The following is a 72,089-nucleotide window of genomic DNA, read 5'->3' as shown; positions in this document are numbered from 1 at the left end:
TCAGACTGATAGAGATGGATAGACAGTGAGAGATAGAGAGATGGATAGACAGTCAGACTGATAGAGAGACAGATAGACAGACTGATAGAGATGGATAGACAGTGAGAGATAGAGAGATAGAAAGACAGTAAGACTGATAGAGAGACAGACAGTCAGACTGATAGAGATGGATAGACAGTGAGAGATAGAGAGATAGAAAGACAGTAAGACTGATAGAGAGACAGACAGACAGACAGACTGATAGAGATGCATAGACAGTGAGACTGATAGAGAGACAGACAGACAGACTGATAGAGATGGATAGACAGTGAGACAGAGATAGAAAGACAGTAAGACTGATAGAGAGACAGACAGTCAGACTGATAGAGATGGATAGACAGTGAGAGATAGAGAGATAGAAAGACAGTAAGACTGATAGAGAGACAGACAGTCAGACTGATAGAGATGGATAGACAGTGAGACTGATAGAGAGACAGACAGTCAGACTGATATAGATGGATAGACAGTGAGAAATAGAGAGATAGAAAGACAGTAAGACTGATAGAGAGACAGACAGACAGACTGATAGAGATGGATAGACAGTGAGAGATAGAGAGATAGAAAGACAGTAAGACTGATAGAGAGACAGACAGTCAGACTGATAGAGAGAGACAGTCAGACTGATAGAGATGGATAGACAGTGAGAGATAGAGAGATAGAAAGACAGTAAGACTGATAGAGAGACAGACAGACAGACAGACTGATAGAGATGCATAGACAGTGAGACTGATAGAGAGACAGACAGACAGACTGATAGAGATGGATAGACAGTGAGACAGAGATAGAAAGACAGTAAGACTGATAGAGAGACAGACAGTCAGACTGATAGAGATGGATAGACAGTGAGAGATAGAGAGATAGAAAGACAGTAAGACTGATAGAGAGAGACAGACAGACATACTGATAGAGATGGATAGACAGTGAGACTGATAGAGAGACAGTCAGACTGATAGAGATGGATAGACAGTGAGACTGATAGAGAGACAGACAGTCAGACTGATATAGATGGATAGACAGTGAGAGATAGAGAGATAGAAAGACAGTAAGACTGATAGAGAGACAGACAGACAGACTGATAGAGATGGATAGACAGTGAGAGATAGAGAGATAGAAAGACAGTAAGACTGATAGAGAGACAGACAGTCAGACTGATAGAGATGGATAGACAGTGAGACTGATAGAGAGACAGACAGTCAGACTAATATATATATGGATAGACAGTGAGAGATAGAGAGATAGAAAGACAGTAAGACTGATAGAGAGACAGACAGACAGACTGATAGAGATGGATAGACAGTGAGAGATAGAGAGATAGAAAGACAGTAAGACTGATAGAGAGACAGACAGTCAGACTGATAGAGAGAGACAGTCAGACTGATAGAGATGGATAGACAGTGAGAGATAGAGAGATAGAAAGACAGTAAGACTGATAGAGAGACAGACAGACTGATAGAGATGGATAGACAGTGAGACTGATAGAGAGACAGACAGACAGACAGACTGATAGAGATGGATAGACAGTGAGACTGATAGAGAGACAGACAGACAGACAGACTGATAGAGATGGATAGACAGTGAGAGATAGAAAGACAGTAAGACTGATAGAGAGACAGACAGTCAAGAGTGACAGTCAGACTGATAGAGAGACAGACAGTCAGACTGATAGAGATGGATAGACAGTGAGACTGATAGAGAGATAGAAAGACAGATATGGGGACCTCTGAAAACCCAAGATTTCTCAAAATGGGAAAAAGAGGAAATCGAAACTCTGCATACCCAAATTTGTAAAAGCATCCTAAAAGTAAACAGAGCGACACCAAACAACTCGTGCAGAGCTGAATTAGGACAATACCCCCTGCTGATCACTATCCAGAAAAGAGCTGTGAAGTTCTACCAGCACCTGAAGCGCAGTGACCCGAGCTCATACCAGGCTGAGGCCCTGCGGTGTCAGGAGCAGAACCGGCACCGGAGCGCACTCTCACAGCTCATGCTGAAACTACAGCCAGACCAGCACTGCACTATCTGGCCCAACCAAATTATTAAATTACAAAAACAAAATTACATTACCTATTGGAAAGATGCTACTAAATCACAAAAGAAGATGGAACTCTATTTACACCTGAAAAGAGACTATACACCAGCAGAATACCTGAGCTGTGTGAAAGAGCTTAAAATGAGAAAGACCCTGACCAAGTACAGGCTGAGTGACCACAGTCTGGCTGTAGAGTGAGGCCGGCACAGGCAGAGATGGCAGCCGAGAGAGCAGAGGCTGTGTTCACTGTGCTCTCAGGGAGAGGTGGAGACAGAAGAACACTTCCTGATACACTGTGATCACTATCACAGCATTAGATCAGACTATTTCACTAGATTCCAACAACTAGAACCAAATTTTATGGCACTACCAAATTCAGAAAAATTAAATCATATTTTGGGTGAGGACTCCAGCTCAATCACAACAGCAGCAAAATATGTGACAGCCTGCCACAAACTACGAGAGTCAGCCAGTGGACACAACTAAAGTCAGAATCATCCTTATCTCGTCTGAATGTTGGTACTAATGTACAAAGGTGTTTTTTTTTCTTTTCTTTTTTTTTTTTTTATATAAATATATTCATACATTTGTTTACTGATTGATTTATTGAATTTATTGATTATTTGTGTATGTAATGTCCATTTATGTAATGGCCAATGCTTTGGCAATACTGTACAAGTCATGCCAATAAAGCTCATTGAATTTGAATTTGAATTTGAAATTTGAAAGACAGTGAGACTGATAGAGAGACAGACAGACAGACTGATAGAGATGGATAGACAGTGAGACAGATAGAGAGATAGATAGACAGTGAGACTGATAGAGAGACAGACAGACAGACTGATAGAGATGGATAGACAGTGAGAGATAGAGAGATAGAAAGACAGCAAGACTGATAGAGAGACAGACAGTCAGAGAGACAGTCAGACTGATAGAGAGACAGACAGTCAGACTGATAGAGATGGATAGACAGTCAGACTGATAGAGAGACAGACAGACAGACTGATAGAGATGGATAGACAGTGAGACTGAGAGATAGAAAGACAGTAAGACTGATAGAGAGACAGACAGTCAGACTGATAGAGATGGATAGACAGTGAGAGATAGAGAGATAGAAAGACAGTAAGACTGATAGAGAGACAGACAGACAGACTGATAGAGATGGACAGACAGTGAGATTGATAGAGACAGACAGACAGACTGATAGAGATGGATAGACAGTGAGACTGATAGAGACAGACAGACAGACTGATAGAGATGGATAGACAGTGAGACTGATAGAGAGACAGACAGTCAGACTGATAGAGATGGATAGACAGTGAGACAGATAGAGACAGACAGTCAGACTGATAGAGATGGATAGACAGTGAGAGATAGAGAGATAGAAAGACAGTGAGACTGATAGAGAGACAGAAAGACAGACAGACTGATAGAGATGGATAGACAGTGAGAGAAAGAGAGATAGAAAGACAGTAAGACTGATAGAGAGACAGACAGTCAGACTGATAGAGATGGATAGACAGTGAGACAGATAGAGAGATAGATAGACAGTGAGACTGATAGAGAGACAGACAGACAGACTGATAGAGATGGATAGACAGTGAGAGATAGAGAGATAGAAAGACAGTAAGACTGATAGAGATGGATAGACAGTAAGACTGATAGAGAGACAAACTGATAGAGAAATGGAATCGATCTAAAGTTGGTTTGACGTTTGACATTAGACAGATATTCATCCGCTAAAAAATTCAATAGATCCTGATTGGGTGAGTATAATGTATAAAATTTGGTTTACCTGCAAGATATTAGGACGTAGAACTGAACACAGATGACAGTTTATTTGTTTTTAATCCTGCTCAATGTTTTCAACACAGAAACGCTCCGGAAGTGACTCGCATGTGCTTAGGCCCGGTAGGGACCGTCTACGAAGTACGTGTATTTGGAAGCGGAGGAAACTGTCAATGGTTCCCCATCAAAAATTATTATTATTATTTTTTTTATTTTTTTTTGTGAGAGCAACTATGAAACATACTAACACATAACGCTCACTGGCAGATTAAATAATAATGATATACAATTTTATTATTATTATTATTGTTGTTATTATTGACTAGGCTATATGTTATTACTACGATCTTATAATAACTATAGCCTAAATAAAATAATGAAACTAAAGCATTTGTATTTTGCCTTATTTTTTTTATTATTGAAAAAAATTGCATTTATTGGCAATTTACTGAAATCGGTTCATCTGCTTATCAGTGTTGGCTGTTTATTGATATCAGTGCATCCCTAAAAATACAGTAATAAAAACTAAATCACAAGAGACACTACCTTTACAAAAATTATAAAATATATTCAGTCTCTTTGAGCAAAAAAATCATCCTTATCTTGACATGTTTTCCAATCATGTTCATCTATCGGCCCATGCCTTTTCCATTTGTTCATGATTTACTGGTCACCTCATAAAGCTGTTAAACCATTAAAGGTGATTTACTCAGTAAATACTCAGAATAAATAAAAAAGTAAACAAAACAAAGAAAGTAGATATTGATTATATCGGGCAGTTAGGCATAAAACATTCTTACACTTACATGACATGTGAAGTATATAGTTTATACATTAAATGCAAAATGCATTAAATCCTAATTGTACATCCATTCTTCTGTTAAAAACCATGGATGATGTTGAAAGGAAATGGCTGAGTAAATCCTGAAGACATTGTTACTGTTTTCTGTCACCCCATGTTGATATTTTGATATTTTACTTTAAGTGTTCACTTTAAGTGTTCAGAAAGGGCTACTATGCTCTTTGGACTTTCACAAAAACCCTTGGAGGTGCTTTGGAGGACAACTAACTGGGTAATTACTTTCTACATAAATTTTACTGAGACAAGAGTTGAACACAAATTAGCATTTTTTTCCCAACAATATATGCCAATGGGAGACATTAAGGGCCCTTGGCAAAAATTACATCATGCCAGGTACATCAAGTGATGACTAGCATAGAAATACTTTGGAGTGTCATTCTTCAATAAAGACAACATTTAAACATTTCATAGAATTACATCTTTGCTCCTCATACATTGGGTAAAGGCAGTGTACCAGTTTTTTTTTTTTTTTAAAGACTGAAAGCAACACTTTACAGGAGTATGCAACTTACTGCTTTGCTTTGTTAAACAGCGCCCATCTTGGTGATCAGCGCTCATCAATGTGGTGAGTGCTGCCAGAGGTACTCTAGATCTAAAAAAATTACCACAGCCAAACATACCAGAGGCCATTGAAATTTCCGAAACTGCAACAACAATGTGGAAGCTCACCATCCACTCCAGCTTTAGTGTCCACTTCAGTGGCAAGGCAGGGAGGAAATCATATATTTTTCTGTCCATAGCTCATTGATGTCATCATGGACACATACCAGTTTCTTGAAGAGCTAAGCCGGTTTTCTGAAGTCAGCACAAAAGGAAGATTTCAACATGGTAGCACATCATGAATCAGTCTGTTTCTGTGTTACTGTGATCCATGCTCCAACAAAAGTCATCATAAATCAAGCAAAGAAATGGGGGGAAAATGAAGAGGCAAAGACAAATAGATAATATTTTGATCCGCCTCATACCCACCTCATATACCACTGCGACTGCAGACACACCAATGAACCTGTCAACAATTGGTCAATCTCAAAAGTGGATCTGAAACAAAAACAAACATTTCTGTACACAGCAGATCAGATATCACTTTATATAGGCTAATCATATGCTTTAAACTAATTGCTAAGTATTTTCAATCTGTCTAACAATAAATAGAATTTGCAGATCAAATACCATTAGTCCAAAAATGAATGTGATGTGGTGGTTGTTGTGCAGTCGGCAGAAAAAAACAAACAAAAAAAAAACAATTACACCCTCCATCACTCAGAGTTCAAAACTCTGCAACCTCAAGTGGCTCATGATATTCATAACCTATGAATTTGTCCATTTTAATTTCATGGTAATTTTAAAATATACCATAAAATTTGTGCGCATTTAAAAAGCTGGAAGTTATCTTTGTTTAATTTGCATGTTACACTTCTTATACCATTTGCTCTTTTGCTCAAGACACAAGAAAGTAATACTTCTCTACTGAAGCGGTATTTCGCTGGTGTGATAATGGCTGGAGATCGAGGTGCAGTACGCAGACAGACTCTGCAAAAGGTGTCAATGTACTGTTATACACTGAAAATATGCAAACATATTTTTAAATACTAAAGTGAAAATATCAAACCTTTATTTCAGGTGGACTTTGGAAACTACCATGCCATTACCAGTTTCCTAAGTGTAAATGGAAACCACTGGAAGTTTCTGGTGAAAGCTTTCAAAATAACAATAAGTCCTTCTTTAAGGATATCAAAGCTCAGCTGTAATTTAAAATGTTGAAAGTGAAAACACATGTAGATACACAAGACAATACATTCAATTAAAGTATAAGGTCACATTTCCATAACCAGAAATTTGTTTTAATTCATGGGTCCAAATAAAATAATTAAATATGTGTATGTAGGCTACAAATATTTATTTAGGGTGTATTTTCATCCACGTGGTAATTAAAGTGTGTGTTAGCCTCCAACCAATGGTTTTACAATCCTGGTGCTGGGGAACTCTGCTCTACACATTTTGAATGTCCTATAAGAGGAGGATATTTCTAGGAACAGCTTATCCTAAAAGCATCTCAGGACAGAACACACTGTAAAAAACACAACTTGAAAAGTTGAAATGACTGATTTTGTTGTGTTGGTTCACCAAAAATCCACATTGTAAAAATGTCGTACAACAACAAACATTTTTTTTTAACTAATTTACAATGGTGACATGCTTCATGCCGCAATGCATGCCAGGAGAGCAATGCATCCTGATTTTAATACTGTGGTGGCTCCCAGCATGCATTGCGGCATGAAGCATGTCACCATTGTAAATTAGTTAAAAAGTTAAAAAAAAAATTAAAAATATTAACATTTAAATAGCAAAATTCAATATGCTGATTCTTGATGTCTCTGTGTGTGTCAAAGTAAATTTTTCCCTTATAAGGTATTTTAAAATCAGAATTCAGAATCTCTAATCTGCTGCAAGAAAGTTTTGCTGGTAAAATATTAATAAAAAAAAAATATTCAATTTTGGTCAGAAATTGAGCGTCACCCCTCTTTCACACCGCAAGCGTCAGCGGTGCGCGAGTGGTGCGTTAGCGCAACTACATCGTCATTGCAGCAGCAGACTCTCGCGAGTATTCACACTGGAAGCGTATAAGTACAGCGTCAGAGCAGCGGCTGCAAAGCGTGTTCGGCAGATAATAGGCTTGTTTGAGATGCGCCTAGCCTCGCCTGAAATGTGTGCGAGAGTAGGCGGCTGCAGTGAGGGGAGGAGTGAAAAAAGCGCAGGCAAGACGGACAGTTCTCTCTTCTCGCAATGGATCTGACACCTGTGAGATCAAAGATGGATATCGCGGGATTCACGATATTCACGCTCGTGCACGGTGTTGCTAATAAACTGGATGTAATTTAAGTTCTGTTGCTTTTATATTAAAATAAATAAAATGAACAAGACACCCAAAGTACTTGTTATTTAATTCCATTCCAAATACATGTTTATCAATATTTTTTTCTTTAATACAGACATATGTGTTTTTATTTATTTTATTTTTTTATAAAAATTCAATTGCATAACCCAAAGAGATCGCACTGTCAGATAGTTTGGGAATATTCACACATAAAATATACACATAAAACATGATATTAGAGTTTTAAATTCAAACATTTTAAAAGAGAACAATACATCACAGTTGTTTAAACCAATGAGCATTAAGCTGTGTCGTCAGCAAGTCGTTTCCCATCATGCTTTTGATCAGCGCAGTCAGTGGAGAGCAACTGCGCTCGGCTGCAGAATCCGACACATCCGCCTTGCGATCGCGAGAGATTTTTGACATACGTCAGCATGACATCAGAGCAAGGCGGACCGCACTCGGACACATTTCTAACCGGCATGCATCTCGCGCTGATCACCGGTGATCGATTCTGCGCAGATTTTGCTCATCTCAAACAAGCCTAATATAACCATTTCAAACAATGGGTAAGTTCTTTCAACATTTTTGTTTTTATACATTGTAACTTGCAGAATATTTGTAATACCTGGAAGAGTTTGTTTTATTTAAAATCGTTGTTCATAGTCTACTTTACAGCCGTACGTATTTAAACATTTTGTTTTAATTCCTTTTAGAATCCTTTTGTTGTAGACAGAAGGAGAGTCATCGCACTTTACCTTTTGTTCAGAAAGTTGCGTAGAAGAATGTGGGTTCATCCGATCAACCTGCGCAGGAGACTGTTTGGTGCTTTTCACAATCTTGTCGCGGAACTGCGCCTGGATAACGACCGTCATCTGACATATTTTCGTATGAGTGCTGAGCAAATGGACGAGCTTCTTTCTGTTGTTGGACCCGTGCTCACAAGGCAGTCAACGAATTATCGAGCAGCCATCGAACCCAAACAGCGTCTTGCAATTACATTGAGGTAATAACAGACACACTGTGTGATTTGTCTGCCATCAAATTATATGTTTGTAGTTTAAGTACATTTCTCCATATTGTAATTTAATAATAAAATATAATACAATTTAAAACCTGTATTTTTAATGTAAATTAATAAAACAATGACGTAGTCGATTTATTTTCCAAAATGTGTTTAATTAAATTATAATTAAAAGGCAACAGAATAAACTCTAAACGGAACAGTATAAATATCACAACAGAAGTATGAAAACTTTTATATAACTGTCTTATATAACTATATAACTAAAACATACAATTTATTAAATTAAAGTCATAAATATTTACAACCCAGTTCAACTGCAAAACTGCTATTAAACAGAATTAAATTATTTTTATTAAAAATGGTGATATACTGGCGAAGATGGGTCTTCCGTACCTTGTTGTTGGACAGACCTTGTTGAAAAGGGTGTTGATTGGGCTAGGTGATGTGTCTGGATGTGCTGAGTGTGGCTTTGATGGTAAGTGGGGGTTGGCTGGTATTGATGAAATCCTGAACTGTTTGGTTGCTGACTGCTCGTGAATGGTTGGGTTGAAGTGTGGCTTTGTTGCATGGTTTGCTCTTCTGCTTCTAGATCTGAGAGGTAAGTCAGTATATTAATCTGTGCTTTTGTCTGGTTCCGGGGAAGTAGTCTTGAAAGTCTAGGTACTAAACTAAGAGCAAAGTAGTACATTTCATCTCCAGGTTTGGGAATATATGGTGACGGTGTTGTGGTTGGTTGTGTTAAAATGTCCAATAGCTGTTGCTCTGTTGCAGTTGGATCATTTGACCTCCTCCTCTTCTGTCTTGTTGGCTGAGCCTCACTAATTAGAGCTTGCACTCTGGAATGGGGTGGAGTATTTAACCTCTGACTGGCCAATGGTGGTGTGGAGATGTCCGATTGTGAAATAGTAGAAAGTGTTGGGGTTGCAGATCTCAGTTGAGGTGGCACTGGAGAACTTGGCCTTGATAGTTCTGTTAAATCTGGCTCCACATCATGTTCTGCAACAGTCATGTCCACAGGTCCATCTTCCAGCTGCAGAGTGTGTCTGGAGCTACAACAAATAATAATAAAAACATTTATTTACATAGTTAAGAAACACTTTGAAAGACTATTTACAACACTTTGTAAAATTTAACAATGCCTTTTTCATTTTGATTATTTGATATATCCCATTAACCTTCTGGACTGCATATGGGGAAGTAGAAAGGACATCACTTGGTCATATTTCCATTCTCTGCGGATTCCACCAGCAGAGCCACTAGGAATTTTTTTTTGCTTCCGGTTTCGTGCAAAGGCATCCCTTAGCACCTTCCACCTCCTTTTACACTCATTTACTGTGGGGAAAAGAAAATGCATTGTAATGACTACACTTTTGTCTGTTTTCTTCACAGATTCCTAGGAACTGGGGAAAGCTTTACCAGCCTTGCCCTCCAATATCGTCTTGGGACAAGCACTGTTGCTGGGAGTGTGCATTTGACTTGTAGGGCAATTGAAAGGAAAATGAAGGCAACACAGTTTCCAAAGCCAACAGAAGACATGTGGAGATTCATCGCCTCCAAATTTTGGTCTAAATGGAACTTTCCAAACTGCATTGGTGCCATTGATGGCAAACATGTCAACATAGTGGCACCTGCACATTCTGGGAGCTTGTTTTTCAATTACAAGAAGGCATTTTCTATTGTTCTGCTTGCATTGGTAGATGCAGACTACAAATTTACATTCGTCCAAGTAGGAGACTTTGGCCGAGCCAGTGATGGTGGGGTTTATCAAAACTCATCTCTCGGAAGAGGCATGGAAACAAAAACTTTGTCTGTGCCAGCAGAGAACCCTTTACCAGGATCTGGTGTTCAGGGTCCCATGCCCATGGTTGCAGATGCAGCATTCCCCTTGAAGACCTACATTATGCGACCATTTCCAGGGAACAACATTCCAAGATGGAGGCGCATTTTTAATTACAGGCTGTCTCGAGCCAGGATGGTAGTTGAGTGTGCTTTTGACATTCTTTCATCAAGATGGAGAGTACTCCATACAAGATTGAATGTCAAGCCAGAAAATGCAGATTATGTGGTAATGGCAACATGCATCTTGCATAATTACCTCATGAACCCATCTCAGAACCAAAGATGGCTAGATGAGGCAGAAGAGAGGGGCAACGTGCTACCACCGGTGAGAAACATGGGTGGAAACAGGGGAAGTAGAGAAGCCTACGATGTGCGTGAAAGGTTTTGCACATTTTTCTGTTCCCCGGAAGGCAAAGTGTCGTGGCAGGACCAAATGGTTTAGGGAATAGTAGCCTAGGGCCTACAATGGCAACATAATACAGTGCATAAGTTTGTAAATAATGCTATTTTGGGTAATATTACATAACATGTTTTCTGTCATTTTTTGATTGTGATTGTACTGTGAATAAATTTTTGCTTAAAATCACTTGCTCATGTTTCATTTATAATATATAAACAGACATGCAATTGGTTACATGCAAATAAAACATTAGGAAATATGTATAGCCTACTTATTCAATTATAAGACATATAATAACATACGATTTTTTGGTTGATGTAAACTAAAATAGTTATAAATCTGCCAACTTTACCACGGGCGTCGAGAGAAAGTGCATCCACCGTTTATGATGTTTTGCACAAAAAACGCTGACGATCAAATGACAGAGCATCATAAAATACCCTATACATTGTTAAATGGTATACAAATGCAGTAAATTATATGTTTTGATGAAACACACACAAAAAAAATAGTAGCCTAGTCTAGTCAGCTTTCCTCAAACGAAACAGATTACAGTTAAATATAAAATTGATGACTTACCATCTGCAGAAATAGCAGAAGCAATTTCATCCCAGGCTTTTTCCTTGGAAGTCAGGTCCTTGTAGTATTTGTTTTTTGGGTCATAAAGCATTTTGTGCTTCTCGACCTCCACGATCAGCCTCGTGTCATCCATTGATAGGTTGTGTTTACCGTCATTTGCCGGATGCACATGTTTACTAGAGCCTATATAGTGTCTGTGTATTACATAATAAACTCAAATAAAGTTTATATCGTATTTTGTGGCTAGTTTGACTTTATTTTATTTTTATAATAATACACCATAATTTCACCCAAAATGAATAATTAAAAAGTTTAAATGTTTAAATGGGTAAATACATATTTGTTATACTTAATTTTCTTTTCTGGCATAATTGTTAAAACACTAGACATTGGCATTGTTGTTAAAACTCTTGACATGCTTATTCTGTGCATTTTGAGCACGTTTTGTGTTAAATCACATTTATTTTGTCCATCAAAAGTGAGCTTTCACTTTAATTGAGCGTGAGCAGCACAGCAAAAAATAGACCAGACGCCGAAACCCCCGCTGCACTGCTGTTCACGCGACGCTCCTGCTTGACGCTCACGCGCTGCTCCCGCTCCCGGTGTGAATACACTCATTGATTAACATGGACGCCGAAAAAAATACGCGCTGCTCACGCGCCGCTGACGTTTGCGGTGTGAAACCGGGGTCAGCGTCAGTTCTGGCAGGCCAGGTAGTCAAGACGCTGCTAATGCTGTTTGCTAACAACACTGTCCCGTCAGCTGATCTGCTCCAGCTGAGCTGCATTAGCTCGTTAACTCCCCTCGCTGCTCAATGGCCAAAGCTCAAACAAGGCGCCCTATTTAAAGCACATTCAGTTGCTCATACATGCTTGTTGCTCGCTTCTGCTGATCTGTACGCTGGTAAAAAGCGGTTTAATTCCTTCATCTAGCTTGTTTCTCAGAAGGTGGCTTAGTCATCTCTTCATAGCGCTTACTAGTGATGGCAAAATCGAGGCCTCATGAACCAATGAAACAGTTGAACCAGAGCCCGTCTACGGAGAGCCTGCCCACTCCCTATTAAGCCCTATTGTACCGAATTTTGGTTGTAGTACCACCAGAGTTCCACTGGGGGCGCTCGCCATGAGTGCAGAATGAATGGGAGTCAATGGGGCTAGACGGCTAAATTTGTCTCTTTCACCCGATTGCCGTTGAGAAATCTCAGATCTGATTGTAGATATGGCAAGTTCAACATGGGTTTTAGGTCTAAAGTTGAGCGAACGAGTACTTATGTCGTTTTGATTTCTTACAGGTTGAGTTGTTGTTGCCCATAACACGCTAGCATTCTGCTAATGACGTCAACATTCTGACGTCATTGACATTTTGAAAGACTTTTTAAAGCAAATAAGTGACTCTAAAAAATCTAACACCCAGCAATGTGTAATTTCTTTGCATCTCCTTTCGAATACAACATTCAAATTACTAGACAAAAAATTATATCCTGAGAAAAGTGGATTTTGAGGGGTATACTGCCATTGACCTCCATTCATTTTGCACTCGTCCTGTGAGCGCCCTCATATGGAATCAGAGTGGAACTGCAACCAGTTCAAAAGCCGGAAGTGTAGTGAGAGTGAAACTTCTCGCCATATTAGACATTCTCTGGTTGAACCAAATGTGCCATATTGTTTCGAGGCTTCGAATCAATCCGACACCCGTCTCAACGGTGACACCTAGTGGTCACTTGCAGGTGTTGATTTGAAACAACCTTGACGAGCCATTAAAAAAATGTGTTGTTTTTTTATTATTATAATGTTCTAATATGTGAAGCTTGTAACCTATAGGCTCCTCACTGTGCATAATGTTATTTTGGTCATGAAAAATGAATATTAATAAAAGAAATCAAGCCACAATGTCTCACTTTTTTAGAGATTTTTATTCAAAAATATTAATTTATCTGCTGTGGAAGGACTTAGGCCTACTTCTTTTTTTACAGATAATTTCTCCAGCCTTTGAAAAAATCCTCTCACAAAAACCCACGAGGTCAAAATGCGTTTATTTCACTTTTATACAGATGTGCGATTGTGTGGTCTGTTCCCGACCGTTCCAATCAAACGCTGATTCGGCGGACCACACCTGGGGCACGTTCAAGTTCAAAACGGTGCGCAACGTTTTGCTACGGTTTCCGGGTTGAACGTCATGTTTCCTGGAAACGGCGTGCACCGGTGTGCAACGGGGTTTGAGATACGTTTTCTCTTGTTTGGTGGGTGTGTCAGAACTGCAGTCCAATCAGCAGCAACATGTATATAAAGCTTGCAGTATTAAAGTGAACTCACACAATGGGTTCAAGGAAAGTAATTTACAAATGTGTTGGATGCAGCTCGGTATACGCAACAACTGAGGATATTAGAAGACATGTTTGTCTTAAGTTTTATTGTAAAAATATAGGATATCAACATAATGATGTAGTTGTTTATATTTTTAGCTTCATTGCAAGTGTATGACATTTGGTATAGAAATAAACAAGGTAATTAAGTGCTTTTCCTAAAAATGAGAAAGAAAAATACAGGGTATTAAAACAGTATGAACTACAAATAAAGTCAGTATGTGAGACTAAATAGATGTGTTTTAGTCTGAATTAGGTAAGATGTGTGCTTCCATTTCAGTTTCAGCAATCCCTTCACTCGATTGGGATGTTCTCTTTTGTTCTGGGCGCAAGTGCAGTAACTGTAACATCGGGCATATTTTGTAGTATTAAACACATATTTATACCGACTTCATCAGGCTCTGAAAATTCTTCACAAAGAACACAAAGAATGGCCTTCTCAGCTGCCATAGTTGCAACTCTTGCGTCATCAGAACAGTGTGTTCAACGCATCACCGTTTCTGTTTAAAAAACGTTGTGCAACGTTTTGTCGGGGCTGAACGCAGCCCTGATGAAACACTTAGTGAAACACTTCGAGGCTTCGTTTGGTCATAGTCACGTGACATGGGTGTTTCGAATCATGCTTCGGATCAGTGTTTCGACACATCTGCGCTTCGGGATCTCGCAAAGCTTCGGAACGACTGTTTCGCTTCAGCCATCCTTAGCGCTTACACTGTAGACTGTCAAAACAGTTCAAAGACAGATAATTCTAGGTAACAGCATGTTTTAGCTATTGTGGTCTTGAATAGTCATTTCAGTAATTAATTAATAATTTTTACCATAATATAATTGCTAAATTAGGGTGGCTCAGACGACACCGTTCGAGACACTCAATTTCTGTTTTGGGGGGAATAGCTCATCTAGTCAAAATAACGTGAGAGCCCTTATGCTGCTGCTGCATCCCCTCATGCTGATAATGCTGTCCCTATATGCGGCTGCTATCTCCTCATACTGTGCTGTCCCCTGACTCTGCTAATTCATGATGGTCAGGGGACTCATCTGATTATAACATATTGCAAATTATCCGTGTATATTTGTAGATTACTAAGCATATAAATTGTTAAAATAAAATCATCCTCTGTATCTCAGAGGATTGCCAGGTGTGGTTTTGTTTGGGGGGATATTTTAGCTCTCACAGTCCTAAACTGTGTGAGCGTTCCCTAATGCTGCTGCTGTCCTCTGACTCTCTGCTATTTCATGGTGCTCATGAAAGGTCAGAGGACTCCCTGAACAGAGCCATACCGCCAAATTCAATTCAGGAACATCAACCTGTTTGCAATCTATTCAATATAAATTCTTTAATTATTTTTATTGTCTGTGTTCTTGACTTAATGGACCTGACAGAAATAAGATTAATGATTTAGTTTATGAGGATGAAATCTTGATCATCTTGGTTTCTTCTTCTTAGCAACAAATTATGTGTTTAGGTAAACACTGTTACAAAGACGACAAACTCACACAAATAGCCAAGAGTCAAACTGCCCAACCAAAGGAAACGCTCATCACCAAAATGGTGATGACCAAATGATTTCCAATAGACACATTTTTTTTGAATTGGCTCAACTACAAAAGACTTGTTACAGAATAGTTGCACCTCTCCAGAAAACAAATTATGCCAAGTTGACTCAAACGGTTTTTTTTTAGTTTTTTTTTTTTTTAGTTTGTATAACTGTTATTTACAAAAGTTGAGTCAACAAGAAAAAGCTAGGGTAAATTAGTTCTAAGATTTTAAATGTTTTTTGTTCAAGCTTAATATTATTTACAGTGCAGCTTAAAACGTATGCATAAAGTACTTACCTATTTCTTCACCATTTTTTTCAGATCCAAAGCCTTACTCCAAAAAGGTATATGAGGTGGTGGTATTTGCTGTTGTAAAAGCAAAAGCTTAGCACCTCCTACACCTTCCCTCACTATTGAATTCAAATTGATGTAAGTCGGTCCATGGGGTAGCCAAGGGACAAACACAACCAATCATTTTTAAAAATCATAAGATACTGTTATTGTAAATGACAGTAATCATTTGAAAAATTGTTCGCAGAATACCTGTTTTGGCAGACTGGGCAAAGACATGATTTGACAGCTGGAATTAACCCCCAGTTGTTGGGGGTGGGGTGGGTTGCATTATCCATTGGTAATACACAACAGAGGCTGTTTAAAAGTCGGGATGGGTGACACTTCACCCCAGCTGGTTTCAAATTCCATGCAAGTTAAGGGAAATTTTTCCCGGAATCCTCGGCCATCGTCTGCCACAGCCAAAGAATATCCAAATAACAACGCAGGAATCCCTGGTTGTTAATTTTATGCACCTGATAAGTCATGCTCCCACGGGAAAGAGAGCGGACATAATCTTAAGTAAAGACAGAAGAAAATGACCTGCACTTGAAGCCCTAAACAGGTCAGTAGGCTACATGCTATTCCTACATGCCTGCTCCATAGGCGCTTCCACTCCATTCTCGAGGCTCTCCAATTGAGTAACCTACTCTTATTATCGAAACCTGGCAGGTAATTATAGAATAATAATAATAATAATAATAATAAATAAATAAAACAGCCAGTCCGCGCCTCCTGGATTACGGTCTATTAACTTCAGGTGCGCTATTTCACACTCTGCCTTATGATGATAATTATTATAATTATTATAATTATTATTATTATGTAGTTCATTAAAAACATAATTAAAAACATTACATTTATCATTTAATAATATCTCAACAATCAGGACGATAATTACTGATGTAAACCATGTTTACGTTGTAATACCCAAGTCATTATACACATTTGTGTCCTCATAAACCATATATACACACACACAATAACAGCAAGGCCTGACAGGAGGAGGAAAGAGTAAAGGTACACAGGACCTAAAATGTCCACACTTTTATTAGCCCCGGGTCCAGTGGACACGAACAGCCTGTGTGTAATATAAATGTGTAACTATAAATATATAAATATGTAAATAATATGTATAATATGTAAATATAAACTCTACAACAAAACTACTAACGTTATACTGTAACGTTACAAGACGAATGATCGAGGAAACCTAGCACACACTGATGCATTTCACAGGAAGATAACAACGTCAGTGCTTTTACAAAAAGTAAAATTGTTATACTTACAGCCATGGGTGATGATGATACGCTTGGACCTGTCTGTACATTGAAGATCGTTGGGATGGCTGTATCCTTTAGACGCTGTACCGTACTGTCCGTGTTTTCTTTATAGTCATCTGGTCCAAAATGCTTTGAGCAAACACGCCATTTTTTGATCGATTCTATCGGTGTTTTTAGATCAATGTTCAGAGCAGTCAACCATTGATTTTTTATTTTCTTTTTGTTCGTTGGTATTCGGTGTAACATTACGGTAGAATATACCCTCGACTTACTATCACAACCCTTTACTACGCACAGAACCATGGCTAATCGTTTGCCGCCTAAAAACTACACGAACTAAGTCCCGGTCATGTTGGAAGTTACCGAGCTGGGGACTATTTTCAGGTGCTTCGTCATATCATTACGCCTGCTGCACCCATGGTACGGCCGCACAGTTCCTTGATTCTTACGCCGGAATGAGAGTAGTTCCTAGCCATATAGGCTTGGAAAATCGCAACTTTTCATTTTCCGTCGATCTTAGTACACGGTTTAACTACAGAAGAGTCAAGTTTTAAATAGGAAAAATATTGAAACTCGTTGGTCATTTTGAAAGAAATGCTACTGGACTCATAAGAATCAATGATCTATGCTAAGCTATGCTAAAAGTGGTACCGTCAGACCCGGAGTTCGGCTGAATGGATTCGAAAACGGTAAAAACTCAACTGTTTAACTCTGTGGGAGTTGTAAAATGAGCCTATTTCCAAAAAAAGTGGAGTATCCCTTGTAAACATAGCCTATAAGTAACGTACATTAGTCAGGCAATAAACCCGTGCAGACATGATCGAGGTGACCTGAAAAATAGGTTACCCAATTAGGTTATCGAAGATACGGACCATTTATTATCAAATGAAAAGTTTTGTAGTTAAATCATGGATGTTAATTAAAATACTGCTAATTAAAAGGTAAATGTAATGGTTTGTTCTCTATTTTCTGGTTTATTGATTGTGCTCTCATTGGGTTTGGGGACAATTAACATGGCAGGAGATAATTATTCCCAGCAGGCCTGGTTCTGTCGGAGTCAAACCAACATTTTAAATCAATCTTTACTGAATTTATGAACATATTCATGCTCATATATTCAGTCAAGATTTATTTGAAATGTTTGTAAAATAATCTACGGATAGGCCTTACTAGATGTAGCCTAGATTTTTTTTAAAGCATTGAAAAATCCTTTAAAAGTTCCACTACTTGCAAAAGGTGTCTAAATTAGATGCAGCATTCTGCTTTCAGCCTCCGGTTTATTGGCTACACGAGTCTCTGTTAATTACCTCCATCAATAGCGCATTATGATTTCACCTGTTGGTTTTAGATTTTGGCTTCAGGAGAAAACAGTCCACGCTATATAGAATGTTTTTCGCAAAAAAAAAAAATCAAACCTTCAATATTACTGCCACGCGGAGACTGACTTTGAACGAAATTTGCTCTAATAGTTCTTACACTGGACTGACATTTTTTGCTAGCCTTCGATCCAGCGATATCATGGCAGTTTACCCAGTGTGGACATATGTGTTCCAAACTAGATGTACCGCATGGCGGTACAAAATATGACCGCCGCTCAGGCCTGCACTGGCTTTCCACAAAAAGAAATGACGTGGAGCTATTTGGCTGTATTGCGTGTTTATGTATATACCTAAAAAAAGTAGTAGTATGTGCATGTGTATGTGTGTGTCTGTGTGTGTGTGTGTCTGTGCGTGTATGTATGCGTGCGTACATGTGTGTGTGTGTTTGTGTGTGTGTCTGTGCATGTGGATTTGTATGTGTGTGCATGCTTGCGTTTGTTTGTATTCCTGCATGTGTGTGTGTGACAGTTAGGGTTGCCAACTTCAGAAAAGGAAAATGCGGGACAATCGTGGTTATTTATAGGAAAATGAGGGACACTCAAAATATTTGTACTGTATCACACAGTGTACGTCATTTCAGTGTCTGCAGTTAAGTTTGTGTTTAAAAGGTTATCAGACATAAACACATTTGTATTGCTTAACCTATTTATGTATTTAATTCTAAAAATAATTTTAATGTCATACATGAAAAAAGTCACATTACAAACAAACCATAGTTCAAAATAACAGCATTTATCTAAAATAGAAAGCTTTTTTAACATTATACACTAGGCTTACAGTTCAAAAGTTTGGGGTTAGTAAGATTATTTTTTGGGAAAAAAAATAAAGAAAGTAATTGCCTACTTTTATTCAGCAAGGATGCATTACATTAATCAAAAGTGACAGTTAAGATAATGTTACAAAAGCTTTCTATGTACTTTCTAAAAGCTTTAAAACATTAATAATAATCAGAAATGTTTTTTGAGCATATTATTCCCTCAGGTAGATTACATGTTTTCTTGCGTGGCTGGATGTTAGACTCATGAACAATAATCACGTTGTTTGCATTCGCCAAAATTGATTAGCCGAAATCAAAACGTGGACAGTGAAAGGAAATTACCGTTAGCGCGAGACGAGTCCGGCTTGAAGCGGAAGCGACCAGACGGCAGAGGATGTTCGCAAATCAAACAATGATTTGTCTCAAAACAGTGATTAAAAAAAGCTGTGATTGGATGATGACAGGTGTCGGTGATCATTCTCAAGTGTCGTGGTCAGCACTGCTGCTGTTGCTGTTGTATCAGTCAGTGGTTTATCAGCTTGTCAAAAAACGGGACACGGGAGGTCACGCACGGGACAAATAAATTAGGCCCAAAATGCGGGAGGTCACGCCTAATTCGGGACAGTTGGCAACCTTAGTGACAGTATCATCCTAAACCAGCAACCCTTCGCTCAACACCACCATCTACAGGCCGATGAGTGTACAGTCACTAAATGTGCACCTAAATGAATTTATTTTATACCCCCCCATGGATGAAATTCTACGAAACTTAGCATACCCCCAGAGGATGTCAAGTTAATCATACACATGAAATATGGTGCAGTTCTGAACATCTCCACTGAAGATAGGGGCGATTAAAGCAGAATAATATTGCATTTTCATTTTTTATGGGAGGGGCGCAAATCACAAATGAGTGATTATGGGCTAGGTTGATGTGGGCCCTTAAGAGCAACATACCATAAAAATGTCTTCATCCTCGGTGCCACGGTTCAGGTAGTTATTTAGGAAAAACTGCATTTTTTGGGTTTGGGGGGGCCCAGCGCGGGGGGGGAGTGGCCCCCGGGGACCAAACGAAATTTTTCCGTAAAAGTCTAGTGGGGCTACATGCCCACCAAATTTCATGTTCCCCGGTGTTTCGGTGTCCCTGGTATCGTTGACGAAAAAATTCAGTAGATGACGAAAAAAAAAAAAAAAAAAATCTTTGACAATCCCTATATGACCGCTTTCGCTAGCTACGCTAGCGGCGGTCATAATTATTATGCAAGTGACATTATCAATAGGATTTCTGTATACAAATTGAAGTGTTTGTTTGTTTAATTTCTCATATATTTTTAGATAACTGGTCTAAATCTGAGACGGGTTTGTTCAGTAGTTTGTCAGGTCTTTTAGGGAAAATGGAAAACCTACTTAAAGAGGTTGTTCCACATTGTTAATAAGGACATCACATTTATCATGCACCATGGAGGAAGAAAGATCTTTCTGAAGATGGAAAGCATGAAACTTGCAAAAGGCATGAAAATGGCTAATATTTTGTGATAACTGAACAAAGATAATTGAACGGTTTTCTTCTGTGCTCCAAGTCCATCACAAATCTTTTGACAGTTCAATAATCTCTGTTCAGTTTTCACAAAGTATTAGTTGTTGTCATACCTTTTGCAAGACATTGCACTGTTTCATGCTTTTCATCTTCAGAAAGATATTTCTTCCTCCCCATGTTGCATGAAAACTTTAACTTGCTTAACAATGTGGAATAACCTCTTTAAGTAGGTTTTCTATTATTTACCTAAGAAGACCTGGTAAATTACTGAACAAACCTGTCAGAGACTGATAGGTTTCTAAAAAGAAATGAGAAAGAAAAAAATAGCTTTATTTTAAAAACTAAAATCATAATTTGTATTTTCCTGAAATCCTACTGATGTCACTTGCATAATAATTTGTAACACAGTGTATATAGACATGCAGTGGTACAGATAAAAGATTCAGACACATAAAACATTTTTTTTTCCATATTTTTTTAGTTGCATCAAGTCGAAAAGAAAGTAACCAATCAGGTATTATTAAAGAAAGTAAAAGAAAAAATTAAATTAATTATTTGCAAAGATCGCAAGCCCAGTTTGAGTGTTTTGCCTTCTCAAAGTCAGGTGGAGTCATGTTAAGGCATTTCACATGAAACCAGCGTTGGCATGCATGACATTCAATCTAAAAAAAAAAAAAATTATATAAATTTCCAATTTCTGAACCTTTCCATTTTCAGAAAGAGATATATATATATATATATAAAATTATAATTAAAGGGATAGTTCACCCTCAAGTTGTTTCAAACCTGTATGAATTTCTTTCTTCTGCTGAACACAAAAGAACATATTTTGAAGAATGTCAGTAACCAAACAGTTAACTGGTCTCATTGACTTCCATAGTATTTTTTTTTCCTACTATGAAAGTCAATGGGACCAGTTAACTGTTTGGTTACTGACATTCTTCAAAATATCTTCCTTTGTGTTCATACAGGTTTGAAACAACTTGAGGGTGGGTATATGATGACAGAATTTTCAATCTGAAGTGAACTATCCCTTTAAGTTGAAAGTACTTACCCAGTCAGTTGTTGGACCACCTCCAAGGGGTTGTGTCAAACCGCAAAAAGCACAACACTCATCCTTTCTGAACACTAAAAAGTGTATAAATATTAAAATAGTAACAGGGTTACAGAAGACAATAACAGTTTCATGGTGTCTTTTTTTTCCCATTCATGTCCATCACCTGAGGCTGTCAGGATTTCCCCAGCCATCTTCTGACGCAGCTCCTTCATGTTGGTCATAGAAGAATTGATGTCCATGTGGGAGGGAACTTCAGGGAAACTATTGACAATCTCCCATGCCATCTTTGAACAATAGTTGTAAGTGTAAGAATGAATGGTATTTAGTGTCTCAACTATAAGGTTGATTTTCGAAAAACATAATAAAATACCTGCATAACAAACACACCACAGCTGTATCCATTGTGCTGGATTGTATGCTTAATTGTGGCCCCTCTCCACTCAATCTCCACCCACTCTTTTTTTCCTTGCCTCATTTTGAAGTATTGACTTGATAAATATATGACACAGTCACAGTTAGAGGCGAGGTAATACAGTTAAAGTGATTGGAAGTAATTAGAGCTGGGCTTAATGCTTTTTTTTTTTAAGCATTGTGTTTTTACCTAAATCTGATTGCAGCTTGTTTAGAGTCCTTCTCTTCATCAGTTCCTTGTGGATTGATAAGAAAAATCTGACTGGAAGATGCATGTAGATACTGGAAGAAAGAGAGAAACCCATTTAAAATTTCAGTTCAGCTTTGACCACATAGCCATAAAGAAGGACTTATTGGAATCTAATTTACAAATCTAATCTAATCAACTCACATCTATAAACTCTCTACAAACCTACCTTTATGATAATTTATGTATCTAGCCTCCAGTGCGTCGGTCTTATCAGTGATAACATAGTCCTCGGCATCTAATTCTCCTCCGTCTCATGTTGATGTAGAAGCCCGGCTCGTCTCAGCGGAACCCCGGGGCTCACGAAGGCCGCTTAAATCTCCCGCCATTTAGCAAATTAGCACACACTACACCCTGCGCAGTCAACAAGTAAACAATTTAAATTATATACATAAATTAATATATATATAAATTTATATAAGTTTATCAATAGTATGTTCGCCACAGTCACCGAACAACATCAATTAACAGTTACACCTCATTAGAAAACTCCATTAGGTCATGTAATTCAACAATCTTATGAAATTATTCGAACTTGTGATGTCTTTTTATTTAATTATCGAATATAACATTAAAAATATGCTAATTACCTGTAAAATTTAATTAATCCCGCTGATTGACACCAATAAACGTGATCTCGTCGTGACCATAGACTCGTTTGAGTAATAAGCGATTGTTTTGCGCATGCGCAGTTGGTGAAATGTGTGTCTTGCGTCACACCTGTTATGGGTGCAGTTCCACGAACATACTGCAGGAGCGCTAAAGAGCAGCGCTGCGATACACACGCTGCGATACACACTTACAAGCTCATGGAAAAAACTGCACTAGTAGGCATATCCATAGATATTATATAGAGACTAGATGCCCTTAAACGTCATCACACACATGACACACATGACCAGCGTCGGCCAATAGTGAGCCTACGTGGTGACGTGTAACACAGACGCGCTGCGCAAAAACACTACGTGAACCAACTAGAGGCCCAGAGAGAAGGAAATGAATAGTGGAATAAAGTCGTTATTTTTGTTTGTTTTTGTGCACAAAAAGTATTTTCGTCGCTTGATATACTTAAGATTGAACCACTGTAGTCACTTGGACTATATTAACGATCTCTTTAATAACTTTTCTGGGCCAGCAAGTTTCGGTCACCTAGAAGCCTATGGGGAAGTGATCCAGCACTCAGATTTCATCAAAAATATCTTAATTTGTGTTCCGAAGATGAACGAAGGTCTTACGCGGTTGGAACAACATGAGGGTGAGTAATTACTGACAGAATTTTCATTTTTGGGTGAACTAACCCTTTAATGTAATTCAGTATAAAATTAGACATCATGAATAATACCTTTGCAATGAACTGGGATGTGGCAGGTGAATATGCAGGGTATCTCTCAGGTAATGATATGCCTTTGGACCATGCAGATGGAGCGTAAGGGCAAAATCTCTCTGGGCCTTGGTGTACTCTACGCCCTGCCTCGACAGGAGATGAACCGGAAGATCTGAAATTCAATTAGCAAACGTGAGTCAGTAGGTATCCTTTTAATAGTAACTAGGAAGTCAACACAGAACATAAAATACACAAAATATTAAATGTAATATTTTCATTTTACCCGAGTAGCATTCAAGGTTGTCTTTCAGCTCTTCGTTGATGAGATTTTTCTTCTTCAGTTCTTCCAGAAGAGCCCGCATGTTCATCTTGGTCCTCTTTTCTCTCCTCAAGGCATTACTCTTCTCCCGCTGCAGTTTCCTCACTCTCGCTGAGGCTTCTTCAAGTTTGGCCTTTACAGCCTTAGGGCAAGCAGGCAATGAATACAAGTGGTCAGCGGCTCAAACTCCTCTCTCCAGTGGCTCCCTGTTATTTTGCCAAAATATACAAATATATAAATTATATATGGAAATGAATAAGTTACTTTTTTAACAATTCAATCTTCACTTTTAGATTCTGTGAGCCTAAATACATGTTTAGGTTATCCAATTCTCCAATAGAAAACACAACAGCATACATTTAAGAAATTGTATAGGCTTGTTCACTTATAAGGCAAAAATATGTTTTGTGGCTCTGGACAAAAATGGCTCTTTTGATTGTAAAGGTTGCCTACCCCTGGTTTAAGTTTCAGTGTTCACAAGTTTATTAATTTAAGTGTATAAGCGACGGAGCAAGTGAGATAGCCAGTAGTTCTCAAACTTTTTACACAGAGTACCACCTCAAATAATATTGGGCTCTTAGACAACTAACACCATATATCTTTCTGGGTACCACCAAGATAAAGGATTTAATGTAACAAGCCACATGATGCTCTCATTTGTTTGTAACAAGCCACATGATGCTCTCATTTGTTTGTAACAAGCCACATGATGTTCTCATTTGTTTGTAACAAGCCACATGATGTTCTCATTTGTTTGTAACAAGCCACATGATGCTCTCATTTGTTTGTAACAAGCCACATGATGCTCTCATTTGTTTGTAACAAGCCATATGATGGTCTCATTTGTTTGACATTCCACATGCAAATCCATTGGCAGGTCGTCTTTCACTCTTCTAGAGGTGGTTGTGCTTCTTGTTGCTTCCAGCTGAAATAAATTAAAGAAGTTTTGAGTGTCTAAAATGTGTTGTAATAAACTACACATTATATAACTCGCAGAAAAAAAAAAACTAAAGTGACATTTAATCACATATTGATATATCAATCTAATACACCTTGAATTATTGTTGGTCAATGATACACATACCCTTTGAAGATGAGCTGGAAAGTTGAAAATGCTTGGCACAATACCATCTTTAAGCCGGACTTCTCAGGGCAAGTTCCCACTGCCTCCTTATCTTTCCGGTTTTGGGAAACCTTAAAAACGTGAGAAATGTACCCAGATATATAAATTATTGTCAACATTTCCAACCCTTTTTTCCTTCTTTCAACATTAAGGGTAAGGACAAAAATACACACCTAAATTATCATGTGTTTAGGGTAATTGTATGCAGTCTATGTATGTGTGCATATATGTACTTTAGAATAAGACAACCACACTAAACAAGTTATAAAAAGGTGTGCAAAAGAAACATTCAGCGATTGTGTAAACAAACTTTAAAAAGCTTTGGGTCAACAACAACAATACTATTATGTCATAGCCCCGCTGTTCCTGTGTAACATGACCTGTATTGTACATACACCCACTAAGTAACTAACGATTATCCCAAATATAATCATAATATTGTCATATCTTACAGGTGAAAGGTGATCCCACGGGCTCTCGTTTTGAGACTACGTTCATTGGAGCATCCGTAGGCTGCACAAAAGTCTGGCATCTTCTCTAATCATTTCCTGTATCATAATGTAAGATGTTTTTAACAAACCAACCTGATTGAAAATCATGAGCAACTTAAGTTATATTGAAAAGAAAGAAAAATTCTGCCTCTCTCACTGATTGCTGGGTAAGTCAGCAGAAACGGTAACGTTAGCTGCTATAGGTCTCACTCAAAGCTTAATGTTATTAGCCAGCAACTAACTACAACCACATCCACAAATATTGTAATTTAAACAAAAGATTAGTTGTCATAAAATCGTTATTGGTGTCAGTAAAGCCTTTATAATCGAACAGGTCGATTGTGATCTCTGCCTTGATAACTTGCGCAAGTAACTTAGCCGTGATACAAAACTATGCTGCACGATTAAGTCGTTTTTCGAAAAGAAAATCTGCAATTTCAACATGTTCCAGCATTCAGAATTATATCCACGTTAATAACGTTTGTAAGAAACCAAACCGTTTGTAAATCCGTCAAGATTTCAACGAGATAAGAGGATTTGTGTTCGTGCTGATCACTCACCTTACCTCAGATACCGCAGAGCCCGCCAGAAAGCTTCACTGTGGTAAGATGGCCGCCGGTGATGCCGGAAGTGACTCCGCCTTAAGACATCTATGGTGTTTTCCCCCACGCCGACTCCACCCCTCGCCACGCCCCCAACTATGACTAGATGCCGACTGTATAATTCTCATAATTAACAGCCCACATTAATACCATATTAACATAATCCTTTACAGGAGTAATACATGTTACTCCTGTAAAGGATGATATTAATATGAATAACGTTACACGTCCTTCACCGCTTCTTCATCGTTGCTTTACCGTGAATGAATACAAACCATTGATGCTTCTCGAAGAGGTCGGCAGAGACACAAAATTAAGAATTTTTTACTTATTTTTAGTTATTTTGTATTTAACTGAAAGAATGTGCTTATTTTTTGTTTTAAAATCAATTATTCAGATTAGTAATTTATAGGTAAATAATAAACAAAACAAAAAATAGTATCAGATTAAATCAACATAAGCTTTCTGGACCAAAAAAAAAAAAGTGTTAAAAGCATTATTATTTTTTTATGCTTTGGGTAATTAAATTAATTTTGAGCCGAGGGAATGATGTTTGTACAAAACGCATTTTTAAAAAACGAGCAGATCTATTGTGATGCCGCAATCGACACTTTTAATTAATTTTCACATTTAATTTGAATCACGACAGCCGTAATATACTTAGTTTAATTGTGTGGTGTATTTTGCCCATTATCTTTAATTTGGGAGGCATTTCTGTGCATTTTGGCCCTACACACCACCTTTCAAAAGTTTGAAGCGGTTTGAGCAGAGCCATATCTCTCTATGGCTCTGGGTTTGAGGGAAGGAATATCTCACTATGCGCGTGCACATCCCGCTGCCATGACAACGACTCACAAACACTAACAGTAACAAGCGTTAGCCGTTTCAGTGGAGGAATTGTTTTGTTGATAAAGTAACTTTACAGTAAGCAAAAAGGAATGTCCGCTCCTCAAAAAGAAGCAGTGAAATCTGAAGAGGTAAATTGTTAACGATATTACAGCTAATGCAAATTCGTAATCCAAAGAAAATAGACTGATAAGTTAGATGGCCTCGACATTAACGCTTGTCCATGACACGTGGATTTTTGAAGGCTCAGGTGAAAGGGAATTTTACTTAACTTTAATGACAAAAGATAACTAGGGAAGCATCAAAACACGAGAATGATTTTGATTTTATTACATTCAATGTAAACAGAGATTCATGAGGGGTATTTCTAACAAGGTCGCTTTGTTGAGGCTCGATGCCTGTCTCAGTCAGAGACTTTAGTAGCATAACAGCACACACAAGAAACGTTATTAACGTAATAAAAAAAGTTATTTTTATTTATAACATATGATATAGTTAACAAAACACAAATAAGGGAGCTGTTCTTCTGAATATCATCACGATTGCAAATGTTAACGTTACATTGAATTTATAGTTAAATAAATAAGAAATAAATAACTTAAGTAACTTCGTTAAAATTACGTTACTTTCAATGTTTAGACACAATGATACAAAGATACAATTACAAATGCTTTAGATACAAATGAGCAAATGATAAAGCTTGGGTTGCTGAATATTAGATCCCTTACTTCAAAAGCACTTATTGTTAATGATATTATTACAGACTATAATCTAGATGTGCTGTGTTTGACAGAAACCTGGCTAAAACCAAACGATTACATTACTTTAAATGTGACCACCCCGCAAGATTACTGTTATAAACATGAACCTCGTCTGAAAGGCAAAAGAGGAGGTGTTGCTGTAATTTATAGTAATATTTTTAGAATTACTAAGAAGTCTAGTTTCAAGTATAATTCTTTTGAAGTGTTGGTGCTTAATATAGCAATATATAGTGTAAATGATAAATCACGTTTGAGATGTGTGCTGGCTACTGTATACAGGCCACCAGGGCACCATACAGACTTTATCAAAGAATTTGCTGACTTTCTATCAGTTACTACTGGCTGCAGATAAAGTCATTATTGTTGGTGATTTTAATATACATGTAACGTTAGATAATGAAAAAGATGCATTGGGATTGGCATTTAAAGACATTTTTAACTCTATTGGAGTTAGACAACACGTGTCAGGACCTACTCATTGTCGTAATGATACCCTAGATCTAATATTATCACACAGAATCAATGTTGATGCCGTTGAAATTCTGCAGCAGAGCGATGACATCTCAGATCATTATCTAGTCTCGATGTTTTTCATGTTATTTTACATTGGAAAATTTACTGTCTATTTCTGTCATTTTAGACATTTTTATTTTATTTCAAAAATACAGGAAATATCTGTCAAATAAAACACTACAAATTCCTTTAAATGTATTATTATTTTTTACAGGGCACAGCTAAGGAACAAGACTGGTACTGGCAGGATTCAAGTGACGAAGTACGCAAACCTTCGGACCCGTGATCTCACTCTACATAATGACACATTATAGTGATATTGGGATGATTATTATACATGTTTCTATTTCTTTTGTTCAAAAGTGATTAAGAAAATGATTGTTCAAGAGTGTGATTGATTTGTTTAAAAGGTTTGTTGAAAGGGAAAAATCCCCTCTTGTGCTTCCAGAAACAGGACATATCCCATCTAGATCATGCAGTCAAGATGATGGAGCGTTCAGTGGTTCTAGATAGAAATGGAGACATTACAGATGGTATATAGAGAAAACATTTATTAGGGATTACTGATGGATGGACAGACATTAAAAATGTTTAACAGCTTTATATCCAAATCTCAGATTTCCTGTACTTTGAGGATCCCGCTGATGAATTTCGAGGAGAGAAGGGCAGTCTTCTCCCGCTTTGGAAGTTCCAGTATGAAAAAAACAAAGGACTGCCTGTGACTTCCCTCTGCTGGTGAGTTTCATACTTTATTAAAACAATGTTTTTTGAGTAAAATAGGAAGCCCTTCTTTGAATGACGTATGTCTTCGTTTATTTTTAGGAGCACTCAATACAATGATTCGTTTGCTGTTGGTCTTGGGTCATGTAAGTTTACTATTTACTCTGAGAGAAAACCTTAGACAAGGAATCTTTTGTAAGCTGAATGACTCTGAACTGTTTCTTCTTACCCCTCAAGATGGACTTACTCATGAGGATCGTGAGGGCATGCTTCTCTTTTACAGCCGGAAGATGCACCTTTACCCAGAATTCATCTTCTACACAGACTCAGGCGTAATGTGCGTAGACATCCACAAACAACGGCCCGACCTGGTGGCTGTGGGTCTGAATAATGGCTGTGTCGCAGTGTACAGCCTGCTGGAAAAGAGTAAGCAGCCCATTTATACCAGCACAGCCAGCTCCGGGAAACACAAAGGCCCTGTGATGCAGGTATGGAGGAGGATGTGACCATGGAGTCATGGGTAAAATAATAACAGTAAACCATCATTACCTATGATATGAAAATGGAGCTGTATGTTCAATACAATGGTCGGAATAGAATACTACTCTTACTAGTTCTGTAATATGAAGTATATGCAGTATTGTATACTGTGTTTGTGCAGTATGCACTATTTTTTAAATATACTTGTATACACTACTGTTCAAACACATTTTTTCTGACAGATTTTTATAATCAAAGAATCCTGATATTTTTTTTAATCGTAGTTCCACAAACAACACATAAGCAATTAATTTAAATAAAATTAATATTGATTTCTGAAGCATCATGTGACACTGAAGTGATGGCTATTTAAATATAATAATATTTAACTGTACTTTTGATCAAATCAATGCAGCCTTAGTGAGCATAAGAGGCTTTTCAAACATTAAAATATATTACCGACCCCAAACGTTTGAATGGTAATGTATTTAAATTAAATTAAATACAGATTTATTATTCAGTGCTTGAATAGTTTTAGTGACTGTTGGTTGATAAAAAAGTCTTGGCTCTTGTGTTTCATTGTCTTCGTTACAGGTAAAGTGGCTGGAAGACGAATTTGACGGGAAACACAGCTTCATCTCTGTGGGCGCTGATGGACGAGTGGTGTCTTGGACACTGAGAGAGGTACAGAAGGAAATATCTAAGTGTTGATTCTAAAACAAGTCCTTTTTGTAAGAGGTTAATTGATGCCAATCATTTGGATTTCAGCGTGATCTAAGCTTCAACAACATCATCCAACTCCCAGCCATGGACAAAGTTCCTGATGACCTTAAGGATGTCATTGCTACAGGTATGGACCACATTACTTTTTTTGTTATAAACACATACTTCTCAAGCGAGCTTCTAATCAGTTCCATTTATGTTCATATCTGTTTTTAGAAATCACACATAACAGAAAGAAACCGTTAAAATGTCAAATGCAATAAAAGTGCTAATGGTGTAAAAATCGCATGCACTAATGTATGATCCTCACTGAAGATATTTTCTCTGTGGTTCTAGCTGGAACATCTTTGGACATTCACAAGCAATGTGACGGGTCTTTTCTCCTTGCCTCTCAATCTGGAACGATTTACAAGGTCAGTCGTATACCATCACATCCAATATGATCGTTTATACCAAGGTCTATCATACAGTCATTCAGCCAAACATTGTTTTTATATACAGTACCCTGTGAACATCTGCAGTCTTGAGTCATTTAGCATTTACACTATTTATTTTGACAGACCAGACAGTTTTGTTTCTCATCTCATACCACGCTTTGGTCTGTATAACTTGTTTTGTTCTAAATGACAAACATCACAGGCCAACACATGTTCTTCTTTAATATTTTCACTCCTACTGACTCCCAACATCCCTCCACTTCTACAAAACACACTCACACACGTTTTCTTGGCTATCTAAATGGGGATATTCAATAGACTTCTATTAATTAATTAGTTATAAATACTGTAACCAAACCTTAACCCACACCCTGACCTTAAAAGAAAACTTTCTACTTTATTTACTTTTTACACACACACACACACACACACACACACACACACACACAAAAATAAGCATCTATGTGACATGCAACAGCCATTAAAGCTAATCAGATGCTTGCAGATTTTCTTTTTTAAGTTTTATATATATGTATACGTATGTATTTTTAATAAAGATAAGGTTAAAAAAAAATAGCTAAACGGATGCTGCAGGATTTATGCTTTAAACTTGATGGATCGTGCTTGGTGGATCGAACAAACTCCAGAGCTGCACAAAACAAGAAACATTATCAAATCAAGTATATTTGTATAGCGCTTTTCACAATACAGATTGTATCAAAGCAGCTTCACAGTATTAAAATAAAATAATACAACAAAGTTTGTTTCTAGTGGAATTTATTGATTGATAGAATAAAATTAAATATCCCCAAAATATCCCCAACTGAGCAAGCCAAAGGCAACATTATGTGGATCATTTTTCACCAGCAGATAATTAAGCAGTATAACATGAGCAGGGCTTAGAGTACTCCGGCCGGGGGCCAGATTTCCGGCTTGAGGGCAGGTCCGGCATCCGGCGCAGGCAAAATTTTATTATCAGGCTGCAAATTACAGTCGGAGGCGCTTGTAAAAAAACGAGCGCGTCGCTTCCATTATGAGCGCGCATACCGCGCGGCTACATTTGAAATAATGAACTTGAGCGCGCAAAAGACGCGATATGTGAACAGGCCCTAATCTGATTTGAATAACACACCGGTCCCCTTCAACCTACCACCTTGATTCAAGAGTCAGCGCGCACAGCTGTCACAGCCAATGGGAGCATGATATTAGGTTGTCTTAGCCAATTGCTAGAGAGGAGGGCGGGTCTTGTGCAGGAACCAGTTCGCAGTTAGCTTCAGAGCTGCCAACTCTCACGCATTCACCGTGAGACACACGCAATTGACACTTAACACGCTCTCACGACACACATCCATTTTCTCACGCACAGAAAAATCTCGAAGCAAAGAGGACACGGAGATCGACAGACTAGACAGAGCAGGTTACTTATGATATAAAAAAATCTCAGCTCTCAGATTCTGTCACTTTTATTACGAAACTCAAACAATAAATACCGTTTTGGCGCTTGTAAATGTGACGCGACCACTGATCTATATAGAATGACATTATATAGATCAGTGGACACGACAGATCCCTAGCAGCACGTGAACCGATCATCTCTAGCTAGTAAATAAACACGAATGAACAATGTTGAAAGATACAGTACAACTTACCGAAATGTATATTCCTCATACATAATATCGACCAATCAATCAAACAAAGGGGTCAATAAAACAGCTGGAGAACAATTATGTCACATAACATTTACCTCAGGAAAGCCATTTGATGACCATAATATAGGCTATAGCACGTTAGTTGGCTAGAAAAAAAAGAGCTATAGAGAGTATTTTGCTAAATATGTGTACTATATTACATATTTATTATATTTTTACTTATATCATTAATAAAGTTGTTATTATAATAAAAAACGCATTATATATCTCTCTGTATGTTTACAGCATTAGGGGAGTTGTTTTTTTCTTAAGAAAAATTAATGCCTATCTTGTGTAGCCTACCTAATATTTATTTAAATGAGTCAATATTAAATCAAATCACAATAATTGAATTGAATTGAAAACCAGAAATTGTATCATGTAGCCTAGGCTTAGTGACATGTTGTCACTAATAAAATTCAGCCTAATAAAATTCAGTTTAGTTACTAAAATGTTTCGACAATCACAATACACTTATTGTGATGCAATAATTTTTTTTACATCCCCCCCCAATCCCCCCAACATCCCCCCCACCCCAACATCTCTCACCCCCCCGCCGCCATAAATCTCACTCCAAGCAAAACTCAAAAGTTGGCAGCTATGTAGCTTGTACACACGCTATATGGAGAATGGAGTTGTTATTTTCTTGACACAGTAAGCCTGCAGTAGTACTGCAAAAGTTTCAGTTATTTTGGCACAATAGTTGTTAATGCGTTGAAAATATGACTGTGCTGTTGCTCATAGAATTGGTTAATAGAAAAAACAGGCTTGGTAAAAGTCCTGGTTGAGCCACAGAAAGTTCAGGCTCAGGATTTTTTTTCACTTTAAGCCCTGCATGAGCAAGAGTGTTGTTGTATAAAACAAGCATTTTTTTTTCATGGTAATTTAACCAATAATGAGTTTGTTTGTCTTTCACAGGGCTCTACATGCATTTCCACTTTCCTAGAGGCGTATGATGCACACTTCCTCAAGACTATCCAGTGTGCGAGGTGGAATCCCTTCCATTCCAACATCTTCATCTCCTGCGGCTTGGACGGCATGGTGAAAATTTGGGATGAGAGAATTAAGTATGAGCACTTATTAGCACTATATCTACAGCAGCCTTTTCCAACTTATCCTTCAGTTGTCTGAATTTTAAATGTCTTAATTGTAAATTTGACAAATCAATTAGACTGTCTATGTTCCGCAAAAAGACAACTTTGAGTTAATAATAATGAATGAATCTTTCTCTTGACTGCACATTTTGTGTACGTGTTAGTAGCCAGACACATTCAATTTACAAATGACTACGCCACTCTTGCATTAAAAAAAGAAAAAGGTGGATAGAGCTTTACCCTCTGAAGTGTTCGTAGGATCTGCAATGGCAGGATAAGCAATTAGAAGTGTGTTCATATATTACAAGTTGACCGAATAGATTTTACAGTAGACTTTTCAGCATCCTGTGACACCACAGACAACAATTTTGACTTGCCCCTCAATTTGTGAAATCAAACATAGATTGTTTACATGACTGCATTTACAATGAAAGTCTGGGGCAAGTTGTATAGAAGCTTGTTGTATTGTTATATATATTGTTTTGACTGAATAGTAGCTCATCTGAAGTATTCTACTATTCCAGTAACAATACATGTGTCTTCCAGGTCTCCTTTGTTCACCTTTGACCTGGGAACTGATGTGATAGATGTGGCCTGGGCTCCATACTCCTCCACTGTCTTTGCTGCTATCACCTCTGATAGAAAGGTAAACAGCCAACCTCTAATACAAACACAATGGTAAAATCCACAATATGATAAAATCCTTTTTTTTCTTTAAAAATAAATAAATAATAATAACAAAAAAGTAATAAATATAATGACATTAATAATACATTTAATAATCCCTCACCTTAAAATAGAAACTTTCTGGATACTTCCACTTATAGCACTTTTTTCATGTAATGATTGCTAATGAAACGGTAGCAGGCTGACAGTGGGACGTCTTTCCAACGGCGCTTGACTGCATCAGCACACACACACGACTCACATTCTGAATGCTTGTGCGAGTAAAACATACATACAATCAGGTTAAACAAAAAAACATAAAACCAAAAGTGATCATTAGTGCAATCAAAAGTAATAATTTCCTGCTCTTAAAATAGTAGATATCTATCATCCCATGGAAACTAAAGTAGCGTCTGTTGTAAGTAAATAAGAAAAGTAAGAAAGTAAATAAAGATAAAAAATAAATAACACGTTTTTAGCCTAATTTTTTTTAAAGAACAAAGAGAAAAGGGTTCAGGACATAACAGAGGCCTAATTTGAACTGTTACATAATGACAACAGCTCAATATAGGCTATGTCACGAGCATCATGTGTGCTACCATCTGCTCTATTGCTCTGACTTTGACTTTAAATGTAATCCTACCTGATCTGGCTTGCTTTGGACTTCCTTCAGTCATCCTCAAGGGAAAGTCATTCTAAATGTGACAGATGCACAACAGCAAATATACTTTATATGTATTAAAAGTTATATATATTGCTACGATAGTCGGTGTTACCGGTGTTAAGTTGCAACACCGGTTTCATCACTTGCCCACCGCGGCACCGAAAAAAAAAAAATATATATATATATATATATTTAACGTAATTACGCAGTATCCCTTTTTTTTATGTCATCCGTTGACTAGCGTTGAATGATCATCACGCTCTTATTAATGTGAATGCTTTTAAACCATTCAAGCACGACAAGACTAAAGAGACCGCGCTGCAAGTCCTGCCTATTACACACACACACACACACACACACACACACACACGACCCACAGAAAAGACGCGTGTCAGTATCGAGTTCTCTTTCGGGCTTGAACAAACACACAAATTATGCCAAAATTGTCCGTTTTGTCGAGTGTCCTCATAAGAGCAGTCTTAAATGATTTAAATGAAGTTCTGTCATTAAGTCAAGAACACACATGACAATAAAAATGATTTACAGATGGTGCCCAACCAGAATGCCTATTACCGCCGCGGCGGCGAAAATAAACCAGCCGCATTTCAAAGTCGTTCCCGAAATGACCGCCAGGTGGCGCAAAGGGACATTGTGCAAATCAGCAGCAATTGCCGTATTTTAAAATGTAAGTGGGTTGAATATAAAACCCTAAGCCTAATAGGCATATTTTTAAATAGGCATATTTTTTTCATATATATAAATAGGCCTATAAGGCTACAACAGAATAGAACCAAAGATAGAATCAATTTTAGAACTGAAAAAATAGAATCAAAAGTTAAAAATAGAGACGATATTAGGAGCAATGACGCTGAATATTTTTACTATTCTATTGAGGAATTAGATAAATGAAGAGCTCTCGTGAGCGATACAATCGGATAGTAATTTATAGTGATTTCAAAAGCAGTCCTTAAAAAAAAAAAAATACATGGAGTAGTGTGGCATAATACGCGGAACGCGTTTTAGTTAAGATCCTGGTTTCAATGCCCTTAATCTATATTGGCTAGGCTACTGCTTTAAAAAAATGTCACAACGCGTTTTGAGATTGTTTTGAATTAAACATTGAAGTTTAAAATGTAGTGTTTTGGCACACCAGGCCGAGTGGCGTTACACATTGTTAAAAAATCAGGTTTTATTCTGGCATGTTGAATTGGCGTTAGATTTTTTTTTTTTAGATTTATTAGATTTAGATTTTAGATTTCGTTAGATTTATTTTTCTCATAACAGCTAAAATAACTTAATATATGCCTTGTCTTAATATGACCTACTTAATATAGGCAATAGGCATATAATAGCCTATATAATAAATTAGCAAAACTTGGCCACTAAATATTTAATTTTCAATTATTTTAATTATCACAATTAAAGTTTTAATTTTATTAAATTGAACAAGCGCAACCATCAGCATTTAATCAAATATTCTAAAAGATGTATTATTAATAATAATGTTATTTCAACATAATATTTCGTTTTTTCGACATAATATGTGTGCGTGCAACAAGCAAGATGTGTATTTGTAAATCCGGTGATGCGTGCATTGATTTCTATCAATAAACTAGTGTTTTCTGACAGTGTCGACAGCAAAGATGAAGTTGACGATCGCCATATTTGTAGTGAACGCACCTAGAGAGAAATGCACATAAAGACATAATCAGAGAGTAGCCTTTTTATTTTCGTTTTGAATTATTTCGTTTGAAGACATTTCAAGCTTTGTGTATTTGATGTATTTCTCATGTCTGTGTGAGGCATACGCTGAGTTTCGTTAAGTTAGGAGGATGAGATGCACTCCAGCTGACGTGCAATGCAAGTGACCGCGCGGGCGCCTCCATGATTAGTGTCTGTTATATTTGCTTCTCTTACTTATTAAATACAGGCAATTGGTTGATGAAAAATTGATTAAAATTAAGATACAATTTATAGAAAACGAAATTCACTTTAAAGAAAGGTTTTCTACTAAACAAAACTTAATGAAGTGGTCAAAATCATGTCTGATCCACTCCATATCCATCTCTTGATATAATGCATCCTATCTTACTCGTGCTGTTCACTTTTCATATTCAACATAGATGGAACAAAATAACATTATAATATTTTAACAAATATGATACTTAATGAGATTATTTAATGGCTACAACAGTATAGTAGGCCTATAGACTCTATTTGTACAAATTGCTGCACATTAATTTAATTAAATGAAACCTTGTAATGAATTCACACTGTATAGGGTAGACTGTGTACAGTTGAGACACCTTATGTCTCACGCTATGCATTGTTCTAAAGCCAGGTTTTATTCTGGCATGTTGATAGTGTTCGACAAACGCGGCGGCGCGTTCATTTGAATGAAGAGCGCTTCTCGCTCTTGTGAGCGAACACACACTGGAACGTTAGGCCATGTCGCAACGAGTGAATCGTGGCCGAGTGGTTGAACTTACGTTACGATCATTTAGATGACACGGGTTCGAATCCCGAACTAACTTGGACTACTGATGTTTTTATATTAGCCTATTAATGCATTTTATAGTCTATTGTTGATGCAGAGAGATTTGTCTAGTTCTAAAACATAGTTTTTTGCTTATAGCCTATTTACAAAATAAAATCACCATGCATTTCCATTTTACACTAAGGAACAAATATTATACAATGACTTTACTTCTGTAGCCTATAAAAATTCCAATCGTAATTTCAAAAGCAGTTCTGTTAAAATATATGTATGACGTTTAAACGACAAACAATAAAATCAGAACCAGTATTTGCGTTCATGGTTCCAGTGGCAGTAATGCATCTGCGGCTTTTCAAAATGTCACAAAGCGTTTTGATATTGTTTTGAATGAAATATTGAAGTTTATAATGAAGTGTTTTGGCACACCATGACGAGTGGCAAACTCTTTGTTTTGTTTTGCAAACTCAGCTAGCCTGTGGGGGGTTTGGAGAAAGCAATAGTTGCTTTATCGTGGGGGTGCAGGACAGAGGTGTTAATGTTCCGTCTTTCATATGGAGAGTGTCGGAGCCAGCCTGATGAGTAGGCAAAGGCAAAGTTCTTTTAAGGATTAATCTCAAAATCTCCAAAAGTCCATAGTCTATGTACAGTAGGCCCTATATCTTATTAAATTATATATTGTAGTTTTATTGATTGTATTTAAAGGTTTTCCACACACAATTTCAATTTAGCAGATACAGAGCTCTTTAATTCGCGACCCACCTCGTTTTATTGTAAGGTGAATTCAGCAAGGCATGTTGTATCTTTGAAGGAACAAAAGCTATTTGTTACAGTTTTTTCTTTCGTGATTTGTGTGGATGACACACAGCGACATATACAGTATTATCAGCTGTATGGTGTTTTTTTACGCTGAAATGCTTAATTTCGAGAAAGACCCGCCGCGCGCAGTGAGGGAGACCAAACTTACTAAAAAAATATCCAGCGCGAGAGAGGCAAAGAAAACGCCTGTTCTTAATTTATGTTGCTTTGAACTTTTTTCGTTTTGTACCGTTTTAATTTTTTTAATTTAGCTGCAATTTCTTTGACAATAGAAATTTAAAATGTTGCAAGAATAAGATTGTGTTTCTTATTTTGCATCACAAAGGGAATAAACTCTATCGATGCAACCCTGTTTAAATAAATAAACTGTTCCGACACTTTATTCATACCTTGAAATGTGCGATGGGTTTTCAAACTTAATTAATTTTCTTTTTCTTTTACATTTTCATTGTTTATATTTTAATTGAAAGCAATACTGTATTGAAAGTATTTTTCTGATTTGTTCGATCTGTTTTGAAAAATGTCTTCCGTTGCTATGGCCGGGTATCACTGTCAGTCATCTCAATCTCGTGAATGATTCACACACACAAAAAAAATAATTTAGCAGATTAAAGAGAGCTTCATCATCTTAATTTTCTGGTGCAATCGGCTGACAGTCTTCCTTCATCAGATGTGTCGTCTTTGCAGCGGCTCAACTGGAATGTAGCAAATTTATGTTGTAAATTGATAATTAAACAAGATGATTGACTTTAATAAACAGATGCATATTTAAGCATCAAGAATGGAAAAACATAAACACTGTCGGCTACACTGAGATTCGATCTCAGATCGTTTGAAGCTCCGAGAGGCTATTGTTAATGCATTGATCACAGAGCTATCGTCTGAATAGCCTAGGTCTACTATTTTCTCTGTTTTAAAAGTTTGTTATATTCTTTTTTTATTTGCTTATGTTTTTTAACATTGGCAATTTACTGTCTCGAAATTATGTGTCGAAAAAATTATAAAAAAAAGTGTTTTTACAAGACCTTGTGCTGTTTATTTATTTATTTATTTTATTATTATTATTATTATTCTTATTATTATTATTATTATGCAGATGTTAATTCAGCCATTCTGTTGGATAAAAATTGTCCCTAATGTAAAATGGAAATTAATGGTAATTTTATTTTATAAATATAAAATATTTAATATAGGCTATAGGAGAAAAAAACAATATGGTGTAGCAATATTTTAGAACTATCAAATCTCTCTGCATTAATAATAAAAAAGTAGCCCATGTTTGTTCGGGATTAGAACCCGTGTCATCTGAATTATTGAAACGTAAGTTATAGCCTACTACTCGGCCACGAATTTGTTTTGTTTTAGTTTGTTTGAAATGTATTTTTACATATTTTGCTTTCGTTAATGTTAACCAATTCTGTTGTAGCATAATAGGCCTATATTTTTTTCCCTAAAAGTTTGTTTTATTCTCTGCTTTGTTTGTTTATATTTTTACATATTCAATCAGTCTCATTTTTGTTCAAATAATGAAAAACGTTTTTTTTTTTTACAAGATCTTGCGTCATGTTTTTTGTTTTGTTTTGTTTTTAAATAAACATATAGGAAACTTACCTTTTAAAATGCCGCAGTTGCTGCTGTTTTGTTTAGCCTAGTCATTTCGCGAACGACTTTGAAATTCGACTGGTTTATTTTTGCTGCGGCAGTAATAGGCATTGTGGTTGATTATTTATTAAAGAATTCAATTGATAATCATAACAACATGTAAGCCTATTTAATTCTGAATATAACAAAGAATGCTTAAACCGACTAACATCGGTTAGTAACTGCAAGTCCTGAAAATGTTTTAATTTTACGGTAAATTATTTTAATTTATTTCACTGTTATGTTTCAGTTAATAAATCTACAAACACATTAAAATAACACGAAGTAAATGACAAGTAACCTATTGACATAGCCTTTCTAAATTATAGAAAAACTGGGCACACAATGTTAACGTGTGTCTACTTTGTTTAAATTTAATGAATTTGAATTCGTTTAACCACAATATTTATCTTGAATTTATCTGTGACCTCAGCTCAGATTACTGCCGCGGCAGATTACGTCATAAAGAGAATAAACTGACACTTTTCAAAGTCTGTGATTACAGCGCCACTCAGCGGTAAAAGGCAGCAAATACACATCCCAATTTTACCGCCGCGGGAACGGCGGCGGTAAAAGTCTCATTCTGGTTGGGCACCATCTGTAGGAAATTTTTTATTGAATAAATTGCAATTCAAGTTGATAAATTCTGAATAAAATTTTGGTGGTATGGCTCTGTTCAGGGAGTCCTCTGACCTTTCATGAGCACCATGAAATAGCAGAGAGTCAGAGGACAGCAGCAGCATTAGGGAACACTCACACAGTTTAGGACTGGGAGAGCTGAACTATTCCCCCTATGAACAGAGCAGCAACGATGACAGAAAGCAAATGCCACGTTATACACGACAAGGAGGAGCTGGGGAGATGGCGGGCTGCAAAGAAAAAGCAGTTAGGAGCGAACTGAATCTGTTTAAAGAGGGTGCCCTGTTTTATCGTAGCCATTAGCAGCGAGGGGAGTTGAACAGCTGATGCAAAACAGCTGAGCAGATCAGCTGATGAGACTGTGTTGTTGGCCAATAGCGTTAGCAGCGTCTTGACTACCTGGCCTGCCAGAACTGACGCTTACGCTCAATTCTTAAAAGAACGTAGAGATTTGTGAGAAAATGGGACGCGTGTCAGATCGCGTCTCTGTTAGCAGCGCTGGTCTTAAAGTGTCATTAATGTTAATCAAAGAACAAAGGTAAGAATTACTCACTCAGACCCGGCGCCAGGAGGATTATTAAACCGGTTGCCTAATAATCATGAATGCACTCCGCTATCTTTTAACACATCTCCGGCGAACGGATTCTTCACGCAAAAGAAAAACTCTTCATGAAGCGCAGTGAAATTCAGCGACCTATGTGGCGTTTCCTGATGGATCGAGGTTGTTCGTTAACTTCATTTTATACGTGCAATTCACACGAGCTCTAAGTGCATGCCAGACTGCTGCGATAGTTAAACTTTATTAATGAAACAGAGGGAATCATTTCTTTAATTTTTCTTCTTCTTTTCTTTTTTTTACCGGTTAGCCGGTCACACGGCTTTCATAATTTTCAGTTACGTGACTGGTGCGGAGACCTGGAGTGTTATTTACATTTTTTATTTAGTTTTATTCATATTCATATTCATATTTTGATTTTGAATTAGTTTTATTTTTAAAAAATCGGATTCAACCCATGTTCTCAAGCAGTGAAAAATAGAGGACACTGACAACGCGCTATAAGACAGGACCGAGCAGGTAATATTTAATTCAGCTTGGTCCGAATCAAAATTACAGCTGTGAAACCTCCCCCGGACCACGGTCCGGACCAAACGGACGAAATTTGGTCCGACGAAAAGAGGTAGTCTCGGTCCGGATCAAACTGAACAAAGGTTTGGTTCGTTTCTAGTGTGAAAGCATTTTCTGTATGGTTCGGACTTTCAGACCATTTACAGGAAGTTCCGGTGGTTCTCGCGTAGACTAAACAACTAAAGAAGAATATTTATGTGCAGTCCTGCCCACAGCGTTTCTTCCAGCTGATCACACACACACACACACATTTGTCCTGTGTCCTGCCGGCGATGATAAAATGTTCGCACAACGAGGACGTTCATTTGGCGAATGTGAACTAGCCTCGAGTATAGTCGGTGCTGCAGGGAGTAATGCCATAATAATAACAGTATAGTGGCAACGATATGCGTCTGTTCATTCATTCTTGTCAAAGTTACCCGCCGACTTGACAATACGCTGACGTCAGACGCACGTCCGTTTACAAACCAATCAGTGTTAAGATGCAGCCCACATAGATGATGACGACAGGACGCAAGTACGTCATGAAAAGTTCTTTAGTGCGCTCGCATAATTGCAATGTGAAATCAAACCAAAACTAACCTAATGTATACAATGTATCAAAACATGAACTTTGGTTCGGACCTTGGTGCGGACTTTCAGGTGTGAAAGGGCCCAAAGTCTCAACTTTCAAATTTGGTCAGTCAAAGAAAATTAAACAATAAATAGGCCTACCGTTTTGTGGCTCTTTAATGTGTCGTGACAGATTGCCTCCGACGTTAAAGGGATAGTTTGCCCAAAAATGATATTTAAGCCATGATTTACTCACCCTCAAGCCGTTCGAGATGCATATGTCAATCTTTTTTCAGACGAACACATTTTCAGTTATTTTAGAAAATGTCTTAGACCTTTCAGTGGTTATAATGTGAAGCAATGGGGTCCAGCTGATTCACGTCGCAAAATGTGCATGCATCCTTCACAAAAATAATCCATCCGGCTCCAGGGGGATAAACGAAGGCCTTCTGAGGGTAATCCGTGCAGTTTTGTCGTAAAAATATACATATTTAAAACTTTATAAACGAAAATAACTGGCTTCCGGTGGCGGTCGGCGCGCGTTCACGGAGATGGTTGCTGGCAAATGACGTAGGACGTACCGCAGGAAGCATCGTGAGGTAGAGCGAGCGTGACAGCGCAGCCAGAGAGCAGAGCAAAACAAAACTCTACGTTCGCTCTACGTCACGACGTCATTCATCTCCATGAACGCGCGTCGACTGCCACCGGAAGCCAGTTATTTTCGTTTATAAAGTTTTAAATATGTATATTTTTACGACAAAACTGCACGGATTACCCTCAGAAGGCCTTCGTTTATCCCCCTGGAGCCGGATGGATTATTTTTGTGAAGGATGCATGCACATTTTGCGACGTGAATCAGCTGGACCCCATTGCTTCACATTATAACCACTGAAAGGTCTAAGACATTTTCTAAAATAACTGAAAATGTGTTCGTCTGAAAAAAGATTGACATATGCATCTCGAACGGCTTGAGGGTGAGTAAATCATGGCTTAAATATCATTTTTGGGCGAACTATCCCTTTAATCTAACTCTCCTGACTGCTTTATCGGACAAAAATGGTGGATTTTGATTGGTCAGACTCAGATCGCATGGCAATCAAACTCCCTGCAAAGGATGAATTGACACTAATTTAAGCACCAGCTTTTTAAAAGCTATGTAATTTTTTTTTTTATCTTGAAATATATTATCTTGCTTGCTGACACTCAGAGCCAAAGCAAGAAAGGTGCTAATATCTGCTTCACACTGAAAACATCAAAACATAAACTGATACTACATAAATGACAAAGACTACAACTTCCTGCTCCTCTTCTATTTCTTTCACAGGTTCATGTGTTCGACCTCAGCGTCAACAAATATGAGGCTCTCTGCCAACAAATAGTGGTGTCAAGGAATAAAAGGCCTGTGAAAATCGAATTCAACCCTGTCCATCCCTTCATCATCGTGGGTGATGACCACGGCCATGTCATCAGCCTCAAGCTCTCGCCCAACCTCCGCAAGAAGCCTATGGTAAGTGATGCACTAATATTATGTATAGGCCTCCAATGAAATCACATGCTTAATCGATCAGTGCTGTTTCAATCACTGCTGTGCTGAATACTTCATGTGCTGAATTGCTAAATCTGCGTCTTTGTGACCGCTTCAGACATTCATTTACAACACACACACAACCCAGTTACTGAACGTCTCAGTTTAACTAAGTGACATTTGATGAGAATGTTTCGGGAACACATTAACGTATTGAACGTAAATTTAAATATCATTTGTTTGCCAGGCAATAAACATAGTAATTCCAGATACAAATCCGTCAGAAAGAATGTAGTGTGGGAAAAGGGCTTTCAGAACAAATAGATGCAGAGAAATAAATGACATGACTGAAGGTCCTTGAAGCTTTGCAGTGATTCCAGAGTGAACAAAGTCAAATGAATAATTCAGGTTCCAAATCGACACTACTGTTCCAAAGTTTGGGCTCGCTAAGATTTTTTTTTTATTATTTTTTTATTTTTTGTGTATAAGATGTTTTTGAAGAGGTCTCTTATGCTCACAATGCCTGCGTTTATTTTATTTTGAAATATTGTGAAATAAATGTAGAAAATAAAATGTTTAAAATAACTGTTTTCTATTTTGATATTTTTTTAAATATATTTATATCAGCAACAATTACTCCAGTCTTCAGTGTCACAATGACTGTTTGTGTTCTATTTCACTGACGAAAATAGTTCCAAAGGAAAACACTCAGCGCTGCGTTTTGAATGTTTCGGCCTTTTGAACGAATCGTTTGAATGAATGACTCAGAGGGCCCTATCTTGCACCCAGCGCAATTGACTTTGTACACCGATGCATGTATCATTCCTATTTTGCACCCGCGCACAGCGGACTTTTCCCTCCACAGATGCACGTCGGTTAACTAAGAAATACACTTGCGCTCCCGGGGGCGGTTCAGCGCAAAGAGGAGGCGTGTTCCGGCGCAAACGTTCCCTCATGCTATTTTACAGGTTTAGAAAACAATTCCGCCACTGACCGAAAAAAACTAGTTTAAAGTCAGTGGCGCGTTGCGCATGTTATTCATATGCTATTTTAAGGGCTCATGCTTGACCTTAATCAATGTAGCGTGTGCACAACACGCATACACTTTGATTCTCTCATATACACACAGACGCAGCAGTTATCATTTTTGCAAATCATACATTATTACGATAGATAGATAGATAGATAAATAGATAGATAGTTTATTATAAAAGCATACATCTAGCTGACACATTTACCCAAATTATCATACGCCTGTTTAACCGAACTTAATTTGGGTGTGTTTCTCCATCCCCAACGTCCCTGACGAGAACGTTGGTCTCCTCGGCTGTGAACCGCTGCCGGCGCGCGCCTGGCAAATCCGCCGTTACAATAATAATCCGCTTTAGAACAAGCGCGCCTGCTCTTAAAGGGAATGTGAGATGACGCTCTGATTGGTTTATTTCATGTTACGCCCAAACCACACCTATGAGTAATGAAGCTACGTCAGACCAACACATTTTAGATTTGCGTCGGGCGCAAGAGTCATTTATCCCGCCGGTATAATAGCAACAGCGCCGAGACCCGCCCACAAAGTTACTTGCGTTTCGCGTTTGTTACTTGAGTTTCAGATCGTTAAAATAGGGCCCAAAGACTCACTCATTAAGACGGTCTCTTGCCGCCACCTATTGGCAGTTTAGTTTCATGTTTAAAGCATCATTGCATTTTTTATTTGTATATTCAAACATTTATTTAAAACATCAGTCTCATTATTTACTGCAGTTGTAATTTTTCAGTGTAAAATAAATTATTTAATTTGATTGAACAGCCCTATAGTGTCTTCACCAAAACTGAATTTGTTGATCAAATGTAAGAATGTGATATGAAAGAGGATGCATTCATTTAATAAGGCCAATAAAAAAGAAATAAAAAAATGGCCTTTATAAAGGAAAATAACGCCCTGGGGGTAAATGCAAATGTCACAAATATGCAGATTTAAGTAGGCTATGTAAACACTGATAGAACACTGATGAGAATATTGCTTCAGAATAAATTATATTTACACCACCAAAAATTTATGCAAACTTCTCAGCTAATGCCAGTCGGGTGAGAAAATCTTGCCAGTAAATTATTTTGAGCATTTTTTGTGGTTTACCTGCAGTAAAACAGAACTATGCTTGTGTTGTTGTGAATACGGACATGTTTAATGTTAGCATGCCCTGCTCTTTCTGCAGTCAGTAATCTATGATTCTTGCCAAGAGGAACCAAGAGGAACTGAAGAGGCTGGAAACGCCCTATTCTAGATGAGGACGACGACGAGAAGAGGAGATGCGTCTGCACAGAACAACCCGACAGGTAACATTAATACAAATCAATACTCACATGTATGCAGAAATAACAGTGGGACACATGGGGTGTGCAATATCACAATATTTGATCATGGACGATTAAAATGTCTCCACGATCTGCTTTTGAAGAAATGTTGTAGTATCGTGTTACTGCGCACATTCAATCAGTTGCAGTTCTGTTACATTCGCATCACATGTTAAGGCAGAGGTAGAGTTACAGTCACGGGACACTGCCATTCACAAAAGTTTGTTATTTGCATGTGATTGAAAGCCTTGCCGGTTAAACATTTAATTCGCATACACCCAAAGCTCACAGGCACTAAAAGCCTGTCAAACAGCGCCTGGATACTGGACTAAGTTATCTTTCTAGTCTTATTGTGCTAATACTGTCAAATACACACAAGCTTTACATAAACACAGTTGGTTATGTCTAAAGTGAAAGCAAATATTTGAGAGAAAATCAAGTGCGTGTTATATGCATGTATATTAGATGTGTACCGGTCTTAAAGTGACAGTAGCCTAATACTAAACATGCTGCCGCTTGTCCTTAAAGTGCCCCTATTATGCTACTTTAAAGGCTCCTAATGTTGTTCGGAGTCTCCTACAACAGGATTAATTGACACAGTTTTAGGTAATAGAGGCCCACAGCTGATTAGCAGAAATATTTCAGTAGGAATAATAATGCGAGTTAGCCAGTTAGCAGGAGACCTATACAATATAAAACTCAAAACTAAGTATTTTGAACACCGGTAGAAAATATATACATCAATAGAATTAGTCCTACTTACAGGTTGCCCTGGTGAAAAAAAAAAAAAAGCTAAATATACTTGCAGCCAGACTAATTATCAGTATACTTCAAGTGTGTAAATGATTAGTTAACTTGAAGTGTGCTATTTTGAAACAACTAATTTTGTACTAAGTATATTTTAGTAGTAATTAAATTGTAGTAAAGCATAACTTCAAGTGTATTTAGTGTACTTTAGTGTACTAAATTGGAACAACTTTAAGTATACTTAGGGGGTAATAGTAGTAGGGACTAATTACATGCTTGATTAGTGATATTAAAGTGTACTTTATATGTGTTACAAGTACATTACAAATTCATTATGAGTGTCTTCGAAACATACAAGAAATATACCCAGGTGAAAAAGAAATATATTTAAAGGTGTGGTTGATTATGATTTCACTATTTTAACTTCAGTTAGTGTGTAATGTTGCTGTTTGAACATAAACAACATCTGCAAAGTTACAACGCTCAAAGTTCAAAGCAAAGGGAGATATTTGCTTTTAAAGAAATCGCTTTTTAAGGACTACAACAAACGGCTGGTAGAGACTACACGACATTCCTCGGTTAGTGACATCACCAACACTAGAATTTACATAAACCCCGCCCCCGGTAACACGATTTATAGATTATCAAGACAGAGGGCCCTATCTTGCACCCAGCGCAATTGACTTTGTACACCGACGTATGTATCATTCCTATTTTGCACCCGCACAAAGCGGACTTTTCCCTCCACAGACGCACGTCGGTTAACTAAGAAATACACTTGCGCTCCCGGGGGCGGTTCAGCGCAAAGCGGAGGCGTGTTCCGGCGCAAACGTTCCCTCATGCTATTTTACAGGTTTAGAAAACAATTCCGCCACTGACCGAAAAAAAACAGTTTAAAGTCAGTGGCGCGTTGCGCATGTTATTCATATGCTATTTTAAGGGCGCATGCTTGACCTTAATCAATGTAGCGTGTGCACAACGCGCATACACTTTGATTCTCTCATATACACACAGACGCAGCAGTTATCATTTTTGCAAATCATACATTATTACGATAGATAGATAGATAGATAAATAGATAGATAGTTTATTATAAAAGCATACATCTAGCTGACACATTTACCCAAATTATCATACACCTGTTTAACCGAAGTTAATTTGGGTGTGTTTCTCCATCCCCAACGTCCCTGACGAGAACGTTGGTCTCCTCGGCTGTGAACCGCTCCTGGCGTGTGCCTGGCAAATCCGCCTGGCAAATCCGCCGTTATAATAGGAATCCGCTTTAGAACAAGCGCGCCTGCTCTTAAAGGGAATGTGAGATGACGCTCTGATTGGTTTATTTCACGTTACGCCCAAACCACACCTATGAATAATGAAGCTACTTCAGACCAACCCATTTTAGATTTGCGCCTGGCGCAAGAGTCATTTATCCCGCCGGGAAAATAGCAACAGCGCCGAGACCCGCCCACAAAGTTACTTGCGCTTTGCGCTTTGACACTTGCGTTTCAGATCGTTAAAATAGGGCCCCATATATGCTAATCAATGACTAGAAGATAACTACACATCAGCTACATAAATTCATCAACTAACCATTCAGAAATGTCCTGTTGCTTCTACATGTTGTCACTTCTTCTTGAGTCTCTCCATCTTTCTGAATCCGGTTTGAACATAAAAGGCTAAAAGTTTTTGAAATTTTCAGTGTGAGTGCAAGCTCTTGAAGCTCCGCCCTCTGTGCCGGGAGCCGCAGCTCATTTGCATTTAAAGGAACAGACACAAAACGGTGCGCTTTTGATTAAAAAATCTCTATTACCCCTTTTCCACCAAGGCAGAGCTGGTGCTGGTTCGGAGCCAGAGCCTAGTTTCAAATCGGTTCTTTGTTTTTCCACCGCCAAAGCACCAGCTCCGAACCAGTAAAACTGGTTCTTAAGTAGCACCAAATCATTGCAGGGTCTAGAACGGAGCCAAGAAAGAACCGCTTGCGTCAGGGGCTGGGGGCGGGGTTACCGTGACCAACAAGACGAATAGAAACTTGTGACCGCCATTTTTAAATAGCAGCTAGTCGAGCTAATAGCAGCTCGATTATAATATCCGTCTATGTAAGTTACGGCGAGCTGCACGAACACGTTGGATTCCGATGTATTTTTGCAAACCCATGAGCATCCATAGTATTGCAACGTCCGTTATTGTTGATGGCTTGTTCGAGATGCATCGGAGCGGCGAGGACCGATCGGAGCTGCGGGAGTGTTTGGAGAGCATACGACTCCTTGTGCTTTTAGACCGCTATCGCAGTGCTTTGATGTCATGCGGCGATCGATCTGCGAGAAGCCGATGCATCTCGAACAAGCCTGGCGTGTTTGGTGCTACCGCATTAGCGGTTGCTGGGCAACATGAGACGTATACAGTGACGTAAGATCTGGCTCTGTTGTGGCTCTCTAGCCGGTGGAAAGGCAAACCGGTTCTTAGTAAGCTCGTCAGTCGAACCAACTCTGAACCAGCTTTGGCTCTGGCTCTGAACCAGCACCCGGTTCTTGTTGGTGGAAAAGGGGTATATTACAGAGGTCATATGAGATTAAACCATACTTACTATAGCAGCTGGTCTGAAAAACAACAAATATAAATATAAAAACAAGAGAGATTATATATACACACTAGGGCTGGGGGAATTAACGCGTTAATCTTTGTGATTAATTTGAGATGTTTAACGCGTTAAAAACAAAATAACGCAATTAACGCAGCACTTTTTTTTGCCTCGTTTTAATGATTTACTGTTGCGGCTGCTATTGAAAACATGATTGAAAAGGCAGGACATATGCCGTCTCGCCCCTCCTTGTTCGGCGATCATGTGTCGGCGCGCTGCGCTCTCTGCTCAATGTTTTGCTCCGTGTTTGCGCTGCTTGTTCTGATCTGTCGTTAACGGCCCAAACGCTCCAATCATGTGCCGATCACGCACTGGAAAAGCAAAGTCCGCTCAAATAAGGTGAAATTTCTCTGTAGTAGCAGCCTAGACTTCTGTTTGCTGAGCTGGTATAGCCATGCTGGGCAACAATGGTAAAATGACCTGCTCTGATTACATGCTCTGGTATTAATAGCTTTGTAGGTCTATATTTTATTTTGATAATTAGTAAAAAAAAAAAGAAATCTGTTAAATTGATTATGTTGATTGATTATTGAAAAAGAATAATATATTGATATATTGATGTTTAATATTATTTTAATAGGGCTATTTTTTTCCTGTGTTGTTTAATTTAATTAGGTGATTCTAAGTTTAAATATTGATGATTACAAGCTTGGGGACAATGCAATTAATGGCAATTAATTATAGCAAATTGTGCAATTAATTAGTTAATTTTTTTAAAATCGATTCCCAGCCCTAATACACACATATATATAAGGCAGGCAAATTATGATGAATGATTTGTTTTCTTTTTAAGAATGACAGTACGCTGAGTACAATGTACTTGGTGGGTGATATAATCAAAACCCTTCAGACTCAGCAGTTTCAAATGTATACTCTCTTATAAGCATCCCTTTTAACAATGTAATCTTTGTACTTATTTGTAATTAGAAATATATATTAGAAAGTAATCAAAAAGGCAATAAGGTTGTCAAGCTTGAACAGATATGAACACCAATCAACACACACTACCATAATTGGCTGGTCATCTCAAGACAAAGTAACTTTATGTGCATAACATGTTTGTTTTTTTTTCAAACTTTTCAAAGATCAAGACAAGTAACATTCATTTAATGCAAATCTTACCTAGAATCACAATATAATGAGGTTCCAAATGTCACACGCCATGCAAACCTGAAGAAGCTGGGTAAAATTAAAAACAACACTACGTTTTCTATTAAATAGTAACAAACCCCCCACCCAAATAAAAATCTAAATTCTGTCATGATCACTCACCCTTAAGTAGTTCCAAACCATTTAAGACTTTCGTTCATCTTCGAGAAAAAAACTGACATATTTTAATGAAACCTGAGAGATTTACATATCCCTCCGATAAACGATTCACCAAATCTTTTTCACGTTTCAGAAAGTTAAATCGCAAACATCACCTAATCCATATGAATCGCGGTTTCCTCCTAGTCCTCTAAAGAGACACGATTGCTCTTTATATTTTTAACAGTTTAAATTTAGACTTCTAAATCCATCACATTCAAGTAACATGTACACACGCACAACATATCTGATAAACGGAAGCTCTGAGTGAGGTGCGAGGTGAGCTCATTATCATAAGAACCAATAACAACCATTCAACAGCTCTGGAACCAATCAGGACTAGTCACGTGTGTTATGCTATTGTTTGAATTTAAACAAGTACAAACTTTTTTAAACATCTTTGGAAAATGTATCTATGATGCATTTCAAATAATATGATGTTGAAATCCTTGTGGGAATTTCAGTAGTACAAACGTATCATGTAATGGACAACATTCTTTTAAGTAGCCTTTTACAAGTAGCCTGCAAACAAGTAAAAGTGACTAAAACATTAATTTTAGGTATGCTTATTGCAATGCTTAATAATAGTTGACTGAAGTTTCTAATACATTATAAGTTGTTCAAAATATTAAAATGATAAATACATAAATATTTAAAATATATTGAAGTAGGCCTAAGTGTTCATACATATTTTAAACACACTAAAAGCTTAATCATTTTGCTATGTGCTTACACAAAGTACTCATAAAATGTACTTTAAGTAAGAGCAACATAAGTATGTTTTCTTTAAACACACTAAAACTTCACTAAAAGTATGCTTGTGTTTAGCATATTTCTTAAAAATCTAACTAAGCATATATTTATTACCAATGTACTTCTAGTGCACTTGTTAGAAATATGTTTAAAGTATGCTTGTGTTCATACTGGATCCTCACCTGATTTGCACTGGTGTGTTCAGTCTAATGCTGTATGTTAACACGTTGTTGCTGTGTGTTTTTCAGTGAACTTAATGTTTCCTCATGAGCTGGTTTTATTTTTTTATCTTATCTTCAAGCTCCATGTTGCACTTAAGCTACACAATACAGCACAGCAGGCCCGGAGTGATGCGTGCAAGTGGAGGAGACGCTGCGCATGACGTGACGTATTGCATTCTGTATCTTTGTAGCCTAACTTGTGCAACTTTGTACACATTTGTTACTTAGGCCTACTTTGCTTAAGATATATATATTATTTATAACACACCCAGGTTCCTAACCAACGATGAAGACTTGACAGAGCAGCCATCAAGTGTTAGACAGTATTCTAGGTTATTACGTGAGGGAAGTTTTTTGTCCAGTAATTAGAATCTCTGTGTTTTTAGAATTTAGTAGTAGGAAATTACTAGTCGTCCAGTTTTTTATATCAACTATGCATTCTGTTAATTTTGTGAATTGGTAAGTTTCGTCAGGGCGTGAAGAAATATAGAGCTGAGTATCATCAGCATAACAGTGAAAACGAATTCCATGCTTCCTAATGATATCTCCCAAGGGTAGCATGTACAGAGTGAACAGCAACGGTCCTGATAACGGTCAGATAAGTATGATTTAAACCATGCTAATGCAATTCCACTAATGCCAACATCATTTTCGAGTCTATTTAAAAAAATGTTGTTGCCAATAGTATGAAATGCAGCACTAAGATCGAGTAACACTAATAGCGAGATACAACCATGACCGGATGATAAGAGCAAATCAAACGATTACATTACTTTAAATGAGACCACCCCGCAAGATTATTGTTATAAACATGAACCTCGTCTGAAAGGCAAAAGAGGAGGTGTTGCTGTAATTTATAGTAATATTTTTAGAATTACTAAGAAGTCTAGTTTCAGGTATAATTCTTTTGAAGTGTTGGTGCTTAATATAGCAATATATAGTGTAAATGATAAATCACGTTTGAGATGTGTGCTGGCTACTGTATACAGGCCACCAGGGCACCATACAGACTTTATCAAAGAATTTGCTGTCTTTCTATCAGAGTTACTACTGGCGTGAAGAAATATAGAGCTGAGTATCATCAGCATAACAGTGAAAACGAATTCCATGCTTCCTAATGATATCTCCCAAGGGTAGCATGTACAGAGTGAACAGCAACGGTCCTAGTACTGAGCCTTGTGGTACACCATACTGAACTTGTGATCGATAAGACATCTCTTCATTTACTGCTACAAACTGATAACGGTCAGATAAGTATGATTTAAACCATGCTAATGCAATTCCACTAATGCCAACATCATTTTCGAGTCTATTTAAAAAAATGTTGTTGCCAATAGAATGAAGGTAAAAAAAAAAAAATATATATATATATATATATATATATATAATAATAATAAACAATCACACATACAAAAAAATAAAAAAAAAATAATAATAATAATAAAACATACACACATACAAAAAAAAAAAATAATAAAAAATAAAATATACATACACGCATAAAAAAAATATAATAATAATAATCACACATACAAAAAAATTAAAATAAAAAATAAAATAAAATAAATAAATAAATAATAATAATAATAAAACATACACACATACAAAAAAAAAAAAAAATAATAAAAAATAAAATATACATACACACATACAAAAAAAAAAAATATATATATATATAATAATAATAAAAAATCACACATACAAAAAAAAAATATAATAATAATAATAATAATAATAAAACATACACACATACAAAAAAAAAGAAAAATAATAAAAAATAAAATATACATACACACATACAAAAAAAAAGAATAAAAAAACACCCCAGTGTAGTGATGGGGACACTATACTGTCAAAGAGCACCGTCCTTCGGATGAGACGTTAAACCGAGGTCCTGACTCTCTGTGGTCATTAAAAATCCCAGGATGTCCTTCGAAAAAGAGTAGGGGTTTAACCCCGGCATCCTGGCCAAATTTGCCCCTTGGCCTCTGTCCATCATGGCCTCCTAATCATCCCCATATACTGATTGGCTTCATCACTGTCTCCCCAATTCCATTTTGTGAATTGGTTTTTCGTCAGGGCGTGAAGAAATATAGAGCTGAGTATCATCAGCATAACAGTGAAAACTAATTCCATGCTTCCTAATGATATCTCCCAAGGGTAGCATGTACAGAGTGAACAGCAACGGTCCTAGTACTGAGCCTTGTGGTACACCATACTGAACTTGTGATCGATAAGACATCTCTTCATTTACTGCTACAAACTGATAACGGTCAGATAAGTATGATTTAAACCATGCTAATGCAATTCCACTAATGCCAACATCATTTTCGAGTCTATTTAAAAAAATGTTGTTGCCAATAGTATGAAATGCAGCACTAAGATCGAGTAACACTAATAGAGAGATACAACCACGATCGGATGATAAGAGCAAATCATTTGTAACTCTAATGAGAGCAGTCTCAGTACTATGGTATGGTCCAAATCCTGACTGAAAATCCTTGCAGATACCATTTCTTTCTAAAAAGGAACATAGTTGTGAGGATGCCACCTTTTCTAGTATCTTTGACTGAAAAGATACTATCAGGATTTATCAGATACTAGACACGTGACTTTCAAATGAAAGATTGGTATCAAAGAGCACACCCAGGTTCCTAACCAACGATGAAGACTCGACAGAGCAGCCATCAAGTGTTAGACAGTATTCTAGGTTATTAATTGAGGACGTTTTTTGTCCAATAATTAGAATCTCTGTTTTTTTAGAATTTAGTAGTAGGAAATTACTAGTCATCCAGTTTTTTATATCAGCTATGCATTCCGTTAATTTTGTGAATTGGTAAGCTTCGTCAGGGCGTGAAGAAATATAGAGCTGAGTATCATCAGCATAACAGTGAAAACGAATTCCATGCTTCCTAATGATATCTCCCAAGGGTAGCATGTACAGAGTGAACAGCAACGGTCCTAGTACTGAGCCTTGTGGTACACCATACTGAACTTGTGATCGATAAGACATCTCTTCATTTACTGCTACAAACTGATAACGGTCAGATAAGTATGATTTAAACCATGCTAATGCAATTCCACTAATGCCAACATCATTTTCGAGTCTATTTAAAAAAATGTTGTTGCCAATAGTATGAAATGCAGCACTAAGATCGAGTAACACTAATAGCGAGATACAACCATGACCGGATGATAAGAGCAAATCAAACGATTACATTACTTTAAATGAGACCACCCCGCAAGATTATTGTTATAAACATGAACCTCGTCTGAAAGGCAAAAGAGGAGGTGTTGCTGTAATTTATAGTAATATTTTTAGAATTACTAAGAAGTCTAGTTTCAGGTATAATTCTTTTGAAGTGTTGGTGCTTAATATAGCAATATATAGTGTAAATGATAAATCACGTTTGAGATGTGTGCTGGCTACTGTATACAGGCCACCAGGGCACCATACAGACTTTATCAAAGAATTTGCTGACTTTCTATCAGAGTTACTACTGGCGTGAAGAAATATAGAGCTGAGTATCATCAGCATAACAGTGAAAACGAATTCCATGCTTCCTAATGATATCTCCCAAGGGTAGCATGTACAGAGTGAACAGCAACGGTCCTAGTACTGAGCCTTGTGGTACACCATACTGAACTTGTGATCGATAAGACATCTCTTCATTTACTGCTACAAACTGATAACGGTCAGATAAGTATGATTTAAACCATGCTAATGCAATTCCACTAATGCCAATATCATTTTCGAGTCTATTTAAAAAAATGTTGTTGCCAATAGCATGAAGGTAAAAAAAAAAAAAAAAAAAAATATATATATATATATATATATATAATAATAAACAATCACACATACAAAAAAATAATAATAATAATAAAAAATACACACATACAAAAAAAATAATAATAATAATAAAAAAAAAATAATAATAATAATAATAATAATAATAAAACATACACACATACAAAAAAAATAATAATAATAAAAAATAAAATATACATACACACATACAAAAAAATAAAATAAAATAAAAAATATATAATGATAATAAACAATCACACATACAAAAAAAAAATAAAAAAAAATAATGATAATAATAATAATAATAAAACATACACACATACAAAAAAAAAAGAAAAATAATAAAAAATAAAATATACATACACACATACAAAAAAAAAAAAAAAAAAAAAAACACCCCAGTGTAGTGATGGGGACACTATACTGTCAAAGAGCACCGTCCTTCGGATGAGACGTTAAACCGAGGTCCTGACTCTCTGTGGTCATTAAAAATCCCAGGATGTCCTTCGAAAAAGAGTAGGGGTTTAACCCCGGCATCCTGGCCAAATTTGCCCCTTGGCCTCTGTCCATCATGGCCTCCTAATCATCCCCATATACTGATTGGCTTCATCACTGTCTCCCCAATTCCATTTTGTTAATTGGTTTTTCGTCAGGGCGTGAAGAAATATAGAGCTGAGTATCATCAGCATAACAGTGAAAACGAATTCCATGCTTCCTAATGATATCTCCCAAGGGTAGCATGTACAGAGTGAACAGCAACGGTCCTAGTACTGAGCCTTGTGGTACACCATACTGAACTTGTGATCGATAACACATCTCTTCATTTACTGCTACAAACTGATAACGGTCAGATAAGTATGATTTAAACCATGCTAATGCAATTCCACTAATGCCAACATCATTTTCGAGTCTATTTAAAAAAATGTTGTTGCCAATAGTATGAAATGCAGCACTAAGATCGAGTAACAATGATAGCGAGATACAACCATGACCGGATGATAAGAGCAAATCAAACGATTACATTACTTTAAATGAGACCACCCCGCAAGATTATTGTTATAAACATGAACCTCGTCTGAAAGGCAAAAGAGGAGGTGTTGCTGTAATTTATAGTAATATTTTTAGAATTACTAAGAAGTCTAGTTTCAGGTATAATTCTTTTGAAGTGTTGGTGCTTAATATAGCAATATATAGTGTAAATGATAAATCACGTTTGAGATGTGTGCTGGCTACTGTATACAGGCCACCAGGGCACCATACAGACTTTATCAAAGAATTTGCTGACTTTCTATCAGAGTTACAACTGGCGTGAAGAAATATAGAGCTGAGTATCATCAGCATAACAGTGAAAACGAATTCCATGCTTCCTAATGATATCTCCCAAGGGTAGCATGTACAGAGTGAACAGCAACGGTCCTAGTACTGAGCCTTGTGGTACACCATACTGAACTTGTGATCGATAAGACATCTCTTCATTTACTGCTACAAACTGATAACGGTCAGATAAGTATGATTTAAACCATGCTAATGCAATTCCACTAATGCCAATATCATTTTCGAGTCTATTTAAAAAAATGTTGTTGCCAATAGCATGAAGGTAAAAAAAAAAAAAAAAAAAAAAAATATATATATATATATATATATATATATATATATATATAATAAACAATCACACATACAAAAAAAAAAAAAAAAAAAAAAAATAATAATAATAATAAAACATACACACATACAAAAAAAAAAAATACAAAAAAAAAATATACATACACACATAAAAAAAAATATATAATAATAATCACACATACAAAAAAATAAAAATGAAAAATAAAATAAAATAAATAAATAAATAATAATAATAATAAAACATACACACATACAAAAAAAATAAAAATAATAAAAAATAAAATATACATACACACATACAAAAAAAAAAAAATATATATATATATATAATAATAATAAACAATCACACATACAAAAAAAATAATAATAATAATAAAACACACACATACAAAAAAAAGAAAAATAATAAAAAATAAAATATACATACACACATAAAAAAAAATATAATAATAATCACACATACAAAAAAAATAAAATAAAAAAAAATAAAAATAAAAATAATAATAATAATAAAACATACACACATACAAAAAAAATAAAAAAAATAAAAAATAAAATATACATACACACATATAAAAAAAATATATATATAATAATAATAAACAATCACACATACAAAAAAAATACAAAAAAAATAATAATAATAATAAAACATACACACATACAAAAAAAAAGAAAAATAATAAAAAATAAAATATACATACACACATACAAAAAAAAAAAAAAAAAAAAAAAAACACCCCAGTGTAGTGATGGGGACACTATACTGTCAAAGAGCACCGTCCTTCGGATGAGACATTAAACCGAGGTCCTGACTCTCTGTGGTCATTAAAAATCCCAGGATGTCCTTCGAAAAAGAGTAGGGGTTTAACCCCGGCATCCTGGCCAAATTTGCCCCTTGGCCTCTGTCCATCATGGCCTCCTAATCATCCCCATATACTGATTGGCTTCATCACTGTCTCCCCAATTCCATTTTGTGAATTGGTTTTTCGTCAGGGCGTGAAGAAATATAGAGCTGAGTATCATCAGCATAACAGTGAAAACTAATTCCATGCTTCCTAATGATATCTCCCAAGGGTAGCATGTACAGAGTGAACAGCAACGGTCCTAGTACTGAGCCTTGTGGTACACCATACTGAACTTGTGATCGATAAGACATCTCTTCATTTACTGCTACAAACTGATAACGGTCAGATAAGTATGATTTAAACCATGCTAATGCAATTCCACTAATGCCAACATCATTTTCGAGTCTATTTAAAAAAATGTTGTTGCCAATAGTATGAAATGCAGCACTAAGATCGAGTAACACTAATAGCAAGATACAACCATGACCGGATGATAAGAGCAAATCAAACGATTACATTACTTTAAATGAGACCACCCCGCAAGATTATTGTTATAAACATGAACCTCGTCTGAAAGGCAAAAGAGGAGGTGTTGCCGTAATTTATAGTAATATTTTTAGAATTACTAAGAAGTCTAGTTTCAGGTATAATTCTTTTGAAGTGTTGGTGCTTAATATAGCAATATATAGTGTAAATGATAAATCACGTTTGAGATGTGTGCTGGCTACTGTATACAGGCCACCAGGGCACCATACAGACTTTATCAAAGAATTTGCTGTCTTTCTATCAGAGTTACTACTGGCGTGAAGAAATATAGAGCTGAGTATCATCAGAATAACAGTGAAAACGAATTCCATGCTTCCTAATGATATCTCCCAAGGATAGCATGTACAGAGTGAACAGCAACGGTCCTAGTACTGAGCCTTGTGGTACACCATACTGAACTTGTGATCGATAAGACATCTCTTCATTTACTGCTACAAACTGATAACGGTCAGATAAGTATGATTTAAACCATGCTAATGCAATTCCACTAATGCCAACATCATTTTCGAGTCTATTTAAAAAAATGTTGTTGCCAATAGTATGAAATGCAGCACTAAGATCGAGTAACACTAATAGCGAGATACAACCATGACCGGATGATAAGAGCAAATCAAACGATTACATTACTTTAAATGAGACCACCCCGCAAGATTATTGTTATAAACATGAACCTCGTCTGAAAGGCAAAAGAGGAGGTGTTGCTGTAATTTATAGTAATATTTTTAGAATTACTAAGAAGTCTAGTTTCAGGTATAATTCTTTTGAAGTGTTGGTGCTTAATATAGCAATATATAGTGTAAATGATAAATCACGTTTGAGATGTGTGCTGGCTACTGTATACAGGCCACCAGGGCACCATACAGACTTTATCAAAGAATTTGCTGACTTTCTATCAGAGTTACTACTGGCGTGAAGAAATATAGAGCTGAGTATCATCAGCATAACAGTGAAAACGAATTCCATGCTTCCTAATGATATCTCCCAAGGGTAGCATGTACAGAGTGAACAGCAACGGTCCTAGTACTGAGCCTTGTGGTACACCATACTGAACTTGTGATCGATAACACATCTCTTCATTTACTGCTACAAACTGATAACGGTCAGATAAGTATGATTTAAACCATGCTAATGCAATTCCACTAATGCCAATATCATTTTCGAGTCTATTTAAAAAAATGTTGTTGCCAATAGCATGAAGGTAAAAAAAAAAAAAAAAAAAAAAATATATATATATATATATATATATATATATATATATAATAATAATAATAATAAACAATCACACATACAAAAAAATAAATAAATAAATAATAATAATATTAAAACATACACACATACAAAAAAAATAATAATAAAAAATAAAATATACATACACACATAAAAAAAATATAATAATAATAATCACACATACAAAAAATAAAAATAAAAAATAAAATAAAAAAAATAAATAAATAATAATAATAAAACATACACACATACAAAAAAAAAGAAAAATAATAAAAAATAAAATATACATACACACATACAAAAAAATAAAATAAAATAAAAAATATATAATAATAATAAACAATCACACATACAAAAAAAAATAGAATAATAATAATAATAATAATAAAACATACACACATACAAAAAAAAAGAAAAATAATAAAAAATAAAATATACATACACACATACAAAAAAAAAAAAAAAAAAAAAAAAAAACACCCCAGTGTAGTGATGGGGACACTATACTGTCAAAGAGCACCGTCCTTCGGATGAGACGTTAAACCGAGGTCCTGACTCTCTGTGGTCATTAAAAATCCCAGGATGTCCTTCGAAAAAGAGTAGGGGTTTAACCCCGGCATCCTGGCCAAATTTGCCCCTTGGCCTCTGTCCATCATGGCCTCCTAATCATCCCCATATACTGATTGGCTTCATCACTGTCTCCCCAATTCCATTTTGTGAATTGGTTTTTCGTCAGGGCGTGAAGAAATATAGAGCTGAGTATCATCAGCATAACAGTGAAAACTAATTCCATGCTTCCTAATGATATCTCCCAAGGGTAGCATGTACAGAGTGAACAGCAACGGTCCTAGTACTGAGCCTTGTGGTACACCATACTGAACTTGTGATCGATAAGACATCTCTTCATTTACTGCTACAAACTGATAACGGTCAGATAAGTATGATTTAAACCATGCTAATGCAATTCCACTAATGCCAACATCATTTTCGAGTCTATTTAAAAAAATGTTGTTGCCAATAGTATGAAATGCAGCACTAAGATCGAGTAACACTAATAGAGAGATACAACCACGATCGGATGATAAGAGCAAATCATTTGTAACTCTAATGAGAGCAGTCTCAGTACTATGGTATGGTCCAAATCCTGACTGAAAATCCTTGCAGATACCATTTCTTTCTAAAAAGGAACATAGTTGTGAGGATGCCACCTTTTCTAGTATCTTTGACTGAAAAGATACTATCAGGATTTATCAGATACTAGACACGTGACTTTCAAATGAAAGATTGGTATCAAAGAGCACACCCAGGTTCCTAACCAACGATGAAGACTCGACAGAGCAGCCATCAAGTGTTAGACAGTATTCTAGGTTATTAATTGAGGACGTTTTTTGTCCAATAATTAGAATCTCTGTTTTTTTTAGAATTTAGTAGTAGGAAATTACTAGTCATCCAGTTTTTTATATCAGCTATGCATTCCGTTAATTTTGTGAATTGGTAAGCTTCGTCAGGGCGTGAAGAAATATAGAGCTGAGTATCATCAGCATAACAGTGAAAACTAATTCCATGCTTCCTAATGATATCTCCCAAGGGTAGCATGTACAAAGTGAACAGCAACGGTCCTAGTACTGAGCCTTGTGGTACACCATACTGAACTTGTGATCGATAAGACATCTCTTCATTTACTGCTACAAACTGATAACGGTCAGATAAGTATGATTTAAACCATGCTAATGCAATTCCACTAATGCCAACATCATTTTCGAGTCTATTTAAAAAAATGTTGTTGCCAATAGTATGAAATGCAGCACTAAGATCGAGTAACACTAATAGCGAGATACAACCATGACCGGATGATAAGAGCAAATCAAACGATTACATTACTTTAAATGAGACCACCCCGCAAGATTATTGTTATAAACATGAACCTCGTCTAAAAGGCAAAAGAGGAGGTGTTGCTGTAATTTATAGTAATATTTTTAGAATTACTAAGAAGTCTAGTTTCAGGTATAATTCTTTTGAAGTGTTGGTGCTTAATATAGCAATATATAGTGTAAATGATAAATCACGTTTGAGATGTGTGCTGGCTACTGTATACAGGCCACCAGGGCACCATACAGACTTTATCAAAGAATTTGCTGACTTTCTATCAGAGTTACTACTGGCTGGAAGAAATATAGAGCTGAGTATCATCAGCATAACAGTGAAAACGAATTCCATGCTTCCTAATGATATCTCCCAAGGGTAGCATGTACAGAGTGAACAGCAACGGTCCTAGTACTGAGCCTTGTGGTACACCATACTGAACTTGTGATCGATAAGACATCTCTTCATTTACTGCTACAAACTGATAACGGTCAGATAAGTATGATTTAAACCATGCTAATGCAATTCCACTAATGCCAATATCATTTTCGAGTCTATTTAAAAAAATGTTGTTGCCAATAGCATGAAGGTAAAAAAAAAAAAAAAAAAAAAATATATATATATATAATAAACAATCACACATACAAAAAAATAATAATAATAATAATAATAATAAAACATACACACATACAAAAAAAAAATAATAATAAAAAATAAAATATACATACACACATAAAAAAAAAAAAATAATAATAATCACACATACAAACAAATAAAAATGAAAAAAAAAATAAAATAAAAAAATAAATAATAATAATAAAACATACACACATACAAAAAAAATAAAAATAATAAAAAATAAAATATACATACACATACAAAAAAAAAAATATATATATATATATATAATAATAATAAACAATCACACATACAAAAAAAAGAAAAATAATAATAATAATAAAACACACACACATACGAAAAAAAAGAAAAATAATAAAAAATAAAATATACATACACATACAAAAAAAAAAAATACAAAAAAATATATATAATAATAATAAACAATCACACATACAAAAAAAAGAAAAATAATAATAATAATAAAACATAAACACATACAAAAAAAAGAAAAATAATAAAAAATAAAATATACATACACACATAAAAAAAAATATATAATAATAATCACACATACAAAAAAATAAAAATAAAAAATAAAATAAAATAAAAAAATAAATAATAATAATAATAAAACATACACACATACAAAAAAAAATAAAAAAAAATGAAAAATTAAATATACATACACACATACAAAAAATAAAAATAAAATAAAAAATATATAATAATAATAAACAATCACACATACAAAAAAAAAATATAAAAAAAATAATAATAATAAAACATACACATACAAAAAAAAAGAAAAATAATAAAAAATAAAATATACATACACACATACAAAAAAAAAAAAAAACACCCCAGTGTAGTGATGGGGACACTATACTGTCAAAGAGCACCGTCCTTCGGATGAGACGTTAAACCGAGGTCCTGACTCTCTGTGGTCATTAAAAATCCCAGGATGTCCTTCGAAAAAGAGTAGGGGTTTAACCCCGGCATCCTGGCCAAATTTGCCCCTTGGCCTCTGTCCATCATGGCCTCCTAATCATCCCCATATACTGATTGGCTTCATCACTGTCTCCCCAATTCCATTTTGTGAATTGGTTTTTCGTCAGGGCGTGAAGAAATATAGAGCTGAGTATCATCAGCATAACAGTGAAAACTAATTCCATGCTTCCTAATGATATCTCCCAAGGGTAGCATGTACAGAGTGAACAGCAACGGTCCTAGTACTGAGCCTTGTGGTACACCATACTGAACTTGTGATCGATAAGACATCTCTTCATTTACTGCTACAAACTGATAACGGTCAGATAAGTATGATTTAAACCATGCTAATGCAATTCCACTAATGCCAACATCATTTTCGAGTCTATTTAAAAAAATGTTGTTGCCAATAGTATGAAATGCAGCACTAAGATCGAGTAACACTAATAGAGAGATACAACCACGATCGGATGATAAGAGCAAATCATTTGTAACTCTAATGAGAGCAGTCTCAGTACTATGGTATGGTCCAAATCCTGACTGAAAATCCTTGCAGATACCATTTCTTTCTAAAAAGGAACATAGTTGTGAGGATGCCACCTTTTCTAGTATCTTTGACTGAAAAGATACTATCAGGATTTATCAGATACTAGACACGTGACTTTCAAATGAAAGATTGGTATCAAAGAGCACACCCAGGTTCCTAACCAACGATGAAGACTCGACAGAGCAGCCATCAAGTGTTAGACAGTATTCTAGGTTATTAATTGAGGACGTTTTTTGTCCAATAATTAGAATCTCTGTTTTTTTAGAATTTAGTAGTAGGAAATTACTAGTCATCCAGTTTTTTATATCAGCTATGCATTCCGTTAATTTTGTGAATTGGTAAGCTTCGTCAGGGCGTGAAGAAATATAGAGCTGAGTATCATCAGCATAACAGTGAAAACGAATTCCATGCTTCCTAATGATATCTCCCAAGGGTAGCATGTACAGAGTGAACAGCAACGGTCCTAGTACTGAGCCTTGTGGTACACCATACTGAACTTGTGATCGATAAGACATCTCTTCATTTACTGCTACAAACTGATAACGGTCAGATAAGTATGATTTAAACCATGCTAATGCAATTCCACTAATGCCAACATCATTTTCGAGTCTATTTAAAAAAATGTTGTTGCCAATAGTATGAAATGCAGCACTAAGATCGAGTAACACTAATAGCGAGATACAACCATGACCGGATGATAAGAGCAAATCAAACGATTACATTACTTTAAATGAGACCACCCCGCAAGATTATTGTTATAAACATGAACCTCGTCTGAAAGGCAAAAGAGGAGGTGTTGCTGTAATTTATAGTAATATTTTTAGAATTACTAAGAAGTCTAGTTTCAGGTATAATTCTTTTGAAGTGTTGGTGCTTAATATAGCAATATATAGTGTAAATGATAAATCACGTTTGAGATGTGTGCTGGCTACTGTATACAGGCCACCAGGGCACCATACAGACTTTATCAAAGAATTTGCTGACTTTCTATCAGAGTTACTACTGGCGTGAAGAAATATAGAGCTGAGTATCATCAGCATAACAGTGAAAACGAATTCCATGCTTCCTAATGATATCTCCCAAGGGTAGCATGTACAGAGTGAACAGCAACGGTCCTAGTACTGAGCCTTGTGGTACACCATACTGAACTTGTGATCGATAAGACATCTCTTCATTTACTGCTACAAACTGATAACGGTCAGATAAGTATGATTTAAACCATGCTAATGCAATTCCACTAATGCCAATATCATTTTCGAGTCTATTTAAAAAAATGTTGTTGCCAATAGCATGAAGGTAAAAAAAAAAAAAAAAAAATATATATATATATATATATATATATAATAATAAACAATCACACATACAAAAAAATAATAATAATAATAAAAAATACACACATACAAAAAAAATAATAATAATAATAAAAAAAAAAAAATAATAATAATAATAATAATAATAAAACATACACACATACAAAAAAAATAATAATAATAAAAAATAAAATATACATACACACATACAAAAAAATAAAATAAAATAAAAAATATATAATGATAATAAACAATCACACATACAAAAAAAAAATAAAAAAAAATAATGATAATAATAATAATAATAAAACATACACACATACAAAAAAAAAAGAAAAATAATAAAAAATAAAATATACATACACACATACAAAAAAAAAAAAAAAAAAAAAAAACACCCCAGTGTAGTGATGGGGACACTATACTGTCAAAGAGCACCGTCCTTCGGATGAGACGTTAAACCGAGGTCCTGACTCTCTGTGGTCATTAAAAATCCCAGGATGTCCTTCGAAAAAGAGTAGGGGTTTAACCCCGGCATCCTGGCCAAATTTGCCCCTTGGCCTCTGTCCATCATGGCCTCCTAATCATCCCCATATACTGATTGGCTTCATCACTGTCTCCCCAATTCCATTTTGTTAATTGGTTTTTCGTCAGGGCGTGAAGAAATATAGAGCTGAGTATCATCAGCATAACAGTGAAAACGAATTCCATGCTTCCTAATGATATCTCCCAAGGGTAGCATGTACAGAGTGAACAGCAACGGTCCTAGTACTGAGCCTTGTGGTACACCATACTGAACTTGTGATCGATAACACATCTCTTCATTTACTGCTACAAACTGATAACGGTCAGATAAGTATGATTTAAACCATGCTAATGCAATTCCACTAATGCCAACATCATTTTCGAGTCTATTTAAAAAAATGTTGTTGCCAATAGTATGAAATGCAGCACTAAGATCGAGTAACAATGATAGCGAGATACAACCATGACCGGATGATAAGAGCAAATCAAACGATTACATTACTTTAAATGAGACCACCCCGCAAGATTATTGTTATAAACATGAACCTCGTCTGAAAGGCAAAAGAGGAGGTGTTGCTGTAATTTATAGTAATATTTTTAGAATTACTAAGAAGTCTAGTTTCAGGTATAATTCTTTTGAAGTGTTGGTGCTTAATATAGCAATATATAGTGTAAATGATAAATCACGTTTGAGATGTGTGCTGGCTACTGTATACAGGCCACCAGGGCACCATACAGACTTTATCAAAGAATTTGCTGACTTTCTATCAGAGTTACAACTGGCGTGAAGAAATATAGAGCTGAGTATCATCAGCATAACAGTGAAAACGAATTCCATGCTTCCTAATGATATCTCCCAAGGGTAGCATGTACAGAGTGAACAGCAACGGTCCTAGTACTGAGCCTTGTGGTACACCATACTGAACTTGTGATCGATAAGACATCTCTTCATTTACTGCTACAAACTGATAACGGTCAGATAAGTATGATTTAAACCATGCTAATGCAATTCCACTAATGCCAATATCATTTTCGAGTCTATTTAAAAAAATGTTGTTGCCAATAGCATGAAGGTAAAAAAAAAAAAAAAAAAAAAATATATATATATATATATATATATATATATATATATATATATATATAATAAACAATCACACATACAAAAAAAAAAAAAAAAAAAAATAATAATAATAATAATAAAACATACACACATACAAAAAAAAAAAATACAAAAAAAAAATATACATACACACATAAAAAAAAATATATAATAATAATCACACATACAAAAAAATAAAAATGAAAAATAAAATAAAATAAATAAATAAATAATAATAATAATAAAACATACACACATACAAAAAAAATAAAAATAATAAAAAATAAAATATACATACACACATACAAAAAAAAATATATATATATATATATAATAATAATAAACAATCACACATACAAAAAAAATAATAATAATAATAAAACACACACATACAAAAAAAAGAAAAATAATAAAAAATAAAATATACATACACACATAAAAAAAAATATAATAATAATCACACATACAAAAAAAATAAAATAAAAAAAAATAAAAATAAAAATAATAATAATAATAAAACATACACACATACAAAAAAAATAAAAAAAATAAAAAATAAAATATACATACACACATACAAAAAAAAATAAAAAAAATATATATATAATAATAATAAACAATCACACATACAAAAAAAATACAAAAAAAATAATAATAATAATAAAACATACACACATACAAAAAAAAAGAAAAATAATAAAAAATAAAATATACATACACACATACAAAAAAAAAAAAAAAAAAAAAAAAACACCCCAGTGTAGTGATGGGGACACTATACTGTCAAAGAGCACCGTCCTTCGGATGAGACATTAAACCGAGGTCCTGACTCTCTGTGGTCATTAAAAATCCCAGGATGTCCTTCGAAAAAGAGTAGGGGTTTAACCCCGGCATCCTGGCCAAATTTGCCCCTTGGCCTCTGTCCATCATGGCCTCCTAATCATCCCCATATACTGATTGGCTTCATCACTGTCTCCCCAATTCCATTTTGTGAATTGGTTTTTCGTCAGGGCGTGAAGAAATATAGAGCTGAGTATCATCAGCATAACAGTGAAAACTAATTCCATGCTTCCTAATGATATCTCCCAAGGGTAGCATGTACAGAGTGAACAGCAACGGTCCTAGTACTGAGCCTTGTGGTACACCATACTGAACTTGTGATCGATAAGACATCTCTTCATTTACTGCTACAAACTGATAACGGTCAGATAAGTATGATTTAAACCATGCTAATGCAATTCCACTAATGCCAACATCATTTTCGAGTCTATTTAAAAAAATGTTGTTGCCAATAGTATGAAATGCAGCACTAAGATCGAGTAACACTAATAGCAAGATACAACCATGACCGGATGATAAGAGCAAATCAAACGATTACATTACTTTAAATGAGACCACCCCGCAAGATTATTGTTATAAACATGAACCTCGTCTGAAAGGCAAAAGAGGAGGTGTTGCCGTAATTTATAGTAATATTTTTAGAATTACTAAGAAGTCTAGTTTCAGGTATAATTCTTTTGAAGTGTTGGTGCTTAATATAGCAATATATAGTGTAAATGATAAATCACGTTTGAGATGTGTGCTGGCTACTGTATACAGGCCACCAGGGCACCATACAGACTTTATCAAAGAATTTGCTGTCTTTCTATCAGAGTTACTACTGGCGTGAAGAAATATAGAGCTGAGTATCATCAGAATAACAGTGAAAACGAATTCCATGCTTCCTAATGATATCTCCCAAGGATAGCATGTACAGAGTGAACAGCAACGGTCCTAGTACTGAGCCTTGTGGTACACCATACTGAACTTGTGATCGATAAGACATCTCTTCATTTACTGCTACAAACTGATAACGGTCAGATAAGTATGATTTAAACCATGCTAATGCAATTCCACTAATGCCAACATCATTTTCGAGTCTATTTAAAAAAATGTTGTTGCCAATAGTATGAAATGCAGCACTAAGATCGAGTAACACTAATAGCGAGATACAACCATGACCGGATGATAAGAGCAAATCAAACGATTACATTACTTTAAATGAGACCACCCCGCAAGATTATTGTTATAAACATGAACCTCGTCTGAAAGGCAAAAGAGGAGGTGTTGCTGTAATTTATAGTAATATTTTTAGAATTACTAAGAAGTCTAGTTTCAGGTATAATTCTTTTGAAGTGTTGGTGCTTAATATAGCAATATATAGTGTAAATGATAAATCACGTTTGAGATGTGTGCTGGCTACTGTATACAGGCCACCAGGGCACCATACAGACTTTATCAAAGAATTTGCTGACTTTCTATCAGAGTTACTACTGGCGTGAAGAAATATAGAGCTGAGTATCATCAGCATAACAGTGAAAACGAATTCCATGCTTCCTAATGATATCTCCCAAGGGTAGCATGTACAGAGTGAACAGCAACGGTCCTAGTACTGAGCCTTGTGGTACACCATACTGAACTTGTGATCGATAACACATCTCTTCATTTACTGCTACAAACTGATAACGGTCAGATAAGTATGATTTAAACCATGCTAATGCAATTCCACTAATGCCAATATCATTTTCGAGTCTATTTAAAAAAATGTTGTTGCCAATAGCATGAAGGTAAAAAAAAAAAAAAAAAAAAATATATATATATATATATATATATATATATATATATATATATAATAATAATAATAAACAATCACACATACAAAAAAATAAATAAATAAATAATAATAATATTAAAACATACACACATACAAAAAAAATAATAATAAAAAATAAAATATACATACACACATAAAAAAAATATAATAATAATAATCACACATACAAAAAATAAAAATAAAAAATAAAATAAAAAAAATAAATAAATAATAATAATAAAACATACACACATACAAAAAAAAAGAAAAATAATAAAAAATAAAATATACATACACACATACAAAAAAATAAAATAAAATAAAAAATATATAATAATAATAAACAATCACACATACAAAAAAAAATAGAATAATAATAATAATAATAATAAAACATACACACATACAAAAAAAAAGAAAAATAATAAAAAATAAAATATACATACACACATACAAAAAAAAAAAAAAAAAACACCCCAGTGTAGTGATGGGGACACTATACTGTCAAAGAGCACCGTCCTTCGGATGAGACGTTAAACCGAGGTCCTGACTCTCTGTGGTCATTAAAAATCCCAGGATGTCCTTCGAAAAAGAGTAGGGGTTTAACCCCGGCATCCTGGCCAAATTTGCCCCTTGGCCTCTGTCCATCATGGCCTCCTAATCATCCCCATATACTGATTGGCTTCATCACTGTCTCCCCAATTCCATTTTGTGAATTGGTTTTTCGTCAGGGCGTGAAGAAATATAGAGCTGAGTATCATCAGCATAACAGTGAAAACTAATTCCATGCTTCCTAATGATATCTCCCAAGGGTAGCATGTACAGAGTGAACAGCAACGGTCCTAGTACTGAGCCTTGTGGTACACCATACTGAACTTGTGATCGATAAGACATCTCTTCATTTACTGCTACAAACTGATAACGGTCAGATAAGTATGATTTAAACCATGCTAATGCAATTCCACTAATGCCAACATCATTTTCGAGTCTATTTAAAAAAATGTTGTTGCCAATAGTATGAAATGCAGCACTAAGATCGAGTAACACTAATAGAGAGATACAACCACGATCGGATGATAAGAGCAAATCATTTGTAACTCTAATGAGAGCAGTCTCAGTACTATGGTATGGTCCAAATCCTGACTGAAAATCCTTGCAGATACCATTTCTTTCTAAAAAGGAACATAGTTGTGAGGATGCCACCTTTTCTAGTATCTTTGACTGAAAAGATACTATCAGGATTTATCAGATACTAGACACGTGACTTTCAAATGAAAGATTGGTATCAAAGAGCACACCCAGGTTCCTAACCAACGATGAAGACTCGACAGAGCAGCCATCAAGTGTTAGACAGTATTCTAGGTTATTAATTGAGGACGTTTTTTGTCCAATAATTAGAATCTCTGTTTTTTTTAGAATTTAGTAGTAGGAAATTACTAGTCATCCAGTTTTTTATATCAGCTATGCATTCCGTTAATTTTGTGAATTGGTAAGCTTCGTCAGGGCGTGAAGAAATATAGAGCTGAGTATCATCAGCATAACAGTGAAAACTAATTCCATGCTTCCTAATGATATCTCCCAAGGGTAGCATGTACAAAGTGAACAGCAACGGTCCTAGTACTGAGCCTTGTGGTACACCATACTGAACTTGTGATCGATAAGACATCTCTTCATTTACTGCTACAAACTGATAACGGTCAGATAAGTATGATTTAAACCATGCTAATGCAATTCCACTAATGCCAACATCATTTTCGAGTCTATTTAAAAAAATGTTGTTGCCAATAGTATGAAATGCAGCACTAAGATCGAGTAACACTAATAGCGAGATACAACCATGACCGGATGATAAGAGCAAATCAAACGATTACATTACTTTAAATGAGACCACCCCGCAAGATTATTGTTATAAACATGAACCTCGTCTAAAAGGCAAAAGAGGAGGTGTTGCTGTAATTTATAGTAATATTTTTAGAATTACTAAGAAGTCTAGTTTCAGGTATAATTCTTTTGAAGTGTTGGTGCTTAATATAGCAATATATAGTGTAAATGATAAATCACGTTTGAGATGTGTGCTGGCTACTGTATACAGGCCACCAGGGCACCATACAGACTTTATCAAAGAATTTGCTGACTTTCTATCAGAGTTACTACTGGCTGGAAGAAATATAGAGCTGAGTATCATCAGCATAACAGTGAAAACGAATTCCATGCTTCCTAATGATATCTCCCAAGGGTAGCATGTACAGAGTGAACAGCAACGGTCCTAGTACTGAGCCTTGTGGTACACCATACTGAACTTGTGATCGATAAGACATCTCTTCATTTACTGCTACAAACTGATAACGGTCAGATAAGTATGATTTAAACCATGCTAATGCAATTCCACTAATGCCAATATCATTTTCGAGTCTATTTAAAAAAATGTTGTTGCCAATAGCATGAAGGTAAAAAAAAAAAAAAAAAAAAAAAATATATATATATAATAAACAATCACACATACAAAAAAATAATAATAATAATAATAATAATAAAACATACACACATACAAAAAAAAAATAATAATAAAAAATAAAATATACATACACACATAAAAAAAAAAAAATAATAATAATCACACATACAAACAAATAAAAATGAAAAAAAAAATAAAATAAAAAAATAAATAATAATAATAAAACATACACACATACAAAAAAAATAAAAATAATAAAAAATAAAATATACATACACATACAAAAAAAAAAATATATATATATATATATAATAATAATAAACAATCACACATACAAAAAAAAGAAAAATAATAATAATAATAAAACACACACACATACGAAAAAAAAG

General features: G+C 35.9%; 2 protein-coding genes across 3 annotated transcripts; one reads left to right on the top strand and one right to left on the bottom strand.

The window, feature by feature from the left end:
* Positions 1-21,168: 21,168 nt before the first annotated feature.
* On the bottom strand, positions 21,169-25,130 carry LOC311078470 (uncharacterized protein). Its single transcript, XM_084107294.1, has 10 exons — positions 25,071-25,130; positions 24,440-24,911; positions 23,951-24,192; positions 23,686-23,839; positions 22,513-22,697; positions 22,287-22,378; positions 22,056-22,173; positions 21,849-21,969; positions 21,683-21,756; positions 21,169-21,290 (listed from the first exon to the last, which is right to left on the bottom strand). Exons 7-10 carry the CDS (start codon positions 22,158-22,160, stop codon positions 21,180-21,182), a joined length of 411 nt encoding a protein of 136 aa, XP_083963420.1. The 5' UTR covers positions 22,161-22,173; positions 22,287-22,378; positions 22,513-22,697; positions 23,686-23,839; positions 23,951-24,192; positions 24,440-24,911; positions 25,071-25,130; the 3' UTR covers positions 21,169-21,179.
* Positions 25,131-27,054: 1,924 nt separating this feature from the next.
* LOC311078244 (dynein axonemal intermediate chain 1-like) lies at positions 27,055-52,355 on the top strand. Of its 2 annotated transcripts, XM_084106982.1 has the most exons (14): positions 27,055-27,179; positions 28,537-28,584; positions 28,771-28,855; positions 28,940-29,057; positions 29,145-29,188; positions 29,280-29,530; positions 30,117-30,206; positions 30,291-30,372; positions 30,582-30,658; positions 33,289-33,437; positions 34,011-34,110; positions 43,390-43,572; positions 45,804-45,924; positions 51,690-52,355. In XM_084106982.1, the coding sequence occupies exons 1-13, from the start codon at positions 27,141-27,143 to the stop codon at positions 45,870-45,872; spliced, it is 1,335 nt and encodes a 444-aa protein (XP_083963108.1). In that variant the 5' UTR covers positions 27,055-27,140; the 3' UTR covers positions 45,873-45,924; positions 51,690-52,355. The 2 variants fall into 2 exon arrangements, with proteins under 2 accessions (XP_083963108.1, XP_083963107.1); XM_084106981.1 differs by lacking the exon at positions 45,804-45,924.
* The last annotated feature ends 19,734 nt before the right edge of the window (positions 52,356-72,089 follow it).

This window comes from Abramis brama (genome assembly GCF_963993115.1).
Source record: "Abramis brama genome assembly, chromosome: 2".
In the NCBI taxonomy this organism is placed as follows: Eukaryota; Metazoa; Chordata; class Actinopteri; order Cypriniformes; family Leuciscidae; genus Abramis; species Abramis brama.
The sequence above is the reverse complement of the archived record's forward strand: the minus strand, read 5'-3'. Positions and strand labels throughout refer to the sequence as shown.

What these genes read in the sequence shown, in the direction of transcription:
- LOC311078470 (XM_084107294.1), bottom strand. Translation starts at nt 22,160, where the DNA reads ATGAGGCAAGGAAAAAAAGAGTGGGTGGAGATTGAGTGGAGAGGGGCC. An exon ending in GGAAATCCTGACAGCCTCAG is followed by an intron (nt 21,757 to 21,848) that starts GTGATGGACATG and finishes TACACTTTTTAG; the next exon opens with TGTTCAGAAAGGATGAGTGT. An exon ending in GTGGTCCAACAACTGACTGG is followed by an intron (nt 21,291 to 21,682) that starts GTAAGTACTTTC and finishes TTTTTTTTTTAG; the next exon opens with ATTGAATGTCATGCATGCCA.
- LOC311078244 (XM_084106981.1), top strand. Translation starts at nt 27,141, where the DNA reads ATGTCCGCTCCTCAAAAAGAAGCAGTGAAATCTGAAGAG. An exon ending in AAGCAGTGAAATCTGAAGAG is followed by an intron (nt 27,180 to 28,536) that starts GTAAATTGTTAA and finishes TATTTTTTACAG; the next exon opens with GGCACAGCTAAGGAACAAGA. An exon ending in AAATGGAGACATTACAGATG is followed by an intron (nt 28,856 to 28,939) that starts GTATATAGAGAA and finishes TCCAAATCTCAG; the next exon opens with ATTTCCTGTACTTTGAGGAT.